Source organism: Engystomops pustulosus, chromosome 8 (genome assembly GCF_040894005.1).
Source record: "Engystomops pustulosus chromosome 8, aEngPut4.maternal, whole genome shotgun sequence".
NCBI classification, from domain to species: Eukaryota; Metazoa; Chordata; class Amphibia; order Anura; family Leptodactylidae; genus Engystomops; species Engystomops pustulosus.
In genome coordinates, this window is record NC_092418.1 from 10453029 (window position 1) to 10525117 (window position 72089).

General features: G+C 42.8%; 2 protein-coding genes and 3 pseudogenes across 2 annotated transcripts; 4 read left to right on the forward strand and 1 right to left on the reverse strand.

Moving 5' to 3' along the window:
• The first annotated feature begins 2308 nt into the window (after positions 1-2308).
• Positions 2309-3803, forward strand: LOC140076082 (nuclear factor 7, ovary-like; annotated as a pseudogene).
• Positions 3804-19946: 16143 nt separating this feature from the next.
• LOC140076083 (E3 ubiquitin-protein ligase TRIM7-like) lies at positions 19947-34367 on the forward strand (annotated as a pseudogene).
• A 3790-nt stretch (positions 34368-38157) lies between these two features.
• On the forward strand, positions 38158-39651 carry LOC140076084 (E3 ubiquitin/ISG15 ligase TRIM25-like; annotated as a pseudogene).
• A 15233-nt stretch (positions 39652-54884) lies between these two features.
• Positions 54885-56204, forward strand: LOC140076085 (E3 ubiquitin-protein ligase TRIM7-like). Its single transcript, XM_072122595.1, has one exon. The coding sequence runs from the start codon at positions 54885-54887 to the stop codon at positions 56202-56204; it is 1320 nt and encodes a 439-aa protein (XP_071978696.1).
• Positions 56205-67940: 11736 nt separating this feature from the next.
• On the reverse strand, positions 67941-69260 carry LOC140076086 (E3 ubiquitin-protein ligase TRIM7-like). Its single transcript, XM_072122596.1, has one exon. The coding sequence runs from the start codon at positions 69258-69260 to the stop codon at positions 67941-67943; it is 1320 nt and encodes a 439-aa protein (XP_071978697.1).
• Positions 69261-72089: the final 2829 nt, after the last annotated feature.

Below are 72089 nucleotides of genomic sequence, written 5' to 3' on the forward strand. Positions count from 1 at the left end.
TCATTTTTTATAGATTTTTTTATATTTTTCAAAAAAGTACCATTTTTTACTTTGGGCGCTATTTTCCTTTACGGGGTTAAACACAGTGGAAAAAACCTTATTATATTTTGATAGATCGGGCATTTTCGGATGCGGCAATATCTAATGTGTTTGTGATTTTTACTTTTTTTTTACTATTTATATCAGTTCTAGGGAAAGGGGAGTGATTTGAATTTTTAATTATAATTTTTTAGTTTTACTTTTACTATTTATCAGACTCCCTAGGGCACTTTAACCCTAGGTAATCGGATTGATTCTGTCATATACTGCCATACTACAGTATGGCAGTATATGAGGATTTTCATCCTCATACATTACAATGTGCAATTAGCACATAGTAATGAATGGGTTAAATCCAGAAAGCCTCGGGTCTTCGAAAGACCCGAGGCTGTCATGGCAACCGGTCGCTGCTCCCCAATGACATCACGATGCTAGCCCGTGAGCCCTCCCCATGCACCCGAAGCCGACCGGCGACATAATGGTCGTAAAAGGGTTAAAAGGAACAACCACAAGAAGAAAAGAAATGGCACTTATAGCATTAATAGACATCTAAATTCAGAGTGAAGAACTGGGGGGATCAGGGCTATAACGGCTCTAATATTAATAATCCATAGTGATGGGCCATATTATACTGCAGGGAAAATAATCCCATATTTAGATTTCTATAGCAGCACAGAGACCCATAACATGAACAATGAACACTGGAAAATAAAAACCTCCAATAAAGTAAAATCTTTTCTTCCATCTCTAGTAAAAAAAAGTATTGAAATATAATAAAAAATTCCAATAAAACAACAAGTAGAATGAATATAAACTCCATCTCATCCAATAAAAAGGGAAGAGACACGGGTATAGAGACCAAATAATATAAAGTTATGTACAATCTGCACATATTTGGTATCTCCATAATTGTAGTGACCTGTAGAAGAATGGGAAATGTCATTCAATATCACAATACTTAAAACACAACAACAAGGCTCAAACATAGTTTTTTTTCTAAATTCTCCCACAGAAAGTGTTAATAAACATTATTCAATAAGCCAAGATGAAACTGAGGTCTAGTTTCCATCCCAGCACATCCTGGAGAGGTGTGAGACCCCCGCCCTGACATTACCCTCACAATAGTAACGTCTCCAGTCATTCAGGTGCTGATGCTGCTCCCCCGGCTCTCAGTGCAGGTGAATGGGGGAAATACACATAAAGACAATGAGAATGTAAATCCCTTTCATTATGAATAGGTCTGACAGTCACACCCAGGACCGCAGGGGTTGGTGCTTCTGCAGGACTCTCCGCCCTCTTACTGTCAAAATGTGACTAACATGGCATGAGCTCCTCTACGAGAGACGACCAGCCTCCTCTTCTCCCCTACTTTGAGGAAACTTTATGTGTAGAACCAGAAAGTTTTTATTTTAGTGCAAAGATCTTCCAGGGAGATCCGTGGATTTCTAATTCTTTCCTATACGCTCACTAGCGGCAATTGATATATAAGTGATCTTGTACGGCAGGAGAAGGTCAATAATCCCATAAATAGAACGGGACAAAGGGAGATCCATAACTTGTAGGTAAAAACTATAAAAGAAAACCTCCAACAAAATAAAATCTTTCCTTCCATCTCTAATAAAAATCATATAAAAATATAATCAATTATTCCAATAAAACCAGTAGTATAAATAAAAACTTCACCTCATCTGCTAAAAACAAGCCACAATATGGGACGATAGACCAAATAATAAAAGAAAAAACTTATGGTTCTTTAAATCTAGTGGTTTATTACGAAAATTATTTTATTGTCCAAATGTCATAAAACCATAAAAACCTGCACATATTTGGTATCTCCATAATCGTAGTGACCTGTAGAAGAAGGTAAAATGTTATTCAATGATGTAATATGAGACATAAAAACCAGAACTAAATTGCAGTTTATTTGAAAATTCTCACACAGAAAAGTTAAATAATAATTATTAATTTAGGAAAAAGTGAAACTGAGGCCTAGTTTCCATCCCAGCACATCCTGGAGAGGTGTGAGACCCCCGCCCTGACATTACCCTCACAATAGTAACGTCTCCAGTCATTCAGGTGCTGATGCTGCTCCCCCGGCTCTCAGTGCAGGTGAATGGGGGGAATACACATAAAGACAATGAGAATGTAAATCCCTTTCATTATGAATAGGTCTGACAGTCACACCAAAGACCTCAGGGGTTGGTGCTTCTGCAGGACTCTCCGCCCTCTTACTGTATATAAGATCATGTTTCAGTCCTGAATCCTTCAGATGAGACACAACTTCTGCTGATCGTGTATTGTGAGTGCGCTGGATGTACAGGAGGCTGCTGGAGGATATTCCTGTCCTGACTGCAGAAAGAAGCATCCGTGACGTCTGTAATCACCTAAAGAAAAGGAATCTTGGGAATATAATGGAGAATTTATCTACTCAGCCTAAGATGGAGGAGACCAGAGTCTGCTGCACCTACTGCGATTCTCCTGAACCGGCTGTAAGAACATGTCTGCAGTGCGAGGCTTCTTTCTGTGAGAAACACTTACATAGACACAGTAAGTCCTCAGAACATATTTTGGTTGATCCTGATGTTAACCTGGAGGAAAGAAAATGCTCCACACACAATGAGGTACTGAAATACTATTGTCCTATGGATGCCTCCTGTATCTGTGTGTCCTGCTGGGTGGCTGGAGATCACATGGGACATGAGGTGGAGATACTGGATGTGGCCTCTGAGAAGAAGAAGGAGAAGCTGAGATCTGCTGTTGAGAAAATGCACTTGGATAAAATGGAAGTAGGAAAAAAAATCCAGAATCTCACAGATCATGGGGTAGAAGAAGAAAAGAAATTATCTGGACTCACTGAGAAAGTCACTAATCTGTTTACTGATCTGAGGAAGAAGCTGGATGATTTAGAAAGTAGAGTTCTGAGTGAGATCTCCAGACAGAAGGATCAGGTGTCACTCTCAGTTTCTGACATGATCAGACAGGTGGAGCTACACAAGGATGAGCTGACCAAGAAAATTCATCAATTTGAGGAGTCATGTGATTTCACAGATCCATTAACCTTATTACGAGAAGATTTATTCAAAGTTGATGTCAGTGATCGGAGCTGTGATGTTATTGGAGATGTAAGAGAAGCTCAGAGTTTGGATGATGTCATAGTGTCACAGATATTTTACAGAGGACTGCTGTGCTTTGTGGAGGATCTGAATAATCTGAAAAGAACGAGCCAGTTCCCAGTGATGGAGAAATCTGAGGTATTACTGGATATAGACTCGGCTCATGATAACATCATTATATCACAGAGTCTTAGATCTGCTTCTTATACTGCAACGTCACAGAACAGACCTGATGGACCCGAGAGGTTTGAGTCCTCTCAGGTGTTCAGCTCCTGCAGCTTCTCCTCTGGGAGACATTACTGGGAGGTGGATGTGAGTCAGGCGGAGAAATGGATCATTGGAGTGGCCGGGGAAAGTCTGGAGAGGAAAGCGGCTGGTAACGAGTCATTTATTGGTTTTAATGAGAAATCCTGGGGTTTGGTGGTTATTAATAGCCTTGGTGTGCTTCATAACAATATATTTACAAGTCTGGAATCAGAGTCTCCTGTGAAGGTTGTTGGGATCTATCTGGACTATGAGGCCGGTCGTCTGTCCTTCTATCAGCTGTGTGACCCCATCAGACACTTACACACCTTCACCGCCTCCTTCTCCGAGCCGCTCTATGCCACCCTCTGTATGTATGACAATTGTATCCTCACAATCTTAAAATAATTTAGCAAAATTGTGGCTGTAATATGTTAAAATGAATCTCTTCCTTCTAAGATTTTCTCATTTCTATTTCTGTGATGATTCATTACTGAATATATATTAAAGGACATTTTTTTTTGGTGCCAAAGCTTCAGATTTCCTCCATAGATGTAGAAATAAGTGATAGATATTACTGTTCTTCTCACTTGTACTTTATTAATTTGCTGTTGATTTCTTATGTGATTACTGTTGCATTGTGATCAGAAATCGTTATCTTCTACTAACGAGGAATAGATAAAAATGTCTATTGTTTGTCTGTTTAGATTTATATCCTTTCTATGGTCCCATAATAATGGTTTTAACAAGATGAAATAAACAGTTAAACAATAAAAAGTTTTAAAGCACAACTTATTTTTCCATGTGTCTGACTGATGGATTTACTTTCTTAGATTTATGTGTCTCTATGGTAACAGACAACAAACAAAAAAATCTTTTTCCTACTTCATATTCTTCCATCCGTCCTTCCCTGCAGAAGAAGATGAATGGAGGGATGACGGCTAAATCAGAACACACAAGGTTTATTTATTTTCAGTTACCATGGATACACATAGGTCTACCTGTGAGCTGCATGCACAGAAAGATAGGGAAAACGTCATCAAACCCAGGAAAGTGTTTCATCATTTCTCATGGGATATGTACTACGATAATAACAGGGATTTTGTTGAGAATGCAGTCATGGACAGTGTAGACCCCTCGGCTCTCTGCAGAGGGTTTCTCCATCATTACTCCCTTCTGCTCTGAGCGATGGCTGTGACCAATAAGGAGACTTTTACAGCTGTCACTCAGAGCAGGAAGGGGGGATTGTGTGGGAAGCCACTGACAAGAGCTGAGGGCACTTCATGAAGGATCACCAGTGGGGTGGCTGCTGCCTACTATGTTACTATGTAATGTTAAATGTTAAAAAACACTGGATACAGATAGAGAACAATGCATCCCCACAGTCCTCCATAAGTGTTAGATTATGTTATGGTAGCATTAAAAACATCAGGTCATCTTGGAAATAATTACACTACACGCAGCTCCTTACACTGAAGTATGAAAAAGCGCCAAAAATGGCAAAATAAATATTTTTTTTTGTACAGGTGGTTTCATTTTTTTAAATGTATGAAAATGTTATAAAACCTATATAACTTTAGTATCCCCTTGAACGCACCGACCTAAAGAATATATGAGACATTTAATTTGTGGTGCACAGTGAAAGCTGTAAAATCCAAGCCCACAAGAAAATGGCACAAAAGCGTCTTTTCACCAATTTCACTGCATTATGCAGAAAACAAACCCTCACAAAGCTCTTTACATGGGAAAAAAAGTTAGATTTTTGAAAGTGGGGAGTGAAAAATGAAAATGCAAAAACAAAAAGGGGTTAAGATGGCAATATTTGGTCCATAAGCAGGCTAACTTATAGTTCCCCAGTCCCTTCCTCTACTCTGGACTCCTTTCACAGTATGGGGTGTGAGACACTGAAGGGGTTAACTGTGGATGGGCGGTATGTTTCCCCTAGGTTTTGCTATTATGCAAGGCCTTAGTGCTGAGGTTGGGTGTCCAGCACCTTGGACACAGGTGATGGGAGCAGCCCAATCAGTCTTTTTTTTAAACCACTCAGCAGAGCTGGAAGTGTTGTCTCTCTCTGGAAGGAGGCTGGAGAGCACACAGCCCTGACCTCTGTGCCTGGAGCAGCCAAGTGATTTTGTATAGTGGTGAGTTAGTGAACACCTGTATAGTTAGCACCCTGATGGGTAGGATTTTGTTTGTTTAATGCCTGAATGTAAAGGCTGTTTTATTTTGCTGCTACAATAAATGCAGGCGAGACCTGTTTTGGACTGTACTTTGGTGTCACTGTCTTGAACTGCATCACAGCACCCCGCTACCACGGTCTCTACTGGGCCAAATCTCCCACATATGGTGCTTCGGATTGCGGGCAGTTCATAAGACACACACCTGAAAGGCTCGCTACATCCTGCAACATTGCATGGCCTGGGTGAAAGCAGCAGGCAAATTGCAGGATAAAGCCAAGATGGAGGACTTTATTAAAGCCATGCTCCAGCAACAGGAGGAGAGATCCCGCCAGCAGCAGGAGGAGGCCAGAGCTAATCGGCAGCAGCAGCAGGAAGAGTCCCAGGCTAATCGGCAGCTGCAGCAAGCCATGCTCCAGCAGCAGGAGGAGAGGTCCCGACAGCAGCAAGCCATGCTCCAGCAACAGCAGGCAGAGTCCCGAGCCATGCTACAGCAACAGCAGGAAGAGTCCCGAGCCATGTTCCAGTTGATGATGGAAAAGTTTTCTGGCGTTATGGCAGCACCGCAAGCGACGACTACTGAGGGGTCCCATACTGGTTTGCAAGGGTACCCGGTTGTCCAGCATTCCGCACGGGCTGCAGTGCAGAAGGCTTTACAAAAGATGACGGCGACCGACGACGTGGAGGCTTATCTCACTGTGTTCGAGCGAGTAGCTGAGCGAGAGGAGTTACCAGCTGAGCAGTGGGCAGATGTCCTGGCGCCGTTCCTGACAGGCGAATCACAGAAGGCCTACTACGAGTGAAACGGAGGCCCGTGAGTACCCCCAGCTAAAGGCGGAGATTCTGGCTCGTCTTGGGGTCACCGTTCAAGTTCGTTCCAGCCGGGTCCACCAGTGGGCATACTCTGAAAAACTACCCCCGCGCTCCCAAATGCATGACCTGATCCATCTTGTCCGGAAGTGGCTACAATCCGATGACTGCACCCCAGCACAGATGGTCGAGAGAGTGGTTCTTGACAAGTTCACCCGTTCTCTGCCCTCTCGGCTCCAGCGGTGGGTTGGACAGGCCGGTCCCACAAATGCTGAGGAACTCGTGTCCCTAGTAGAGAGATATCGGGCTACGGAGGATCTTCTACTTATCCCTCCCACACGAAGCAGTGCCAGTGACAAGGCCATTAAACCATCTGGTAGGACTGCTACTGCAGAAAAAGGGAAACAGGTCAGGTTGGGAGGGGGTACACTGGGGGGCTTGGATACACAGAAACCCATTGAGGCTCGTGACAGAGGTCAACTGTCCCCTGTCAGTGGAGCCAATGGACTGCAACCAGACCCGGCGAATGTCACTGTTTGCCCGGCCGGTTCTGGCTGCCGAGTCAGTCACGGATGCAGAACCCCAAGTGTGTATGGTCACAATCGGTGGTCACACGGTGGAAGCCTTGCTAGACTCAGGGAGTCTGGTTACCCTGGTGCGGGGAACTTTGGTTGATCCTGGACTGTACAGTGGGAGTGTTGTGTATACATGGGGACACTCGCGAATATCCCACTGCTGTCATCAACCTACATACACCTTGTGGTACTATTACCCATGAAGTGGGGGTGGTGGAGACCCTGTTTCATGAGGCTATTATCGGCAGAGACTTACCAGTGTTTTGGGACCTCTGGAGACGAAGACCCACCTCAGGTGCTGTTGCAGATAATGGACGTCAGGTATGTCCGGCCTTGGCCCCTGAACCCTTTGAGGCCGATGTACCCACACCAGCAGTAGGGGTGACCCCATGTGATGAATTCTCTCCCCTAGAGGTCCTAGCTGGTGAGGTCGAGGGCCACGAGGAGGTGGCCGACATGCCGGACCTTGAGTTTTCCCGTGAGAATTTTGGGGCTGCACAGCTACAGGACCCTACCTTGTTTAAAGCACGGGAGAATGTTAAGGTGATAAATGGGGTACTCCAAATACCAGGGGCTGACAAAATATACCCCCGAATGGTGATTGTTGGGGAGCTGTTGTACAGGGTCGACCAGATACGGGGTGAGGAGGTTGAGCAACTTGTAGTACCCCAATCTCACCGTAGGCTGGTGCTAGAGTTGGCACACAAACATGTGCTGGGAGGGCACTTAGGTGCTGAGAAGACCCGGGAGAGGATCCTGCAGAGATTTTTCTGGCCCGGGGTGTGGGAGGAGGTAAACCGGTATTGTAGCTCCTGCCCTGAGTGTCAACTTACTCCCCCGGTGTCCCACTTCAGGAGTCCTTTGGTCCTGCTACCAATCATAGAGGTGCCATTTGAACGGATTGCAATGGATCTGGTTGGCCCCATAGTCAAATCCTCAAGGGGGCACCAATACATCCTGGTTATCCTGGACTACGCTACGCGGTATCCCGAGGCGATTCCATTAAGGAACACCTCCTCCAAAAATATTGCTAGGGAGCTGTTCCAGGTATTCTCACGCACAGGCCTCCCCAAGGAAATCTTGACTGACCAGGGTACCCCATTCATGTCTAGGGTAATGAAGGAGATGTGTAAGTTACTGCAGGTTAAACAGCTCCGCACCTCTGTGTATCATCCTCAGACAGATGGCCTAGTCGAGAGGTTTAACAAGACCTTGAAGGGGATGCTAAAGAGGGTGGTCAGCAAGGATGGGAAGGACTGGGATTGTTTGTTGCCCTATTTGATGTTTGCCATACGTGAAGTTCCCCAGTCCTCCACGGGTTTCTCACCCTTTGAGCTGTTATATGGCCGTTCCCCACGTGGGCTTTTGGATATAGCCAAGGAGACCTGGGAACAGGAGAGGACCCCCCACCGTAGTGTGATAGAACACGTCTCCCTTATGCAGGACCGCATAGCGGCGGTAATGCCCCTTGTAAAGGAGCACATGACAAGGGCACAAGAGGCCCAGTCTAGGGTCTACAATAGGTCAGCCAGACTCAGGACCTTTAACCCAGGCGACAGAGTGCTAGTTCTGGTGCCCACCGTTGAGAGCAAGTTCTTGGCAAAATGGCAAGGACCATATGAGGTCATGGAGAAAGTGGGGGAGGTTAACTACAAGGTATCTCAGCCGGGGAGGAGGAAACCCGAACAGATATACCACGTGAACCTCCTAAAGCCATGGAGGGAAAGGGAGTCCCTGATGGCCGTGGGAGTAGAAAAAGCGTCTGTCCCCAAGAAGGGGACACCGGAGGTAGGTGTACCCGATGCCAAGGTGCCTGAAGTACGGATCTCGGAGTCCAGGGCCCAGATTCAGGAAGCGAAGGAGTTTGTGCTCCGAAATGTGGATGTGTTCTCTAAGTTACCGGGACGTACTTCAGTCATCAAGCATGATATCATAACCGAACCCCACACCAAAAACCCTACCGGGTCCCTGAAGCGCGCCGGCTTGCCATATCCGAAGAAGACAGGCAGATGTTAGACCTGGGGGTTATCGAGGAGTCTAAAAGTGACTGGTCGAGTCCTATTGTGTTGATTCCCAAACCTGATGGTTCCCTACGGTTCTGCAATGACTTTAGGAAGTTGAACGAGGTGTCCAAATTTGATTCTTATCCCATGCCCAGGGTTGACGAGTTGATAGAACGACTTGGACAGGCTAGATTCTTCTCCACCCTTGACCTGACGAAAGGGTATTGGCAGGTACCCCTTACTGACAGGGCCAAAGAGAAGACCGCTTTTGTTACTCCTGATGGGCTTTTTCAGTACGTGGTACTCCCCTTTGGGCTACATGGGGCTCCTGCCACATTCCAGAGGTTAATGGATCTCGTGCTAAAACCTCACCGGAGATATGCCTCGGCCTATCTGGATGACATCATAGTTTATAGTAACGATTGGGAGAGTCACCTGGCCAAGGTGCAAGCAGTGGTAGACTCCCTGAGGGCAGCAGGGTTGACAGCGAACCCCCAAAAATGTGCTCTGGGTCTGGAAGAGGCCCGTTACCTGGGGTACCGTATTGGGCGAGGTGTCATCAAACCCCAAGTAAATAAAGTGGAGGCGATCCAGCAGTGGCCACGACCTATGAGCAAGAAGCAAGTGAGGGCTTTCCTAGGCATAGTGGGCTATTATCGCCGATTTATCCCCGATTTTGCTACCATAGCGGCACCCCTGACTGACCTGACCAAGGGTAGCAGGGCGGTGATGGTAAAGTGGAGTGAAGAGGCTGAGGGGGCGTTTCAGCGACTTAAGACGGTTTTGTGCGAGGGACCGGTACTGATCACCCCTGACTTCACCAAGACCTTTATTGTGCAGACTGACGCTTCTGACGTGGGCTTAGGGGCTGTCCTGTCCCAAGTAGTGGAGGGTGAGGAACATCCCGTGACATTCCTGAGCCGCAAGCTCACACCCCCTGAGAAGAACTATAGCATAGTTGAGAGGGAGTGCTTGGCGATAAAATGGGCTCTGGAATCCCTGAGGTATTACTTGATAGGGCGACAGTTTACACTAGTGACCGATCACTCTCCCCTCACCTGGATGAGTCAGGCCAAAGAGAGGAACGCCAGGGTCACAAGGTGGTTCCTAATGTTGCAGAATTTCAAATTCACGGTAGAACATCGAGCAGGAAAGCTGCATGGGAATGCCGATGCCCTGTCTCGTACCCACTGTCTGATGGCCAAAAGTGTTCGCCCCCACAGGGTCAAACAGAGGGGGAGGGTATGTGAGACACTGAAGGGGTTAACTGTGGATGGGCGGTATGTTTCCCCTAGGTTTTGCTATTATGCAAGGCCTTAGTGCTGAGGTTGGGTGTCCAGCACCTTGGACACAGGTGATGGGAGCAGCCCAATCAGTCTTTTTTTTTTAAACCACTCAGCAGAGCTGGAAGTGTGGTCTCTCTCTGGAAGGAGGCTGGAGAGCACACAGCCCTGACCTCTGTGCCTGGAGCAGCCAAGTGATTTTGTATAGTGGTGAGTTAGTGAACACCTGTATAGTTAGCACCCTGACGGGTAGGATTTTGTTTCTTTAATGCCTGAATGTAAAGGCTGTTTTATTTTGCTGCTACAATAAATGCAGGCGAGACCTGTTTTGGACTGTACTTTGGTGTCACTGTCTTGAACTGCATCACAGCACCCCGCTACCACGGTCTCTACTGGGCCAAATCTCCCACAGGGGGTAATGTTATTGACGGTAATACAGTATTCATCACTATATTAGCTTCTAGTATAGTGTTATTATTGGTAATGTTGGCCTTTCTATAGTGCTCTTTATAACCAGAATTCTGCTATTTATGTGGTTGTAATGGTGGCCTCATGATGTCAAAGTGTTATTTGTCTCTTTTATAGTGGTATAGTGGCACTATTGGGTTAAATCTCTGTGTTGGCACCTTGCGATAGAAACGTCGGCTTTGGTTTGCAGTTTGAGCAATCGTTCTCTTAAAGGTTCGCCACCACTGGCATAAGACAAAGTGGAAAAAAAGGCAAGAACTGTAGTACACTTCCCCAGAAATTCACATACTCCAAATAGTAAAAAAAAAAACTGATTACAGGCGGTCCCCTACTTAAGGACACCCGACTTACAGACAACCCATAGTTACAGACGGACCTCTCTGCCCACTGTGACCTCTGGTGAAGCTCTCTGGATGCTTTACTATAGTCCCAGACTGCAATGCTCAGCTCCAATTACAGCAAAAATTTTGAAACTCCAATTGTCACTGGGAAAAAGAAAAAAAATTGTCTAGAACTTCAATTATAAAATATATAGTTTCGACTTACATGCAAATTCAACTTAAGAACAAATCTCCGGACCCTATATTGTATGTAACTCGGGGACTGCCTGTACTTTCTTAATATGCTTAATATAATGGTCCTCTGTAACGCATTTCGAGTACTCGACGCTTTCTCAAACAAAGGACAACGAATGAGCAGGTCTTATGTACTAATACATAGAAAACAAATGACTCGCCAGCGTTTCGGAGTGGGACTTCCGGCTCATATTAGATTAGGTACACATGTGCAGAGATGGTAGTTTCATGTTGAAACGCTGGTACGTGTAAGTCATTTATTTTCTATGTATTAGTATATAAGACGGTCAATGTGTATTATCCTGCTCATTTGTCGTCCTATGTTTGAGAAAGGGTCGAGTACCTGAAATGCGTTACAGAGGACCATTATATTGAGAATGTCTTTTATTTTTTACTTTGATAAAATTAAAATAAAATAACAAAGTGATCAGATGTTTTTTTGACTATTTGGAGTATGTGAATTTCTGGGGAAGTGACTGTCAGCGCCCCACCACAGCTCTTGCCTTTTCTCCACTTTGTCTTAGGTACATCCAAAGCAGCACTGAAGATATGGGATTTATACACAGAGAAACCTTCACTATTTGCTCTGAAAATTGGGGACCTTCTGTGCAAAATTTTACAGGGTTTTTTGGAAGATCTGGACCTACAACGTATGATAGAACATGGAATAAACTCTATAGCTGATATATGGGATAAAACCCATTCATTACCATTCAAAATTATTTGTGAAAAATTAGATATTTCTGTAAAAGAATTTTATAAGTACCTACACATTAGACACTTTCTAACTATGGTACCAGAGAAATGTTGGGGTCCCAAATCAATATTTGAGCTATCTTTCTTTAATAAGCTTAAACTAATGAAAGGAATATCTCTAGCATATAAAGCTATAGAGGGGATGCAGCATACAGAAGCCTCACCATGTCTGGAGCAATGTGGACCGCGCTATTTCCGTTGGCGGCACTTCCTGGGAAAATATTTTCAAACTAACAACCTCCTTTCTCACAGAGCTGCTGGTCTGCAGCAAGAACGGCATACGATGGTAGACGGCGTCTTATTGCCCTCCCTGCCCCTCTGACCCTGGTCTCTGTAACTATCCCTGATTTGTAATTTTCCACACAGTCCAACATTATTACAAATGTTTACTTTTCAGGAGAGTAAAATTGTATTAAGTGCATACTCAAGACATATTCAAGTTTTCATTTGTGTATGTGTGTAAATTGTGGGGGTAAGTGAAAAGGAAAATCACTAATGAAAACATTAAAAATGTGTCACCCAATTTTTCTTGAAAATTTTTCAAAATTTTATCAATATTGTATTTTAACTATCGTGACATACTTAAAGGTTTAGCAAATTTTCTATATGTTTTTTTGAATAGTGTAAGATGAGCAGTTTTGAAAACCAATAGATTTTTGGGGAAATTTGTGAAATTAAGGCCCTTTCACAACTGCATTGGTCCCTAAAAAATGGCTTTTGAAATTTTATTAAAAATGAGGAAAATTGCAGTTTGACTTACAACTAGAGATGAGCGAACATACTCGTCCGAGCTTGATGCTCGTTTGAGCATTAGTGTACTCGAAACTGCTCGTTGCTCGGACGAATACTTCGCCCGCTCGAGAAAATGGCATCTCCCGCCGTTTTGCTTTTTGGCGGCCAGAAACAGAGCCAATCACAAGCCAGGAGACTCTGCACTCCACCCAGCATCACGTGGTACCCTTACACGTCGATAGCAGTGGTTGGCTGGCCAGATCAGGTGACCCTGGAATAGACTAGCCCCTGCCTGCGCTGCTCGGATTATTCTGTGTCTGGATGCCGCTAGGGAGAGAGCTGCTGCTGGTCAGGGAAAGCGTTAGGGTGTTCTATTAGAATAGTGTTAGGCAGGAGTGATTCAACAACAACCCAACAGCCCTTCTTAGGGCTACAATAACGTTATACTTTTTTTTTTTTTTATTTGCTTGTGGCTGGGCTTGCTGGCACTAGTAGTGCAGCTAGTACCATATTGTGAGGAATTTGCAGGGGGACTTGCTACCGTTGTGTTTAGCTCTTAGTGACACACATATCCACCTCAAACACCGAAGTGGGAAAATTTATTAGGGCTTTGATTAGAATTAGGAAGAGTCTGCTGATTTATTTATTTTTTACCTTTATTTCATTTTATAGCTCAAACTCATCTTGCAAAGCAGTGTGCTCTCATTGTAGGCTACAAAATAGCCATAGGAGAACCCCAACGGCTTACTTAGGCCTACAATAGCGTTATATTTTCCTTTTTTTTTGTTTGCTTGTGGCTGGGCTTGCTGGCACTAGTAGTGCAGCTAGTACCATACTGTGAGGAATTTGCTGGGAGACCTGCGACCGTTGTGTTTAGCTCTTAGTGACACGCATATCCACCTCAAACACCAAAGTGGGACAATTTATTAGGGGTTTGATTTGAATTACGCAGAGTCTGCTGATTTATTTATTTTTTTTTACCTTTATTTCATTTTATAGCTCAAACTCATCTTGCAAAGCACAAAATCCAGTTGTGTGCTGTCAGTGTAGGTTAGAAACTAGCCATAGCAATAGGATAGCATCGTTTTGTTAAAAAAAATAAATAAATAAAAAAAAATAAACACAAAATTTTTTTTTTTTTCAAGTTTACACTTTAATTTGGAAAATGTTTAACCCGAGGGCTAGGGGTAGAGGACGAGGGCGTGGACGTGGGCGTCCAACTACTGCAGGGGTCAGAGGCCGTGGTCCTGGGCGGGGTGAGACACCACCTGCTGATGGGGTGAGACTACCACGCCGCAGAGGTACACTCCCTAGGTACATCATGTCTCAAGTTACTGGGACTCGTAGTAGAGCACTGTTGAGGCCAGAACAGTGCGAAGAGGTGATGTCGTGGATTGCGGACAATGCTTCTAGCCATTTGTCCACCAGTCAGTCTTCCACACCACCTCAGCCTCCTTCCCCCCAGTCTGCCCCCTCCCACCAAAATTTGGCATTTGAACCGGCATACTCTGAGGAACTGTTTTCTGGACCCTTCCCACAGTCACAAACCACTTGTCCTGCTGCTGCTGAGCTATTTTCCGATGCCCAGGTTTTCCACCAGTCGCAGTCTGTGGGTGATGATGACATTATTCACGTAGTGGAAGAAGTGTGTAAAGAGGTGTCGGACGATGAGGAGACACAGTTGTCAGACAGTGGTGATGTTGTTGTCAGGGCAGGAAGTCCGAGGGGGGAGCAGACTGAGGGATCGGAGGATGATGAGGTGACAGACCCAAGCTGGGTTGATAGGCCGGGTGAACACAGTGCTTCTGAGACGGAGGCGAGTCCTATAGCAGAACAGGTTGGAAGAGGCAGTGGTGGGGCCAGACGGAGAGGCAGTGCCAGAGCTGGTGCATCAGCGCCAAATGTTGCCCGTAGTCAAGCTCCCGTGGCGAGGGCTAGATTTTCAGAAGTTTCTTTAAAGAAACACCGGATGACCGACGGACTGTGGTGTGCAACCTTTGCCAAACCAGGATCAGCAGGGGTTCCACCACTACTAGCTTAACTACCACCAGTATGCGCAGGCATCTGAATGCTAAACACCCCACTCAATGGCACCAAGCCCGTTCACCTCCGGCCGGGCACACCACTGCTCCTTCCCCTGTGTCATCTGCTAGTCAGCCCCCTGCCCAGGACCCCGGCCCAAACACGAAAACCCCATCTTCGCCTCCACGATCCTCCACAGCATCCACCAGTGTTCAGCTCTCCATACCCCAGACGCTGGAGCGCAAAAGGAGGTATAGCGCAACCCACCCACACGCCCAAGCCCTCAACGTCCACATCTCCAAGTTGCTTAGCCTGGAGATGCTGCCCTATAGGCTGGTAGAGACCGAGGCCTTTCGGAACCTCATGGCGGCCCCTCGGTATTCGGTCCCCAGCCGCCACTACTTTTCCCGATGTGCCGTCCCAGCCCTGCACAAGCACGTGTCAGAGAACATCCTCTGTGCCCTGACCAACGCCGTTTCTGACAAGGTCCACCTGACCACGGACACGTGGACGAGTGCTGCCGGGCAGGGCCACTATATATCGCTGACAGCACATTGGGTTAACTTGGTGGAGGCTGGGACCGAGTCTGACTCTGGGGCTGGTCATATACTGCCGACGCCGAGGATTGTGGGGCCTACCTCGGTCCAGGTCTCAAAGGCCTACTATGCCTCCTCCTCCTCCCACCCCTCCTCCACCTCTTCCTCTGAATTACCATCCGTGGGCATGGCGCCATCAGTCGGTAGCTCTAGGCACAGCAGCAGTGCCATCGCTAAGCGACAGCAGGCGGTGCTCAAACTGCTGAGCCTAGGCGATAAAAGGCACACCGCCCAAGAGTTATTACAGGGCATCACGGCGCAGACTGATCTGTGGCTGGCACCGCTGAACCTGAAGCCAGGCATGGTTGTGCGTGACAACGGCCGTAACCTGGTGGCAGCTCTGCAACTCGGCAGACTGACACATGTGCCATGCCTGGCCCATGTGTTAAATCTCATAGTTCAGCGTTTCCTCAAGACATACCCCAATCTGTCTGATTTGCTCACGAAGGTGCGCCGCATCTGTGCGCATTTCAGGAAGTCCAGCACAGATGCTGCCACTCTCAGGGCAGCACAGCGCCGCCTCCAACTGCCCGCTCACCGACTGTTGTGCGACGTGCCCACGAGGTGGAATTCAACACTAACCATTTATCCAGAGTTTACCAGCAGCGCAGAGCGATTGTAGACTGCCAGATGTCAACTTCCACCAGAACTGGTAGTCAGGTCAGTCAGCTTCCTCAAGTCTACAATGAGGAGTGGACGTGGATGTCTGATATCTGTCAGGTGCTGAGTAACTTTGAGGAGTCAACACAGATGGTCAGTGGTGATGCCGCCATCATCAGCCTCACCATCCCGCTGCTTGGCCTGTTGAAAAACTCTCTGGTCAGCATGAAGTCGGAAGCTTTGCGCTCGTCACAAGAGACAGGGGAAGAAGATTCCCTTGTTGATAGCCAAAGCACCCTTAGGTCTGTTTCTCAGCGCATATCGGAGGAGGTGGAGGAGGATGAGGAGGAAGAGGAGGAGAATGTTGGCGAGACAGAAGAGGGGACCATTGTTCAGTCCTTCACTGTTCAGCGTGTATGGGCAGAAGAAGAGGAGTTGGAGGAGGAGGAAATGGACAGTCAGGCCAGTGAGGGGAGTGAATTCTTGCGCGTTGGGACTCTGGCGCATATGGCAGATTTCATGCTAAGCTGCCTATCCCGTGACCCTCGCGTTCAAAGAATTTATTCCAGCACCGATTACTGGGTATTCACTCTCCTGGACCCACAGTACAAGCAAAATCTTTCCACTCTCATCCCTGGAGAGGAAAGGAGTGTGAGAATGCATGAATACCAGCAGGCCCTGGTGCACAAGCTGAAACAGTATTTCCCTTCTGACAGCGCTAGCGGCAGAGGGCGTACTTCTGCGGGACAAGTAGCGAGGGAGAGTAGGCGACCAGGCAGCTTGTCCAGCACTGGCAGGGGTACGCTTTACAAGGCCTTTGCCAGTTTTATGTCACCCCAGCAAGACACTGTCACCTGTCCCCAGTCTCGGCAGAGTAGGGCTGATCTTTACAGAAAGATGGTGAGGGAGTACGTAGCTGACCATACCATCGTCCTAAATGATCACACAGCTCCCTACAACTACTGGGTTTCAAAGCTGGACATGTGGCACGAACTGGCGCTGTACGCCTTGGAGGTTCTTGCCTGCCCTGCCGCTAGCGTGTTGTCCGAGCGGGTTTTCAGTGCAGCTGGTGGCATCATCACCGATAAGCGTACACGCCTGTCGACTGACAGCGCTGACAGGCTGACGCTTATCAAGATGAATAAAGCCTGGATTTCTCCGCATTTCTATTCTCCACCAGGTGAAAGAAGCTGAACCTGAATAATGTATGCACTCCTCCTCCTCATTGTCCTCCTTCTCCTCCTCTTTGTACACTAAAGTAGAGGAAACTGGCTATTTTTTTGCCTGGGCCAACTGGCTCTGGCTATAGTACTCTATGTATTTAATTTTTCTGGAGGGCCAACTACCCTGTCCTCTGTTTTAAACAATTTTTGGGAGTGCCACATACAGGCACTCAATCTATGTAATTTTTCTGGAGGACCAGCTACCTGCTCCTCTGGTTTGAAAACTTTTTTGACTGCCACATACAGGCACTATCCAAATTAAATTGTCTCCATAGCAGCCTCCACACGTCGTCTTTTTAGCTGCCTTCACACGTTGTCTCCATTGCTACCTCCACACGTCATCGCCATAGCTGCCTCCAAAAGTAGTCCATATAGCTGCCTCCATACATGGTCCCCTTATCAAACGAGCTGTGTCAGGCAGAATTTTGAATTGTTTTCATGGCTTCCATGTTAACTTTGTCGCCACCCTGCTGTGTAATCCACAAAATATACTGGCAAACTTTTATCATTTACCAATATTATTTCAGCGCTTCTTGCGCATCTGTTTACATTCCCCTCACCCGCCATATCCTAAACTTATAAGAACGCTACTACACTTGATCTTATACAAAAGGTTCTTAGAAGTGCTGTTTGGGGAGTAGCCTAGAGACAGGGGCTTGGATTGGCGAAAGCTCGCCTGGCAGCGGAGCGCCAGCTCCATCCCAAGATCCAACTAACATAGTTTTAACTGCAGCACCTTTAATCTACTACTAGTTCACTGCCTCCATACATGGTCCCCTTATCAAACGAGCTGTGTCAGGCAGAATTTTGGGTTGTTTTCATGGCTTCCTCATCAAACATGTTAACTTTGTCGCCACCCTGCTGTGTAATCCACAAAATATACTGGCAAACTTTTATCATTTACCGATATTATTTGAGCGCTTCTTGCTCACCTCCTTTGGTTCCTCTCTGCCACCCATTGGTTTTAAGCCTGAGTCCATTTGGGGTATGTTGCCAAGACACTCTCTAGCCTGCCGCTGCTGCCGCTGCCTCTGCATAGTCCCTTATAGTGTCAGGGTCAATTATTGGATGTTTTAGATGCTATCTAGCCTCATTTGGTCACTCTGTCATTGCCATGCTGTTGCCCATACTTTTGGCATAATGGTGCGATTAAGCAGCCTCAGAGGCATCCATGCATGCTGCCCCTGCTGTTTCCTGTCCATTTCCGTGGTGTTTCCATCCTTTTCTGAGGTTCCCAGGTGATTGGCCAAGCTTCCCTGTGCAGATCCTTGGTCCCCTTGAAAAATGCTCGAGTCTCCCATTGACTTCAATGGGGCTCGTTATTCGAGACGAGCACTCGAGCATCGGGAAAAGTTCGTCTCGAATAACGAGTACCCGAGCATTTTAGTGCTCGCTCATCTCTACTTACAACCCTTCTACCAACCTCATAAAATAAAAGGATAGTGGGAAAAGTGAACCCCACATAAAGCAGACGTATGATAAATGTTAATAACTTAATTTGTTTTCACCACATTCACCCTGTTTTCATAAATAAATGACTAATAAATATCACTCAAATTTTTTTGCTAACATAAAGTTCAATGTGCCATGAAAAAACAATATCAAAATCACTTTTTAAAATTAAAGTTCTCCAAAGTTATTATCATCTAAAGTGACGCTGAAAACAAGTGTTGGTGATAAAAAAGCTTTTTTTTTGTAAGTTTTAAAAATAAATGTATACATTTACGATATCGCCACAAGCATAATGAAAAATAAAAAATAAAATTTCACGTATCTTGTATGTTTTTGCTTAGATTTTTTAAATGTATTCTACTTGTTAGACAACAAAAATAGTCCAAAAATAGTCCAAACAATTTAAGGAAAAAAACACATAAAGAAAACAAATGGCACTTGTAGCATTAATAGACATCTAAATTCAGAGTGTAGAAGACCCGGGGGGATCAGGACTATAATGGCTCTAATATAATAATTATATAGTGATGGGCCATATTATACTGCAGGGACAATGATACCATTTTTAGATTTCTATAGCAGGACAGAGACCCATAACTTGCACAATGAACCCTAGAAAATAAAAACCTCTAACAAAGTAAAATCTTTTCTTCCATCTCTAGTAAAAAAGAAGTATTGAAATATAATAAATAATTCCAATAAAACAACAAGTAGAATGAATATAAACTCCATCTCATCCATTAAAATAGGCGGCAACACGGGTATAGAGACCAAATAACATAAAGTTATGTACAATCTGCACATATTTGGTATCTCCATAATCGTAGTGACCTGTAGAAGAATGTGAAATGTTATTCAATATCACAATACTTAAAACAGTTAAAGTTTTTTTTCTCAATTCTCCAACAAAAAAGGTTAATACTAATTAATTAATCAGCCAAAAGAGAAACTGAGGCCTAGTTTCCATCCCAGCACATCCTGGAGAGGTGTGAGACCCCCGCCCTGACATTACCCTCACAATAGTAACGTCTCCAGTCATTCAGGTGCTGATGCTGCTCCCCCGGCTCTCAGTGCAGGTGAATGGGGGAAATACACATAAAGACAATGAGAATGTAAATCCCTTTCATTATGAATAGGTCTGACAGTCACACCCAGGACCACAGGGGTTGATGCTTCTGCAGGACTCTCCGCCCTCTTACTGTATATAAGATGAGGTTTCAGTCCTGAATCCTTCAGATGAGACACAACTTCTGCTGCTCGTGTATTGTGAGTGCGCTGGATGTACAGGAGGCGGCTGGAGGATATTCCTGTCCTGACTGCAGAAAGAAGCATCCGTGACGTCCGTAATCACCTAAAGAAAAAGAATCTTGGGAATATAATGGAGAATTTATCTACTCAGCCTAAGATGAAGGAGACCAGAGTCTGTTGCACCTACTGCGATTCTCCAGAACCGGCTGTAAGAACATGTCTGCAGTGCGAGGCTTCTTTCTGTGAGAAACACTTACAGAGACACAGTAAGTCCTCAGAACATATTTTGGTTGATCCTGATGTTAACCTGGAGGAAAGAAAATGCTCCACACACAATGAGGTACTGAAATACTATTGTCCTATGGATTCCACCTGTATCTGTGTGTCCTGCTGGGTGGCTGGAGATCACATGGGACATGAGGTGGAGATATTGGATGTGGCCTCTGAGAAGAAGAAGGAGAAGCTGAGATCTGCTGTTGAGAAAATGAACTTGGATAAAATGGAAGCAGGAAAAAAAATCCAGAATCTCACAGATCATGGGGTAGAAGAAGAAAAGAAATTATCTGGACTCACTGAGAAAGTCACTAATCTGTTTACTGATCTGAGGAAGAAGCTGGATGATTTAGAAAGCAGAGTTCTGGGTGAGATCTCCAGACAGAAGGATCAGGTGTCACTCTCAGTCTCTGACATGATCAGACTGTTGGATTTACACAAGGATGAACTGACCAAGAAAATTCATCAATTTGAGGAGTCATGTGATATCACAGATCCATTAACCTTCTTACGAGAAGATTTATTCAAAGTTGATGTCAGTGATCGGAGCTGTGATGGCATTGGAGATGTAAGAGAAGCTCAGAGTTTGGATGATGTCATAGTGTCACAGATATTATACAGAGAACTGCTGTGCTTTGCTGATGATCTGAATAATCTGAAAAGAACGAGCCAGTTCCTAGTGATGGAGAAATCTGAGGTATTAATGGATATAGACACGGTTTATGATAACATTAGAGATGAGCGAGCACTAAAATGCTCGGGTACTCGTTATTCGAGACGAACTTTTCCCGATGCTCGAGTGCTCGTCTCGAATAACGAGCCCCATTGAAGTCAATGGGAGACTCGAGCATTTTTCAAGGGGACCAAGGCTCTGCACAGGGAAGCTTGGCCAAACACCTGGGAACCTCAGAAAAGGATGGAAACACCACGGAAATGGACAGGAAACAGCAGGGGCAGCATGCATGGATGCCTCTGAGGCTGCTTAATCGCACCATTATGCCAAAATTATGGGCAACAGCATGGCCATGATAGAGTGACCGAATGAGGCTAGATAGCATCTAAAACATCCAATAATTGACCCTGACACTATAAGGGACGGCATGCAGAGGCAGCAGCAGCAGTGGCAGGCTAGAGAGTGTCATAACGACATACCCTAAATGGACTCAGGTTTCACCAAAGGAGGTGAAATGATTTCCTATGTGAACAAAAGGTTGACGGTATATTTAGTCGATAACACAGCATGGTGGGGACATAGTGACCAAGTTCCATAACGTATCTGGTGAAACACCCGAAAAATGAGCCTGACACAGCTCTTTTGATAAGGGGACGACATGTGGAGGCAGCCAAGGAGACGACTTCCATGATTAAGAGCGACAGTATGGGGCATTCATATTGCGCTGCTATGATTGCAACTTCAGGTCTCCAGCATGGCGGCGACAGATGGGCCGAGTTCTACTATGTATCTGGTGAAACACCTGAAAATTCTGCCTGACACAGCTCGTTTGATAAGGGGGTGATGTGCTGCATATCCTCTTGTGCTCCAGCGTCTGGGGTATAGAGAGTTGAAATGAGACATTGGTGGACGCTGTGGAGGATCGTGGAGGCAAAATGGACAGGAAACAGCAGGGGCAGCATGCATGTATGCCTCTGAGGCTGCCTAATCTTGGGATGGAGCTGGCGGTCCACTGCCAGGCGAGCTTTCGCCTGTCCAAGCCCCTGTCTCTCGGCTCCTCCCCACCCAAAATGGGCCTGGGGGCCAGAAGCGTTTACTTTGAAAAAATTATAATTTTCAAAGCAGGCCGGGTCGTTTGAATATTTCACCTAGGAATAATGGAATAGCATAGTGGTTCTATTTTTAATATTTTTTACGGAAATGGTTCCATGATTAAGAGCGACAGTATGGGGCATCCATATTGCGCTGCTATGATTGCAACTTCAGGTCTCCAGCATGGCGCCGACAGATGGGCCACGTTCCACTATGTATCTGGTGAAACACCTGAAAATTCTGCCTGACACAGCTTGTTTGATAAGGGGACGATGTATGGAGGCAGTGAACTAGTAGTAGATTAAAGGTGCTGCAGTTAAAACTATGTTAGTTGGATCTTGAGATGGAGCTGGCGCTCCGCTGCCAGGCGAGCTTTCGCCAATCCAAGCCCCTGTCTCTAGGCTACTCCCCAAGCAGCACTTCTAAGAACCTTTTGTATAAGATCAAGTGTAGTAGCGTTCTTATAAGTTTAGGATATGGCGGGTGAGGGGAATGTAAACAGATGCGCAAGAAGCGCTGAAATAATATTGGTAAATGATAAAAGTTTGCCAGTATATTTTGTGGATTACAAAGCAGGGTGGCGACAAAGTTAACAAGTTTCTTGTGGAAGCCATGAAAACAACCCAAAATTCTGCCTGACACAGCTCCTTTGATAAGGGGACCATGTATGCCTACAGTTCATGCCAGTCGCTGCACTGGCTGCCAGTCTCCTTTCGAATACAGTTTAAAATAATAACCCTCATCCATAAAGCTCTGTATAATGCTGCACCCCCCTACCTTTCCTCTCTTATCTCAGTCTATCGCCCAACCCGTGCTCTTAGATCCGCCAGTGATCTTAGATTAACCTCTACCCTAGTGCGGACCTCCCACTCGCGTCTCCAAGACTTCTCTAGAGCTGCACCAATTCTATGGAATGCTCTGCCCCGGACTATCAGACTAATACCTAACCTCCAAAGTTTCAAACGTGCTCTTAAAACCCATTTTTTTAGGCAAGCCTATAACACTCATTAACTGCATGAAGTTTTAACTCTTCTACTAACCCGTCCTGTGTCGTCCTCCCATCTGTTATCCAGCAACCAACAGGCACCAGACTTCTCTGCAGTCCCATTCACCCTGGACCTGGTATATAAGATGACGGCTGAGTGGTTCAAGCGACAGCAATTCCATTTATTATATTTTGTTCTATTCCCTAAGAAGAATGGCTTGACCATTAAATATTCTTTTACCTCGTGTTACCCCATCATCTTCATAAACCGTAAGCTCTGGCGAGCAGGGACCTCACTCCTGTTGTTCCATACAAATGTTGTGCTCTGTTATATTACATTTGTATTTGTTTCCTATGATTTGTAAAGCGCTACGGAATATGATGATGCTATATAAATAAAGATTATTATTATTATTATGGAGGCAGTGAAATAGTAGTAGATTAAAGGTGCTGCAGTTAAAACTATGTTAGTTGGATCTTGGGATGGAGCTGGCGCTCCACTGCCAGGCGAGCTTTCGCCAATCCAAGCCCCTGTCTCTAGGCTACTCCCCAAACAGCACTTCTAAGAACCTTTTGTATAAGATCAAGTGTAGTAGCGTTCTTATAAGTTTGGGATATGGCGGGTGAGGGGAATGTAAACAGATGCGCAAGAAGCGCTGAATCGGTAAATGATAAAAGTTTGCCAGTATATTTTGTGGCTTATACAGCAGGGTGGCGACAAAGTTAACAAGTTTGATGTGGAATGCCCTGTAATAGCTCTTGGCCAGTGTGCCTTTTATCGGCTAGGCTCAGCAGTTTGAGCACCGCCTGCTGTCGCTTAGCGACGGCACTGCTGCTGTGCTTAGAGCTACCGACTGATGGCGCCATGCCCACGGATGGTAATTCGGAGGAGGAGGAGGTGGGGTGGGAGGAGGAGGAGGCCTTTGAGACCTGGACCGAGGTAGGCCCCGCAATCCTCGGCGTCGGCAGTGTATGACCAGCCCCAGGGTCAGACTCGGTCCCAGCCTGCACCAAGTTAAGTGTAGTAGCGTTCTTATAAGTTTGGGATATGGCGGGTGAGGGGAATGTAAACATATGCGCAAGAAGCGCTGAAATAATATCGTTAAATGGTAAAAGTTTGCCAGTTTATTTTGTGGATTACACAGCAGTGTAATCAACAGATGCGCAAGAAGCGCTGAAATAATAGCGGTAAATGGTAAAAGTTTGCCAGTATATTTTGTGGATAACACAGCAGGGTGGCGACAAAGTTAACAACTTTGATGTGGAATCCATGAAAACAACCCAAATTTCTGCCTGACACACCTCGTTTGATAAGGGGACGATGTATAGAGGCAGCTATATGGACGACTTTTGGAGGTAGCAATGGAGACAACGTGTGGAGGCTGCTATGGAGACAATTTAATTTGGATTGTGCCTGTATGTGGCAGTCCAAAAAAGTTTTCAAACCAGAGGAGCAGGTAGGTGGCCCTCCAGAAAAATGAAATAGATTGAGTGCCTGTATGTGGCAGTCCAAAAAAGTTTTCAAACCAGAAGAGCAGGTAGGTGGCCCTCCAGAAAAATGAAATAGATTGAGTGCCTGTATGTTGCAGTCCAAAAAAGTTTTCAAACCAGAGGAGCAGGTAGGTGGCCCTCCAGAAAAATGAAATAGATTGAGTGCCTGTATGTGGCAGTCCAAAAAAGTTTTCAAACCAGAGGAGCAGGTAGGTGACCCTCCAGAAAAATTGAATAGATAGAGTGCCTGTATGTGGCACTCCCAAAAATTGTTTAAAACAGAGGACCGGGTCGGTGGCCCTCCAGAAAAATTTAATGCATAAAGTACTATAGCTAGAGCCAGTGGGCCCTGTCAAAAAATAGCCAGTTTCCTCTGCTTTACTGTACAAAGAGGAGGAGAAGGAGGAAAATGAGGAGGAGGAGGAGTGGATAAATTATTCAGGTTGAGCTTCCTTCACCTGCTGGAGATTGGAAATTATGAGAAATCCAGGCTTTATTCATCTTAATAAGCGTCAGCCTGTCAGCGCTGTCAGTCGACAGGCGTGTAGGCTTATCGGTGATGATGCCACCAGCTGCACTGAAAACCCGCTCGGACAACACGCTAGCGGCAGGGCAGGCAAGAACCTCCAAGGCGTACAGCGCCAGTTCGTGCCACATGTCCAGCTTTGAAACCCAGTAGTTGTAGGGAGCTGTGTGATCATTTAGGACGATGGTATGGTCAGCTACGTACTCCCTCACCATCTTTCTGTAAAGATCAGCCCTACTCTGCTGAGACTGGGGACAGGTGACAGTGTCTTGCTGGGGTGACATAAAGCTGGCAAAAGCCTTGTAAAGCGTACCCTTGCCAGTGCTGGACAAGCTGCCTGCTCGCCTACTCTCCCTCGCTACTTGTCCCGCAGAACTACGCACTCTGCCGCTTGCGCTGTCAGAAGGGAAATACTGTTTCAGCTTGTGCACCAGGGCCTGCTGGTATTCATGCATTCTCACACTCCTTTCCTCTCCAGGGATGAGAGTGGAAAGATTTTGCTTGTACCGTGGGTCCAGGAGAGTGAATACCCAGTAATCGGTGCTGGAATAAATTCTTTGAATGCGAGGGTCACGGGATAGGCAGCCTAGCATGAAATCTGCCATATGCGCCAGAGTACCAACGCGTAAGAATTCACTCCCCTCACTGGCCTGACTGTCCATTTCCTCCTCCTCCAACTCCTCTTCTTCTGCCCATACACGCTGAACAGTGAAGGACTCAACAATGGTCCCCTCTTGTGTCTCGCCAACATTCTCCTCCTCTTCCTCCTCATCCTCCTCCACCTCCTCCGATATGCGCTGAGAAACAGACCTGAGGGTGCTTTGGCTATCAACAAGGGAATCTTCTTCCCCCGTCTCTTGTGAGGAGCGCAAAGCTTCCGACTTCATGCTGATCAGAGAGTTTTTCAACAGGCCAAGCAGCGGGATGGTGAGGCTGATGATGGCGGCATCGCCACTGACCATCTGTGTTGACTCCTCAAAGTTACTCAGCACCTGACAGATATCAGACATCCACGTCCACTCCTCATTGTAGACTTGAGGAAGCTGACTGACCTGACTACCAGTTCTGGTGGAAGTTGACATCTGGCAGTCTACAATCGCTCTACGCTGCTGGTAAACTCTGGATAACATGGTTAATGTTGAATTCCACCTCGTGGGCACGTCGCACAACAGTCGGTGAGCGGGCAGTTGGAGGCGGCGCTGCGCTGCCCTGAGAGTGGCAGCATCTGTGCTGGACTTCCTAAAATGCGCACAGATGCGGCGCACCTTCGTGAGCAAATCAGACAGATTGGGATATGTCTTGAGGAAACGCTGAACTATCAGATTTAACACATGGGCCAGGCATGGCACATGTGTCAGTCTGCCGAGTTGCAGAGCCGCCACCAGGTTACGGCCGTTGTCACACACAACCATGCCTGGCTTCAGGTTCAGCGGTGCCAGCCACAGATCAGTCTGCGCCGTGATGCCCTGTAATAGTTCTTGGGCGGTGTGCCTTTTATCGCCTAGGCTCAGCAGTTTGAGCACCGCCTGCTGTCGCTTAGCGACGGCACTGCTGCTGTGCCTAGAGCTACCGACTGATGGCGCCATGCCCACGGATGGTAGTTCGGAGGAGGAGGTGGAGGAGGGGTGGGAGGAGGCAAAGTAGGCCTGAAACACCTGGACCGAGGTAGGCCCCGCAATCCTCGGCGTCGGCAGTATATGACCAGCCGCAGGGTCAGACTCGGTCCCAGCCTCCACCAAGTTAACCCAATGTGCCGTCAGCGATATATAGTGGCCCTGCCCGGCAGCACTCGTCCACATGTCCGTGGTCAGGTGGACCTTGTCAGAAACGGCGTTGGTCAGGGCACGGATGATGTTGTCTGACACGTGCTGGTGCAGGGCTGGGACGGCACATCGGGAAAAGTAGTGGCGGCTGGGGACCGAATACCGAGGGGCGGCCGCCGCCATGAGGTTGCGAAAGGCCTCGGTCTCTACTAGCCTATAGGGCAGCATCTCCAGGCTAAGCAATCTGGAGATGTGGACATTAAGGGCTTGGGCGTGCGGGTGGGTTGCACTATATTTGCGTTTCCGCTCCAGCGTCTGGGGTATGGAAAGCTGAACGCTGGTGGATGCTGTGGAGGCGACGATGGGGTTTTTGTGGCAGGGTCCTGGGCAGGGGGCTGACTATCAGCTGACACAGGGGAAGGAGCAGTGGTGTGCACGGCCGGAGGTGAACGGGCTTGTTGCCACTGAGTGGGGTGTTTAGCATTCATATGCCTGCGCATACTGGTGGTAGTTAAGCTATTAGTGGTGGAACCCCTGCTGATCCTGGTTTGGCAAATGTTGCACACCACAGTCCGTCGGTCATCCGGTGTTTCCTTAAAGAACCTCCAGACTTCTGAAAATCTAGCCCTCGCCGCGGGAGCCCTCGCCACGGGAGCTTCACTAGTTGACACATTTGGCGCTGATGCACCAGCTCTGGCCCTGCCTCTCCATCTGGCCCCACCACTGCCTCTTCCAACCTGTTCTGGTCGAGGACTCTCCTCCGTCTCAGAAGCACTGTGTTCACCCGGCCTATCAACCCAGCTTGGGTCTGTCACCTCATCATCCTCCGATCCCTCAGTCTGCTCCCCCCTCGGACTTCCTGCCCTGACAACAACTTCCCCACTGTCTGACAACTGTGTCTCCTCATCGTCGGACACCTCTTTACACACTTCTTCCACTACGTCAACAAGGTCATCATCACCCACAGACTGCGACTGGTGTAAAACCTGGGCATCGGAAAATTGCTCAGCAGCAACCGGACAAGTGGTTTGTGACTGTGGGAAGGGTCCAGAAAACAGTTCCTCAGAGTATGCCGGTTCAAATGCCAAATTTTCCTGGTAGGGGGCAGACTGGGGGGGAGGAGGCTGAGGTGCAGGAGCTGGAGGAGTGCTGATTTCGGTGACATGGGTGGACTGCGTGGAAGACTGACTGGTGGACAAATTGCTCGAAGCATTGTCGGCAATCCACGACATCACCTGTTCGCACTGTTCTGGCCTCAACAGTGCTCTACCACGAGTCCCAGTAACTTCAGACATGAACCTAGGGAGTGTAGCTCTGCGGCGTTCCCCTGCTCCCTCATCAGCATGTGGTGTCTCACCCCGCCTAGGACCACGGCCTCTGACCCCTGCAGTAGTTGGACGCCCACGTCCCCGCCCTTGTCCTCTACCCCTAGCCTTCGGGTTAAACATTTTGAAAATGAAAGTTATAACTTTAATTTTTTTTTTACTTTTTTTTGTGTTTTTTTTGTGTTTTTTAGTTTTTAAAACCAAACGATGCTATCCTATTGCTATGGCTATTTTCTAGCCAAGTATGAAAGAACACTGCTATGCCAGATGAGATGACGCTGAGTTATTAAAAAAATAAACGTAAAATAAAAAAGGAAATGGCAGACTGTGCCTAATTGAAATACAACCCCTAATAAATTTTCCCACTTCGGTCTTTGCGATGGATATGTGCGTCACTAAGCGCTAAACACAACGGTTGCAAGTCTCACTACAAATTCCTCACAATTTGGTAGTAGATGCACTGCAGCAAGGACAGCCACCAGAAGATCAACCAGAAATCAAATATATATAACGCTATTGTAGGCGTAAGTAAGCCGTTTGGATTCTCCTATGGCTATTTTCTAGCCAAGTATGAAAGCACACTGCTATGCCAGATGAGATGACGCTGAGTTATTAAAAAAATAAACGTAAAATAAAAAAGGAAATGGCAGACTGTGCCTAATTGAAATACAACCCCTAATAAATTTTACCACTTCGGTCTTTGCGATGGATATGTGCGTCACTAAGCGCTAAACACAGCGGTCGCAAGTCTCACTACAAATTCCTCACAATTTGCTAGTAGATGCACTGCAGCAAGGACAGCCACCAGCAGATCAACCAGAAATCAAATATATATAACGCTATTGTAGGCGTAAGTAAGCCGTTTGGATTCTCCTATGGCTATTTTCTAGCCAAGTATGAAAGCACACTGCTATGCCAGATGAGATGACGCTGAGTTATTAAAAAAATAAACGTAAAATAAAAAGGAAATGGCATACTGTGCCTAATTGAAATCCAACCCCTAATAAATTTTCCCACTTCGGTCTTTGCGATGGATATGTGCGTCACTAAGCGCTAAACACAACGGTCGCAAGTCTCACTACAAATTCCTCACAATTTGGTAGTAGATGCACTGCAGCAAGGACAGCCACCAGCAGATCAACCAGAAATAAAATATATATAACGCTATTGTAGGCGTAAGTAAGCCGTTTGGATTCTCCTATGGCTATTTTCTAGCCAAGTATGAAAGCACACTGCTATGCCAGATGAGATGACGCTGAGTTATTAAAAAAATAAACGTAAAATAAAAAAGGAAATTGCAGACTGTGCCTAATTGAAATCCAACCCCTAATAAATGTTACCACTTCGGTCTTTGCGATGGATATGTGCGTCACTAAGCGCTAAACACAGCGGTCGCAAGTCTCACTACAAATTCCTCACAATTTGCTAGTAGATGCACTGCAGCAAGGACAGCCACCAGCAGATCAACCAGAAATCAAATATATATAACGCTATTGTAGGCGTAAGTAAGCCGTTTGGATTCTCCTATGGCTATTTTCTAGCCAAGCATGAAAGCACACTGCTATGCCAGATGAGATGACGCTGAGTTATGAAAAAATAAACGTAAAATAAAAAGGAAATGGCAGACTGTGCCTAATTGAAATCCAACCCCTAATAAATTTTCCCACTTCGGTCTTTGCGATGGATATGTGCGTCACTAAGCGCTAAACACAACGGTCGCAAGTCTCACTACAAATTCCTCACAATTTGGTAGTAGATGCACTGCAGCAAGGACAGCCACCAGCAGATCAACCAGAAATAAAATATATATAACGCTATTGTAGGCGTAAGTAAGCCGTTTGGATTCTCCTATGGCTATTTTCTAGCCAAGTATGAAAGCACACTGCTATGACAGATGAGATGACGCTGAGTTATAAAAAAAATAAACGTAAAATAAAAAGGAAATGGCAGACTGTGCCTAATTGAAATCCAACCCCTAATAAATTTTCCCACTTCGGTCTTTGCGATGGATATGTGCGTCACTAAGCGCTAAACACAGCGGTCGCAAGTCTCACTACAAATTCCTCACAATTTGGTAGTAGATGCACTGCAGCAAGGACAGCCACCAGCAGATCAACCAGAAATAAAATATATATAACGCTATTGTAGGCGTAAGTAAGCCGTTTGGATTCTCCTATGACTATTTTCTAGCCAAGTATGAAAGCACACTGCTATGCCAGATGAGATGACGCTGAGTTATTAAAAAAATAAACGTAAAATAAAAAGAAACTGGCAGACTGTGCCTAATTGAAATCAAACCCCTAATAAATTTTCCCACTTTGGTGTTTGAGGTGGATATGTGTGTCACTAAGAGCTAAACACAACGGTAGCAAGTCCCCCTGCAAATTCCTCACAATATGGTACTAGCTGCAAATAAAAAAAAAAAAAAGTATAACGTTATTGTAGCCCTAAGAAGGGCTGTTGGGTTCGTGTAGAATCACTCCTGCCTAACACTATTCTAATTGAACAGCCTAACGCTTTCCCTGACCAGCAGCAGCTCTCTCCCTAGCGGCATCCAGACACAGAATGATCCGAGCAGCGCGGGCAGGGGCTAGTCTATTCCAGGGTCACCTGATCAGGCCAGCCAACCACTGCTATCGACGTGTAAGGGTACCACGTCATGCTGGGTGGAGTGCAGAGTCTCCTGGCTTGTGATTGGCTCTGTTTCTGGCCGCCAAAAAGCAAAACGGCGGGAGCTGCCATTTTCTCGAGCGGGTGAAGTAATCGTCCGAGCAACGAGCAGTTTCGAGTACGCTAATGCTCGAACGAGCATCAAGCTCGGACGAGTATGTTCGCTCATCTCTAATAACTAACATTACCCGAATGTCTGCTTTATGTCTCCATGTTTTTTTATGCATTCTCATATTTTTGTAAGATGTTTTGGGGCTTTGAACTTTAGGTACGATTTCTCAAATTTTCAAAAAAATTCAAAATCACGCTTTTGCTGGACCTGCTCAGATTTCAAGTCACTTTAAGAGGCCTAAATAAAAGTAAAACCCCATAAATTACCCCATTCTAAAAACTACACCCCTTAATGTATGTAAAACAACTTTCATGAAGGTTATTAACCCTTTAATTATTTTACAGGGGATAAAACAAGATCAGATGAAATTTTGAAATTTACATTTTTTTGGCTAAATGTTTTTCAAAAAATGTACAAATTCTCAGTGGTTAAAATACCAAAACTGTCCACAAAGTTTGATACCCAATCCCTCCCACGTATAACAATCCCCAATATGTGGTGGTGACTGCTGAATGGGCACACGCCAGGGCATCGAAGGGAAGCTGCGCCATTCACAGCAGATTATGCCTTGTCCCTTTTTATTGGCTATACAATCTTTAGTTTTTGGGAAATTTGGACAAATTAGGGCTTATTTTTTGCGACATTAGATACACTTTACAAATACTTCATTTAAGTGGGTCATTAGCTCATCGATGAGATTTTATTAACTCTTAAAGGTATTTAGGAAAAAAAAATTTCTCCATTCTATGGATCACTACGATTATGGTGATACCCCATTTATAAAGTTTTTTATATATTTTTACAATTTTACTGAATTAAATCTAATACAGAGAAAATCTCATTTATTTTTGTATTTTTATGGAGATATAACGCTAATACTTTTCAGTTGACAGAGCTAGTTTAGGGCTTATTTTTGCGTTTTGAGTTGTTCTTTTCAGTGATACAATTTTGGCTTACATAACTTTTTTAAATCACTTTTTAGAACAGTTTTGTGAAGCGATTTAATTAAAAATGTACATTTTTGGCGAGTTTTTCGGGTTTAGTTTTTACGGCGCTCACCAAACGGGTCCAGTAATGTTACTGAGTTATTGTACAGATTGTTACGGACACGGCGATACCAAATATGTGGGGTTTTTCTGGTGATTTTGTGTTTTTTCTTTATTAGATATGTATAGGGAATGTTTGTGTTTAGGGGACTTTAACTTTATTTAATTAATTCTTTATATTAATTAATGTTTATATGAAGTGTTTTTAACATTTTTTTTTACTTTAACAGGTTGGCTTGTTTAGCCAGAAGGCAGATTTAGCGCACCAGACCCTTGTACGCCGCGGTCACACGAGACCGCGGCGTGAAAGGGGTTAATGCCCGCGATCGGAGGAAACTCTGATCGCGGGTACTAGAGACGGATGCCATTTGTAACATACAGCTGGCACCCCATGGTACCCCATACAGGGGGCGGAACCATAAGCATGACGTAATAATACTGCAAATTGCGGGAAACGCACCTCCCGCTGTGCAGTATTATTATAGCAAATGTCGGGAAGGGGTTAAAAGAGAAAACTTTATTGTCCAAATGTCATAAAACCATAAAAACCTGCACAAATTTGGTATCTCCATAATCGTAGTGACCTGTAGAAGAAGGTGAAATGTTATTCAATTACGTAATATGAGACAGAAAAAAAAAGAACTAAATTGCAGTTAATTTGAAAATTCTCACACAGAAAGTTAAATAATAATTATTCAAAAAGCCAAGATGAAACTGAGGCCTAGTTTCCATCCCAGCACATCCTGGAGAGGTGTGAGACCCCCGCCCTGACATTACCCTCACAATAGTAACGTCTCCAGTCATTCAGGTGCTGATGCTGCTCTCCCCCGGCTCTCAGTGCAGGTGAATGGGGGAAATACACATAAAGACAATGAGAATGTAAATCCCTTTCATTATGAATAGGTCTGACAGTCACACCCAGGACCGCAGGGGTTGATGCTTCGGCAGGACTCTCCGCCCTCTTACTGTATATAAGATGATGTTTCACTCCTGAATCCTTCAGATGAGACACAACATCTGCTGCTCGTGTATTGTGAGTGCGCTGGGTGTACAGGAGGCGGCTGGAGGATATTCGTGTCCTGACTGCAGAAAGAAGCATCCGTGACGTCCGATCTTGGAGAAGAACAGGAATCTTGGGAATATAATGGAGAATTTATCTACTCAGCCTAAGATGGAGGAGACCAGAGTCTGCTGCACCTACTGCGATTCACCTGAACCAGCTGTAAGAACATGTCTGCAGTGCGAGGCTTCTTTCTGTGAGAAACACTTACAGAGACACAGTAAGTCCTCAGAACATATTTTGGTTGATCCTGATGTTAACCTGGAGGAAAGAAAATGCTCCACACACAATGAGGTACTGAAATACTATTGTACTATGGATTCCACCTGTATCTGTGTGTCCTGCTGGGTGGCTGGAGATCACATGGGACATGAGGTGGAGATATTGGATGTGGCCTCTGAGAAGAAGAAGGAGAAGCTGAGATCTGCTGTTGAGAAAATGAACTTGGATAAAATGGAAGCAGGAAAAAAAATCCAGAATCTCACAGATCATGGGGTAGAAGAAGAAAAGAAATTATCTGGACTCACTGAGAAAGTCACTAATCTGTTTACTGATCTGAGGAAGAAGCTGGATGATTTAGAAAGGAGAGTCCTGGGTGAGATCTCCAGACAGAAGGATCAGGTGTCACTCTCAGTTTCTGACATGATCAGACAGGTGGAGCTACACAAGGATGAGCTGACCAAGAAAATTCATCAATTTGAGGAGTCATGTGATATCACAGATCCATTGACCTTCTTACAAGAAGATTTATTCAAAGTTGATGTCAGTGATCGGAGCTGTGATGTCATTGGAGATGTAAGAGAAGCTCAGAGTCTGGATGATGTCATAGTGTCACAGATATTATACAGAGGACTGCTGCGCTTTGTGGAGGATCTGAATAATCTGAAAAGAACGAGCCAGTTTCCAGTGATGGAGAAATCTGAGGTATTACTGGATATAGACTCGGCTCATGATAACATCATTATATCACAGAGTCTTAGATCTGCTTCTTATACTTCAACGTCACAGAACAGACCTGATGGACCCGAGAGGTTTGAGTCCTGTCAGGTGTTCAGCTCCTGCAGCTTCTCCTCTGGGAGACAGTGAGTCAGGCGGAGAAATGGATCATTGGAGTGGCCGGGGAAAGTCTGGAGAGGAAAGCGGTGGGTAACGAGTCATTCATTAGTTTTAATGAGAAATCCTGGGGTTTGATGGTTATTAATAGCCTTGGTGTGCTTCATAACAATATATTTACAAGTCTGGAATCAGCGTCTCCTGTGAAGGTTGTTGGGATCTATCTGGACTATGAGGCCGGGCGTCTGTCCTTCTATCAGTTGTGTGACCCCATCAGACACTTACACACCTTCACCGCCTCCTTCACCGAGCCGCTCTATGCCGCCCTCTGTATGTATGACAATTGTATCCTCACAATCTTAAAATAATTTAGCAAAATTGTGGCTGTAAAATGTAAAACTAAATATCCGACTTCTAAGATCTTCTCATTTCTATTTCTGTGCTGATTCATTACTGATTATATATTAATGGACATTTCTTTTGGTGCCAAAGCTCCAGATTTCCTCCATAGATGTAGAAATAAGTGATAGATATTACTGTTCTTCTCACTTGTACTTTATTAATTTGCTGTTGATGTCTTATGTGATTACTGTTGCATTGTGATCAGAAATCGTTATCTTCTACTAACGAGGAATAGATAAAAATGTCTATTGTTTGTCTGTTTAGATTTATATCCTTTTTATGGTCCCATAATAATGGTTTTAACAAGATGAAATAAACAGTTAAACAATAAAAAGTTTTAAAGCACAATTTATTTTTTCCATGTGTCTGACTGATGGATTCACTTTCTTAGAATTATGTGTCTCTATGGTAACAGACAACAAACAAAAAAATCTTTTTCCTACTTCATATTCTTCCATCTGTCCCTCCTTGTAGAAGAAGGGGAAAGGAGGGATGACGGCTAAATCAGAACACACAAGGTTTATTTATTGTCAGTTACCATGGATACACATAGATCTACCTGTGAGCTGCATGCACAGAAAGATAGGGAAAAGGTCATCAAACCCAGGAAAGTGTTTCATCAATTCTCATGGGATATGTACTGGGATAATAACAGGGATTTTGTTGAGAATGCAGTCATGGACAGTGTAGACCCCTCAGCTCTCTGCAGAGGGTTTATCCACCATTACTGCCTTCTGCTCTGAGTGATGGCTGTGGCCAATAAGTAGACTTTTACAGCTGCCACTCAGAGCAGGAAGGGGGGTTTGTGTGGGAAGTCACTGACAAAAGCTGAGGGCACTTCATGAAGGATCACCATTGGGGGGGGGGGGGCTGCTGCCTACTATGTTACTATGTGATGTTAAATGTTAAAAAACACTGGATACAGATAGAGAGCGATGCATCCCCACAGTCCTCCATAAGTGTTAGATTATGGGTATCAATCTTGAGCAAGCCGTTGCAAGGCTCTTTACTATGTACATCCAATGTCAGGACATAGCAGAAAAAAGGAGACAACAGAGGACGGCGCCTCGGGTGATAACGTCTGCTGTTTCCAGCTGTATCGTAGGGAGAATTAGAGGTGCTCACCTGGTGAATTCAGACAAGCATGGGGATCAGTAATATAGACAACGTGGGTCCAATCTGCTAGGTGTATTTGTAGGGGGTGTCACTGTCTGTGCAGCTCCCACAGCTCAAAATGCGGAGGCACCACTGGGGGTCCAGTAAATGGCATAAGACAAAGTGGACAAAAGGCAAGAGCTGTCGTGGGGCGCTGACAGTGCACTTCCCCAGAAATTCACATACTCCAAATAGTAAAAAAAATACTGATTACTTTGTTATTTTATTATTGATTTTATCAAAGAAAAAAATGAAGGACATGCTTAATATAATGGTCCTCTGTGACGCATTTCGGGTACTCGACCCTTTCTCAAACACAGGACGACAAATGAGCAGGATAATACACATTGACCGTCTTATATACTAATACATAGAAAACAAATGACTTGTGGAACTTCCGGCTCATATTAGGTTAGGTGCGCATGTTCAGAGATGGAAGTTTCACTCTGAAACGCTGGTACGTGTAAGACATTAGTTTTCTATGTATTAGTATATAAGACGGTCAATGTATTATCCTGCTCATTTGCTGGTATGCAGCAAAAATGGCATACGAAGGGAGACACCGTTTTATTGCCCTCCCTGCTCCTCTGACCCTGGTCTCTGTAACTATCCCTGATTTGAAATTTTCCACACAGTCCCACATTATTAAAAAATGTTTACTTTCGGGAGAGTAAAATTGTATTAATTGCATTGGAAAATTTGATTTGCGGCAGCAATTTATCATCCTCATTTTTTTCTTCAAAATACCCCTTATACCCCTGATGAATACTAGATGCGCTCCACATGCTGTGCCCAGAAACGGCGCCATTACAGAGAAATTGCAGTTTTTAAAAATAATGCTCATTGCCTTCTGAGCCGCGCCATGGGCCGTACAGCAGGTTATGACCCTATATGCATTGCCATATTTGAGAGAAATTTTCTAATACACTGGGTCTGCATTTCCTGTTCTAACCCCTTGTGAAAATGAAAAATTAGGGGTTAAAATAGCTTTTTTGGAAAAATAAATATTTTTTCTTTTTGTTGTATAATTCTGCAAAAAGGTAAAAATGATCATTATACCCACTTATAAATTGCTTGGGGGGTACAGTTTGCAAAATGGAGTCACTTGTTTGGCGTTTCCACTGTGCTGTTATTCCCCCCATGTGCTCCTACAGCAGTTTAGGGCCACAAATATAATACTGACATATTCAAGTTTTCATTAGTGTATGTGTGTAAATTGTGGGAGTAAGTGAAAAAGGAAAATCACTAATAAAAACATGAAAAATGTGTCACCCAATTTTTCTTGAAAATTTTTCTAAATTTTATCAATATTGTATTTTAATTATCGTGAAAAACTTAAAGGTTTTACAAATTTTCTATAAGTTTTTTGAATAGTGTAAGATGAGCAGTTTTGAAAACTTGCTGACTTTTTGGGAAATTTGTGAAATTTAGGCCTTACAAAGCCCTTTCACAACTGCATTGGTCCCTAAAAAATGGCTTTTGAAATTTTATTAAAATGCAGAAAATTGCAGTTTGACTTACAACCCTTCTACCAACCTCATAAGATAAAAGGATAGTGGGAAAAGTGAACCCCACATAAAGCAGACGTATGATAAATGTTAATAACTTAATTTGTTTTCACCACATTCACCCTGTTTTCATAAATAAATGACTAATAAATATCACTCAAATTTTTTTGCTAACATAAAGTTCAATGTGCCATGAAAAAACAATATCAAAATCACTTTTTAAAATTAAAGTTCTCCAAAGTTATTATCATCTAATGTGACGCTGAAAACAAGTGTTGGTGATAAAAAGGCTTTTAAGTTTTAAAAATAAATGTATACATTTACGAAATCACCACAACCATAATGACGCCCAAAATAACATTTCACGTATCTTGTATGTTTTTGCTTAGATTTTTTAAATGTATTCTACTTGTTTGACAACAAAAACAGTCCAAAAAATTTAAGGGAAAAAACACATAAAGAAAACAAATGGCACTTGTAGCATTAATAGACATCTAAATTCAGAGTGTAGAAGAACGGGGGGGGGGGGGGGGGGGTGTTCAGGACTATAATGGCTCTAATATAATAAATAAAAAGTATTGAAATATAATAAAAAATTCCAATTAAACAACAAGAAGAATGAATATAAACTCCATCTCATCCACTAAAATAGGCAACGACACGGGTATAGAGACCAAATAATATAAAGTTATGTACAATCTGCACATATTTGGTATCTCCATAATCGTAGTGACCTGTAGAAGAAGGAAAAGGTTATTCAATGTCACAATACTTAAAACACAAATCTTCCCACAGAAAGGGTTAATTATAATTAATGAAATCAGATGAAAGTGAAACTCTCCACCACACCCTGAAAAGGTGTGAGACCCCCGCCCTGACATTACCCTCACAATAGTAACGTCTCCAGTCATTCAGGTGCTGATGCTGCTCCCCCGGCTCTCAGTGCAGGTGAATGGGGGAAATACACATAAAGACAATGAGAATGTAAATCCCTTTCATTATGAATAGGTCTGACAGTCACACCCAGGACCGCAGGGGTTGGTGCTTCTGCAGGACTCTCCGCCCTCTTACTGTATATAAGATGATGTTTCACTCCTGAATCCTTCAGATGAGACACAACTTCTGCTGCTCGTGTATTGTGAGTGCGCTGAATGTACTGGAGGCGGCTGGAGGATATTCTTGTCCTGACTGCAGAAAGAAGCATCCGTGACGTCCGATCTTGGAGAAGAACAGGAATCTTGGGAATATAATGGAGAATTTATCTACTCAGCCTAAGATGGAGGAGACCAGAGTCTGCTGCACCTACTGCGATTCTCCTGAACCGGCTGTAAGAACATGTCTGCAGTGCGAGGCTTCTTTCTGTGAGAAACACTTACATAGACACAGTAAGTCCTCAGAACATATTTTGGTTGATCCTGATGTTAAACTGGGAAAAAGAAAATGCTCCACACACAAGGAGGCGCTGAAATACTATTGTCCTATGGATTCCACCTGTATCTGTGTGTCCTGCTGGGTGGCTGGAGACCACAAGGGACATGAGGTGGAGATATTGGATGTGGCCTCTGAGAAGAAGAAGGAGAACCTGAGATCTGCTGCTGAGAAAATGAACTCTAAAAAAATGGAAGCAGGAAGAAGAATCCAGAATCTCACAGATCATGGGGTAGAAGAAGAAAATAAATTATCTGGACTCACTGAGAAAGTCACTAATCTGTTTACTGATCTGAGGAAGAAGCTGGATGATCTAGAAAGGAGAGTCCTGGGTGAGATCTCCAGACAGAAGTATCAGGTGTCAACCTCAGTCTCTAACATGATCCGGCAGATGGAGCTACACAAGGATGAGCTGACCAAGAAAATTCATCAATTTGAGGAGTCATGTAATATCACAGATCCATTAACCTTCTTACGAGATGATTTAACCAAAGGTCACATCATTGATCAGAGCTGGGATGTTCTCGGTGCTAAAAGAAAAGCTCAGAGTCTGGATGATGTCATAGTGTCACAGATATTATACAGAGGACTGCTGCGCTTTGCTGATGATCTGAATAATATGAGAAGAAAACAACAGTTCCCAGTGATTAAAAAATCTGAGGTATTACTGGATAAAAACTCAGCTCATAATAACATCGTTGTTTCAAGGAGTCTCAGATCTGCTTCATATAACGCAACGTCACAGAACAGACCCGATGGGCCCAAGAGGTCAACGTCTGGTCAGGTGTTCAGCTCCTGCTGCTTCTCCTCTGGGAGACATTACTGGGAGGTGGATGTGAGTCAAGTCAAGACATGGATCATTGGAGTGGCCGGGGAAAGTCTGGAGAGGAAGTGGAGGGGTGAAGAATCCTTTATTGGTTACAATAAGAAATCCTGGGGTGTTGTTTTCTCTAAAGTCCTACATGCAAGTCATAATAATATCCATATACCCCTAGAATCAGAGTCTCCTGTGAAGGTTGTTGGGATCTATCTGGACTATGAGGCCGGGCGTCTGTCCTTCTATCAGCTGTGTGACCCCATCAGACACTTACACACCTTCACCGCCTCCTTCACCGAGCCGCTCTATGCCGCTTTCTATGTGGAGAAGAATGGCACTGTCAGGATCGTGAAATAATTACAGTAAAATGTTAGTTGTTAAGCCTTAAAGTGAATCTCTACCTTCCTAGATTCTTTAATAGCTTTGTCTAGAATTGTTTGCTGAAGTTTTACTAAATATATGTTTTATAGCAGTTTGGTCTGTTCTTATGCTGTCCATTTGGGAGACTGTGACAGCCGTCACTCAGATGAAGGAGGAGGAGCTTGTTGTGAAGGGTAATGCTGAGATCAGAGCATTTTGTGAGGGATCAGCATTGGGGTGGCTGCAGGTTATAATATTTTTTCTCAAAGATCTGATGATGTTTAAACTACAGATCCCCACAAAAGTACAAAATAAGAAGAAATAACCAATTTATTTGACGATCTAAAAATTTTGAAATATTTTATTGATGGACATCAGAAGCCAGATATGCTGCTGGAGCGTTACTAGTGCGTGGGGGTTCATCCTGATCAGACCTATTTTGTATTATGTGATTACTAAATTCTTCTTTATTTTAATTCCAATAAAATATTTCTATGAGATCTGATTGTGTGATTTGATTTATTATATTTCAATAAACTTCTGTTCAATTCTGAATAGCCGGACCTGACTGATGTCAGCAATTCATGTAATCTGTATGGTGCCCATGTGATTACTCCTCCAGTATCAACTTGTTTAGGACTGGACGCTGACTTCAGACATCAGAAGACACAGTTCCCAAATCTAGAACAACATCTTTAGATGTCGTTGTAGTTTCTCCTGCTCCCAAGCTAATGGTGGGAGCAGGACTGGGCGTCAAACTGTCATACAGTGGCGTAACTAGGAGAGGCTGGGCCCCACAGCAGATTTCTGCATGGGGCCCCCCTTCACCTTAAAAAAATATATATATACATATTTGTAAAATCATGCACATTTATATACTTTGTGGGAGATTTGGCCCAGTAGAGACCATGATAGCGGGGTGCTGTGATGCAGTTCAAGACAGTGACACCAGGGTTTAGTCCAAAACAGGTCTAGCCTGCGTTTATTTCAGCAGGAATCAAAATAAAACAGCCTTCACATTCAGGCATCCAAAACAAAATAATATCCTACCCGTCAGGGTACTAACTAAACAATGGTTCTCTGACTCACCACTAACAAAATCACTTGGCTGCTCCAGGCACAGAGGTCAGTGCTGTGTGCTCTCCAGCCTCCTTCCAGAGAGAGACAACACTTTCAGCACTGCTCAGCCACTTTATGCACACTGATTAGGCTGCTCCCATCACCTGTGTCCAAGGTGCTGGACAACACCACCTCAGCACTAAGGCCTTGCATAATAGCAAAACCTAGGGGAAACATACCGCCTATCCACAGTTAACCCCTTCAGTGTCTCACAACTTATACACACGCATAAAGTTTTACTCTCATACACACATTGATACACTCTTACAGTGAACCTGTCACCAATAAAAAGGCACTAGAAGCTGCTTACTAAAATAACATAGAAATCATACATATAGTATATATACACACCATACATCATATACACACATATACAGCATATACATAAACACACATACAGTATATACACATCATACATCATTTACTCACACAGATATAGACACACATACAGTATATACACATCATACATCATTTACTCACACAGATATAGACACACATACAGTATATACACATCATACATCATTTACACACAGATATAGACACACATACAGTATATACACATCATACATCATTTACACAGATATAGACACACACACAGTATATACACATCATACATCATTTACTCACACAGATATAGACACACATACAGTATATACACATCATACATCATTTACTCACACAGATATAGACACACATACAGTATATACACATCATACATCATTTACACACAGATATAGACACACATACAGTATATACACATCATACATCATTTACACAGATATAGACACACACACAGTATATACACATCATACATCATTTACACACACAGATACAGACACACATACAGCATATACACATCATACATCACTTACACACACAGATATAGACACACATACAGTATATACACATCATTTACACACAGATATAGACACAGATATAGTATATACACATCATACATCATTTACACACACAGATATAGACACACATAGTATATTCACATCATACATCATTTACACACAGATATAGACACACATACAGTATATACACATCATACATCATTTACACACAGATATAGACACATACAGTATATACACATCATACATCATTTACACACAGATATAGATACACATACAGTATATACACATCATACATCATTTACACACAGATATAGACACACATACAGCATATACACATCATACATCATTTACACACACAGATACAGACACACATACAGTATATACACATCATACATCACTTACACACACAGATATAGACACACATACAGTATATACACATCATTTACACACAGATATAGACACAGATATAGTATATACACATCATACATCATTTACACACAGATATAGACACAGATATAGTATATACACATCATACATCATTTACACACACAGATATAGACACACACACAGTATATACACATCATACATCATTTACACACAGATACAGACACACATACAGTATATACACATCATACATCATTTACACACACAGATAAAGACACACATACAGTATATACACATGATACATCATTTACACACAGATATAGACACACATACAGTATATACACATGATACATCATTTACACACAGATATATAGATACACATACAGTATATACACATCATACATCATTTACACACACAGATATAGATACACATACAGTATATACACATCATACATCATTTACACACAGATACAGACACACATACAGCATATACACATCATACATCATTTACACACAGAGATATAGACACACACAGTATATACACATCATACATGATTTACACACACAGATACAGACACACATACAGTATATACATATCATACATCATTTACACACACAGATACAGACACACATACAGTATATACATATCATACATCATTTACACACACAGATATAGACACACACAGTATATACACATCATACATCATTTACACACAGATATAGACACACATACAGCATATACACATCATACATCATTTACACACACAGATACAGACACACATACAGCATATACACATCATACATCATTTACACACACAGATATAGACACACACAGTATATACACATCATACATCATTTACACACAGATATAGACACACATACAGCATATACACATCATACATCATTTACACACACAGATATAGACACACACAGTATATACACATCATACATCATTTACACACAGATACAGACACACATACAGCATATACACATCATACATCATTTACACACACAGATATAGACACACACAGTATATACACATCATACATCATTTACACACACAGATACAGATACACATACAGTATATACATATCATACATCATTTACACACACAGATACAGACACACATACAGCATATACATATCATACATCACTTACACACACAGATACAGACACACATGCAGTATATACACATCATACATCATTTACACACAGATATAGACACACATACAGTATATACATATCAAACATCATTTACACACACAGATACAGACACACATACAGCATATACACATCATACATCATTTACACACACAGATACAGACACACATACAGTATATACATATCATACATCATTTACACACAGATACAGACACATATACAGTATATACACATCATACATCATTTACACACTGATATAGATACACATACAGTATATACATATCATACATCAATTACACACAGATATAGACACACATACAGTATATACACATCATACATCATTTACACACAGATATAGACACACATACAGTATATACACATCATACATCATTTACACACAGATACAGACACACATACAGTATGTACACATCATACATCATTTACACACACACAGATATAGACACAGATACAGTATATACACATCATACATCATTTACACACAGATACAGACACACATACAGTATATACACATCATACATCATTTACACACACAGATATAGACACACATACAGTATATACACATCATACATCATTTACACACACAGATATAGACACACATACAGTATATCCATATCATACATCATTTACACACACACAGATATAGACACAGATACAGTATATACACATCATACATCATTTACACACAGATATAGACACATACAGTATATACACATCATACATCATTTACACACAGATATAGACACACATACAGTATATACACATCACTTACTCACACAGATACAGACACACATACAGTATATACACATCATACATCGTTTACACACAGATATAGACACACATACAGCATATACACATCATACATCATTTACACACAGATATAGACACACATACAGTATATACACATCATACATCATTTACACACACAGATATAGACACACATACAGTATATACACATCGTACATCATTTACACACAGATACAGACACATACAGTATATACACATCATACATCATTTACACACACAGATACAGACACACACAGTATATACACATCATACATCATTTACACACACAGATACAGACACACACACAGTATATACATATCATACATCATTTACACACACAGATATAGATACACACACAGTATATACACATCATACATCATTTACACACACAGATATAGACACATACAGTATATACACATCATACATCATTTACACACACAGATATAGACATATACAGTATATACACATCATACATCATTTACACACACAGATACAGACACACCTACAGTACATACACATCATACATCATTTACACACAGATACATACACACATACAGTATATACACATCATACATCATTTACACACAGATACATACACACATACAGTAAATACATATCATACATCATTTACACACAGATATAGACACACATACAGTATATACACATCATACATCATTTACACACAGATATAGACACACATACAGCATATACACATCATACATCATTTACACACAGATATAGATACACATACAGTATATACACATCATACATCATTTACACACAGATATAGACACATACAGTATATACACATCATACATCATTTACACACACAGATACAGACACACACACAGTATATACATATCATACATCATTTACACACACAGATATAGATACACACACAGTATATACACATCATACATCATTTACACACACAGATACATACACACATATAGTATATACACATCATACATCATTTACACACAGATACATACACACATACAGCATATACACATCATACATCATTTACACACAGATAGACACACATACAGTATATACACATCATACATCATTTACACACACAGATATAGACACACATACAGTATATACACATCATTTACACACAGATATAGACACATACAGTATATACACATCATACATCATTTACACACACAGATACAGACACACACACAGTATATACATATCATACATCATTTACACACACAGATATAGATACACACACAGTATATACAAATCATACATCATTTACACACACAGATATAGATACACACACAGTATATACACATCATACATCATTTACACACAGATAGACACATACAGTATATACACATCATACATCATTTACACACAGATAGACACATACAGTATATACACATCATACATCATTTACACACACAGATACAGACACACCTACAGTACATACACATCATACATCATTTACACACAGATACATACACACATACAGCATATACACATCATACATCATTTACACACACAGATATAGACACACATACAGTATATACACATCATACATCATTTACACACACAGATACAGACACACCTACAGTACATACACATCATACATCATTTACACACAGATACATACACACATACAGTACATACACATCATACATCATTTACACACAGATACATACACACATACAGTATATACACATCATACATCATTTACACACACAGATACAGACACACCTACAGTACATACACATCATACATCATTTACACACAGATATAGACACATATACAGCATATACATACACACATTTATAAATATACTTACACATCATACATCATTTACACACACAGATATAGACACACATACAGTATATACACATCATACATCATTTACACACACAGATACAGACACACCTACAGTACATACACATCATACATCATTTACACACAGATACATACACACATACAGTATATACACATCATACATCATTTACACACAGATATAGACACACTTACAGCATATACACATCATACATCATTTACACACAGATATAGACACACATACAGTATATACACATCATACATCATTTACACACAGATATAGACACACATACAGCATATACACATCATACATCATTTACACACACAGATATAGATACACATACAGTATATACACATCATACATCATTTACACACAGATATAGACACATACAGTATATACACATCATACATCATTTACACACACAGATACAGACACACACACAGTATATACATATCATACATCATTTACACACACAGATATAGATACACACACAGTATATACACATCATACATCATTTACACACACAGATACATACACACATATAGTATATACACATCATACATCATTTACACACAGATACATACACACATACAGCATATACACATCATACATCATTTACACACAGATATAGACACAAATACAGTATATACACATCATACATCATTTACACACACAGATATAGACACACATACAGTATATACACATCATACATCATTTACACACAGATATAGACACACATACAGTATATACACATCATACATCATTTACACACACAGATACAGACACACACACAGTATATACATATCATACATCATTTACACACACAGATATAGATACACACACAGTATATACACATCATACATCATTTACACACACAGATATAGATACACACACAGTATATACACATCATACATCATTTACACATAGATATAGACACATACAGTATATACACATCATACATCATTTACACACACAGATATAGACACACATACAGTATATACACATCATACATCATTTACACACACAGATACAGACACACCTACAGTACATACACATCATACATCATTTACACACAGATACATACACACATACAGTATATACACATCATACATCATTTACACACAGATACATACACACATACAGTATATACACATCATACATCATTTACACACACAGATACAGACACACCTACAGTACATACACATCATACATCATTTACACACAGATACATACACACATACAGTAAATACATATCATACATCATTTACACACAGATATAGACACATATACAGCATATACATACACACACTTATAAATATACTTACCAAAAGATGTTTCCTCTCTGCAGCCTCCTCTGATGATAGTTTGTGCTGCTCAGGAACTCCCTCCTCCTGGGGCCTAGTCTCTCTGCTCCTCAGTCCCCGGGAGCCCACAGTTCTCTGCCCGGCCTGTGTTACATGCTGTCTCCCTGGGGATGCTGCTTCCTCGAAGCTCCAGAGGCTCAGCAGCACTGTATCTATACAGTACAGCAGGGAGCTGTGTCCATACAGTACAGCAGGTAGCAGCCGGGCCTCGCTGCTGCTGTATGAGCACTGGCCGGGAGAACAGTGGGTACTCTAGGGAGGAGGAGAGCCGGCTGCAGGAACTCACGGGGACTTCCAGCGTACGGACCGCTGGACCTGTGCCAATGTATGTGGCCCGGCAGGGACCATCATCCACCTCTGCCTGAGGCTAGAGGTGGCACACTCCCTTCTCCTCTCTGTGGTGGATCCTGAAGTGAAATTGCGGCACAGTCAGGCGCGGGCCCCTGCACCTCCCGGGCCCCGTAGCAACCGCTACGGCTGCTACTGCTGTAGTTACGCCACTGCTGTCATAGTTATTTCAAAAGGTCTCAGATCTGCTTCTTATACTTCTACACCACTGAACAGACCCAATGGGCCCAAGAGGTTCAAATGTAATCAGGTGTTCAGCTCCTGCAGCTTCTCCTCTGGGAGACATTACTGGGAGGTGGACGTGAGTCAGGCCAAGGAATGGATCGTTGTAGTGCCCGGGGATGTAATAGACTTTCCTGCTCTGTTACCATAGTAATGATGTGTAACTGCCATCACCACAACACTGGCCATACTAGATGCAGCGCAACCAACCGACTACAGCCAAACATAGCGGTGATCACATGACCTGCCCAGGCATGTTCAGGACATGTGATGTGGACATGTGACCAGCGGCCATCTTCTGTCCTGTGTATGCTCTGCAACGGACCGCGCGGAGGAAATTAACGGACTGATTAAAGGGCCGGTAGCATTTTATTTCTTTATTCAGTCTATGTCATCAGCATTTTTCTGCTAACGGGAGCAAAATTTTAAATAACAACTGATTACATATTAGTTTATATTTTAAGGACCCATTTGTATATGAATTATGCTGATTCCTTGTCTTAGAGCCTTTCATTTTTGGACAAACATGATGTACTGATTTATTACTAAATATATTTTTATTACAGTTTGACTCTTCTCATGCTGTCTACTCAGGAAGCTTAAGGAATCACCATTGGGCTGTCTATAAAAAGCTTCAGATGATGAAACAATAGACAAATTTCCCCTCAAATCCAGAACATCCATAAAATTGTGGTTTACAAGAGGATTATTAAAACTAATGATGAAATGGCTCCTGTTGTAAAATTTGATGAGTTTTTCCCAATTTATTTGTGACCATAAATTTTTCATTAAAGGAAACCTACCACTTAAAAGTGGTAGGTTTATACACATATACATGGCACCAGCTCAGTGTGAGCTGGTGCCAGAGCATATTTTTGTTAAGGGAACAAAGCCCCTATCTTAGAATTATAAGTTATATTAACTTATAACTCGGCGCACCGCACTTGGGCTCGGCGCACCATGCGCACGCCCGTGCGTGCGCCGGATTCTGAAGTGCAGGAGAGCCGGTGACGTCACCGAGCTCTCCGCATGGTGCGCCGAGTTATAAGTTAATATAACTTATAATTCTAAGATAGGGGCTTTGTTCCCTTAACAAAAATATGCTCTGGCACCAGCTCACACTGAGCTGGTGCCATGTATATGTGTATAAACCTACCACTTTTAAGTGGTAGGTTTCCTTTAATGGATATAAGATTCCAGATATTGCACTGGTGTAATAGTAGTGTTTGTCTGATTATCCTGATCAAATCTATTTTTGTAAAATGTAATTTCTTAATTCATCTTTAGTTCTAATAAAATATTCTATGAAATCTGATCGTGAAATTCTTTTTTTGTCACTTTTCTATACTTAGTGACCGGATATAGGCAATCCACGTCACAAACCACTTTGGTAGAAATCGTCATGATCATCCGGGGCCAAGTTTTGAACAATGTGACCAGTTTGCTACTAGAGGCTCCTGGTCATGTGACCTCAGATTAGACGTCTGACCATATCATTGGGCAGATCTATTCTCCATCGTGTAGTATTTCATGGCATCCAGGGATTGTGTCATATGTACCCAGTATAATGGCAGGGTGGACACATCATCTATAAGAGACATGAGGAATGTCTACTAATGTGAGAATCAGGGTGTACAATGAGTATAATACATACAGTAGGAGGACCTCTCCAACCAGATATTACACATTCTTCCTCACTGACCTATTGTAGTAGAAGTGATGATGAATGTCCCTGTAGTCTGGGTCCTGCAGTACATGGTGCTAGTACCAGGGCCGGTTCTAGACAAAGTGGGGCCCTGGGCAAAACTAAAAGTGGGGCCCCAAAAAACTATTTTATGACAAGTCACAGTCAGTAAAAGGCTCCCTTTAGTATGGTAAAACAAACTGTAATATGGAACAATTTTATAGGAGATAAACAGATGATAGGGAGATGATGGGCAGCTCGGTGGCTCCGTGGTTAGCACTACAGCCTTGCAGCGCTGGTCAACATCAGCAAAGAGTTTGTATTTTCTCTCTGTGTTTGTCTGTGTTTGTGTGGGTTTTCTCTGGGTCCTCCGGTTTCCGGTCACTGCTGACAGACTCCTTTTATATCATATAACCTGATTGTAATTATTGTGACATCCTGCACTCACTGATAATCTGGAAAATTTAGAAATCTGACACTCGTTGGTTAAGAAGATAATAAATAGAATACAGGGGGACATTTCACTTATTACAGGAAACTGTATGTTTGTTTATATGAGGACTGTATGCTCCTCTCATGCCATATCATATATACCTCCCTGAAGAGCGCTCCCTGTGGCAGGAGGGGGTTGGTGCAATGGCTCTCCACTAGCACAGAGTTTGGAGGCCTTTTTGGCACAATCATTTGGAAGCTGGAATCGTGCGTTTCCCTATGTACCAAATAAAACTAAAAATGTAAAACAAAAATTATAATTATTAACTGGCCCTATGTTAATAAAAAAAAAAAAAGGTTAAAACATTTTTTTAGTAGTGAACCACAACAAAAAAGCTACGGCTGACAAGTCACTACATCTGAAAAAATTTGAATACATTAACCGGTTCATGACCACGGCGGGGGCCTGATCCCGATGCATGGAGAGGACTCACGGGCTGAGCCTTCTCCATAACACTCGCGATCGGTGCTAGCAAAGATGCCGGCGGCTTAAAAACAATGGCGGCGCATGAACATCATCGGGGAGCGGCGATCCGTCTGCATGACAGCCTCGGGTCTTCTGAAGACCCGAGGCTATCTTGTTTTCACCCTTTCAGTACAATGTGCTATCAGCACATTGTAATGAATGAGGAGGAAAATCCCCATATACTGCTATACTGTAGTATGGCAGTATATGATAGGATCGATCAGACAACCTAGGGTTAAAGTAACCTAGGGAGTGTGAAAAACAGTAAAAAGAAAAATTTAAAAAAGTAAAAAAAAAAATATAATAAAAAAAACTATAATTTTAAATCACCCCCCTTTCCCTAGAACTGAAATAAATAAAAAAAAATAAACAGTAAAAATCATAAACACATTAGGTATCAACGCGTCCGAAAATGCCCCATCTATCAAAATATAACGTTTTTTAACTGCATTTAACCTTGTAACGGAAAATTGCCCTGTTTTGAAATTTTTAAAAATGTTTAAAAAATCTATAAAAAGTGATCAAAAGGTTGCACAGTCCTAAAAATGATAGCAATGAAAACATAATCAAAAGCTGTAAAAATGACTCCACCCACAGCTCCGTACAACGAAATATGAAAAAGTTATTAGTGCCAGAATATGGCAAAATCAAAAAAACAATTTTGTACAGGAGGTTTTAATTTTTGTAAATGTATGAAAACATTATAAAACCTATACAAATTTGGTATCCCCATAATCGTATTGACCCAAAGAATAAAGTAGAAATGTCATTTGGGGCGCATAGTGAAAGCTGTAATGTCCAAGTCCACAAGAATACTGCGCAAATACGCTTTTTTTCACCATTTTCACTGAATTTGGAATTTTTTCTCGCTTTCCAGTACATGGCATGGAATATTCAATACCATCACTATGAAGGGCAATTTGTTACGCAGAAAACAAGCCATCACACAGCTCTGTACGTGTAAAAATAAAAAAGTTATAGATTTTTGAAGGTGGGGAGTGAAAAATGGAAATGAAAAAACAGGACCTGGTCTCCACATGAAGGGGACATACAAAGATGGCCGCCCCTGGGTCAGTATATATCACACTAAGGCCCCTGCACATGATTGTATATGGAGGGCGTATAAATATTTCTGTCCACACGTCTATATACAGTTATAGATGAAGATGCGTCAGCCTTTTACCTCACACATATCTGTATCTCTGTATCTCTCCTCCTGTCAGCAGACTTTGGCTTTATAGCAGGGGTTCTCAACCTGTGGGTCGCGACCCCGGCAGGGGTCGAACGACCAAAACCCAGGGGTCGCCTAAAGCCATCAGAGCCTCGATTTTATCGTGTTCTGGGTGCAAATACAACATTCTTGTACATGGTTTGGGGTCACCGCAACATGGGGAACTGTATTGCGGGGTCACAGCATTAGAAAGGTTGAGAACCACTGCTTTATAGTTATAGTGCAGGGAACTATCTCCATTATTTCTAGAGATGTTTGTCACATATTTCTTTTCTCCTGATGAAACTTCTCTTCTCTTTCATCTCTGGACCTTTTTATTATTATTTTCTCCATCTTTTACCTCAGGAGCAATAATTCACCAAATATTTGTAGAACAAGACAATAAAAGAATCTATAATAAGAAGCCCAAGATTTGCTTTAACACTTAATAACCAACGTTGTATTCTAATTATGTAAAGATTCTGAGGACAAAATTGTGATACACATGGAAAGCGGCATAGAGCGGCTCGGTGAAGGTGGGTGGAGCAACATCAGTACCTGAATGACTGGAGACGTTACTATTGTGAGGGTAATGTCAGGGCGGGGGTCTCACACCTCTCCAGGATGTGCTGGGGTGTAAACTAGGCCTCAGTTTCACTTTTGGCTGAATTAATAATTAGTATTACCCCTTTCTGATGGAGAATTGTCAATTAAACTGCAATTTAGTTCTTGTTATTGTGTTTCCTGTATTGTTCCATTGAATAACATTTTACCTTCTTCTACAGGTCATTAAGATCATGGAGATGCCAAATATGTGCAGGTTTTTAACGTTTTATGACATTTTGTCCCCATAAACCCATCAGGGATCCTATTCTCCCGGAGATAGTTTTCCAAGGATACTGGGGCACATTTACTAAGTGTCCTGCGGGCGGGATTCCGTCGGGTTTTCCGAAGATTTCTGATTTGCGCCGTTTTGCCTTGAATTGCGCCGGATTTTGGCTCATGCGATCGGATTGTGGAGCATCGGGGCCGGCTTGCATGCAACAAAAATCAAGGGGGCGTGGCCGTTAGACAACCCGACGGATTCGGACAAACCGCAGAATTTAAAAAAAGAATTGTGTCGCAAGATCCGCACTTACATGCATCGGGAGGAAGAAGGTGAACTCGGGTGGACCTCGGCGCAGCAGTGACACATGCTGGATATTGGGCGCGCGGCCTTAGTGAATCCCGGCAGACCCGAATACTCATCGGACAACGCGCCGCAGGATCACGACTGGACCGGGTAAGTAAATGTGCCCCACTATGTTCCATAATTTATTAATTTTTTTTTACCATTAGATTTTCGGAGCTTTTAAAAATGGACTCTAGACCATCAGATCTGGGACCCAACTCAATTTGTGCCTGAAAGCTGCTTGGAAATTCAGTGATGGTTTGGTTTCCAAATCCAAATATATCCAATTTGGTGACCACACCGATTTTTTTCTTTAAAAAAAAATGTATTAAGAAAGCTAGAAAACTATAAGTAGATATGTTCTTGGTTTATGACATTTCACTAAATGACTGGATATGAGAAGCCACAGGTGATGTCAGGTATCAACATGTGCCCCGAGCTGATCTCTCCCACATTGTTGAAGGCTTGTGTCCTCCCCCCACATCACCTAATCAGAGCCACCTCGACAAAAACATTAACCAATAAAAATAAAGAAACAAGTTACCTAAAAAGAACTCGAGCTATAGGAAGAAATAGTCGCCAGCGCAGATAGTCTGCGCAGATATATCAGGAATCTGGAGCCTATGGAATACATCCAACACCTTGGGAGGGTCAGGGGAAGGAACATCATGTGTTGGCGCACCAGACGCTAGCACGTGATAAATCCACCACATAATGTCTGAGACCGATCATATGAAGATATATCCTTTCATATATCACTTGTAGATAAAACAGGAAGAAGCTGCACTCCGGAAAATAAAAAGATTTATTCCCCCCTGGTACAGAGTAGGGTAGCAGTAGTTTTCCTTTCATATATCATATAGACGAAGTCTTTGGTGCCGTGTCCCTATCAAACTGTTTTAATATTCATGGCGCCAAGAGTTTGTCCTTTCATTAACACCTGTGACTGCGGTTTAGACCTCTGTTCACACTACTGGTTATCACCTATAAGAAATTCCTGCCAAGCACTGAGACATATACTGTAGGTGTTATAATCCGGGGAGACAATTATTAATACTAATAATAATAATTAGTTTAATTCTATCCAGGTGGTCACAATGGGCAAAACGTGACTAACATGGCATGAGCTCCTCTACGAGAGATGACCAGACTCCTCTTCTCCCCTACTTTGAGGAAACTTTATGTGGTAAAACCAGAAAGTTTTTATTTTAGTGCAAAGATCTTCCACTAATTCCTATACGCTCACTGGCGGGAAGTGATATATAAGTGATCTTGTACGGCAGGAGAAGGTCAATAATCCCATAAATAGAACGGGACAAAGGGAGATCCATAACTTGTAGGTGAACACTATAAAAGAAAACCTCCAACAAAATAAAATCTTTCCTTCCATCTCTAATAAAAATCATATAAAAATATAATCAATTATTCCAATAAAACCAGTAGTATAAATAAAAACTTCACCTCATCTGCTAAAAAACAGGCCACAATATGGGCAGATAGACCAAATAATAAAAGAAAAAACTTCTGGTTCATTAAATCTAATGGTTTATTACGAAAATTATTTTATTGTCCAAATGTCATAAAACCGTAAAAACCTGCACATATTTGGTATCTCCATAATCGTAGTGACTTGTAGAAAAAGGTAAAATGTTATTCAATGATGTAATATGAGACATAAAAACGAGAACTAAATTGCAGTTTATTTGAAAATATTAATTTAGGAAAAAGTGAAACTGAGGCCTAGTTTCCATCCCAGCACATCCTGGAGAGGTGTGAGACCCCCGCCCTGACATTACCCTCACAATAGTAACGTCTCCAGTCATTCAGGTGCTGATGCTGCTCCCCTGGCTCTCAGTGCAAGTGAATGGGGGAAATACACATAAAGACAATGAGAATGTAAATCCCTTTCATTATGAATAGGTCTCACAGTCACACCCAGGACCGCAGGGGTTGGTGCTTCTGCAGGACTCTCCACCCTTTTACTGTATATAAGATGATGTTTCACTCCTGAATCCTTCAGATGAGACACAACTTCTGCCGCTCGTGACGTGAGAAAGAAGCATCAGTGACGTCCGATCTTGGAAAAGAACAGGAATCTTTGGAATATAATGGAGAATTTATCTACTCAGCCTAAGATGGAGGAGACCAGAGTCTGCTGCACCTACTGCGATTCTCCTGAACCGGCTGTAAGAACATGTCTGCAGTGCGAGGCTTCTTTCTGTGAGAAACACTTACAGAGACACAGTAAGTCCTCAGAACATATTTTAGTTGATCCTGATGTTAACCTGGAGGAAAGAAAATGCTCCACACACAAGGAGGCGCTGAAATACTATTGTCCCATGGATTCCAGCTGTATCTGTGTGTCCTGCTGGGTGGCTGGAGACCACAAGGGACATGAGGTGGAGATATTGGATGTGGCCTCTGAGAAGAAGAAGGGGAAGCTGAGATCTGCTGTTGAGAAAATGAACTCAGATAAAATGGAAGCAGGAAGAAGAATCCAGAATCTCACAGATCATGGGGTAGAAGAAGAAAAGCAATTATCTGGACTCACGGAGAAAGTCACTAATCTGTTTACTGATCTCAGGAAGAAGCTGGATGATCTAGAAAGCAGAGTCCTGGGTGAGATCTCAAGACAGAAGAATCGGGTGTCACTCTTAGTCTCTTACATGATCAAACAGATGGAGCTACACAAGGATGAGCTGAGCAAGAAAATTCATCAATTTGAGGAGTCATGTGATATCACAGATCCATTGACCATCTTACAAGAAGATTTAATCAGAGGTGACATCAGTGATCAGAGCTATGATGTCAGAGATGTAAAAGCAGCTCAGTGCCGGGATGATGTCATAGTGTTACAGATGTTACACAGAGGACTGCTGCGCTTTGCTGATGATCTGAATAATATAGGGATGAAAAGAGAGTTCCCGGTGATGGAGAAATCTGAGGTATTACTGGATATAGACTCGGCTAATAATTACATTATTATATCAGAGGATCTCAGATCTGCTTCTTATACCTCTACATCACAGAACAGACCCGATGGGCCAAAGAGGTTCAAGGGTAATCATGTGTTCAGCTCCTGCACCTTCTCCTCTGGGAGACATTACTGGGAGGTGGATGTGAGTCAGGCCAAGCAATGGATCATTGGAGTGGCCGGGGAAAGTCTGGAGAGGAAGGAGAACCGTCTTCAAACTATTTTTTTAAACCAGAAATTTTGGGCTGTAACATGCTGTAAAAAACTTATTGTGAGTCATAACAATATGTACAGGCACTTGGAAACAAAGTCTCCTGTGAAGGTTGTTGGGATCTATCTGGACTATGAGGCCGGGCGTCTGTCCTTCTATCAGCTGTGTGACCCCATCAGACTCTTATACACCTTCACCACCTCCTTCTCCGAGCCGCTCTATCCTGCTTTCCATGTACTTGAGAATTGCATGATTAGCATCATAAAATAATAACATGCAAATGGTGACTGTAAAGTCTTAACATGATTCCTTGTCTTATAGGATCCTATTATTTTTGGTCATAATGTTATTACGGAATATATTTTTATTGCAGTTCCACAGCAGTCACTCAGAGCAGGGGGAGGGGTTTAGGTCACTGTTAAGATCTGAGGGCACTTAATTTAGGATCACCATTGGGGCAGCTATAATATTCTTTGGCAAACAGCTGCTAAAAATGTTTTATCCAAGTGTACAACTTGAGCACAGAACTACCGTAAAAATGTGGTTTACAAGAGAATTATCAAAACCAATGATGAAATGGCTCTTGTTGTGAAATTTGATGAATTTTCTAGATTTTTTGTGACCATGAATTTTTCATTATTGCACATAAGATTCTAGATATAGTATTGGTGTATTAGTAGTGTTTGTCTGATTATACTGATCAAATCTATTTTTGTAAAATGTAATTTCCTTATTCTTCTTTAGTTCTAATAAAATATTTTTATGAAATCTGATTGTGAAAATCTTTTTCTGTCGCTTCACAAAACTTTAATAATTTGTATACTTAGTGACCGGATATAGGCAATCCATGTCACAAACCACTTTGGTAGAAATCGTCATGATCATCCGGGCCACGTTGTGAACAAGAAGCAATAGAGACAATGTGACTGGTTTGCTATTAGAGGCTCCTGGGCATGTGACCTCAGATTAGACATCTGACCATATCATTGGGTGGGTGGCTCTGCTCGGAACATTTCATTGGGGGGAGCACTGCAGGGGACATTTGATTTGGGGGAAGCACTGCTAGGGACATTGCAATGGGGGGAGCACTGGTCGGGACATTGCATTGGAGGGAAGCACTGCTGGGGACATTGCAGTGGGGGGAGCACTTCTGGGGACATTGCAGCATTGGGGGGAAGCACTGCTGGGGACATTGCAGTGGGGGGAGCACTTCTTGGGACATTGCATTGGGGGCAGCACTGCTGCGGACATTACATTGGGAGAAGCATTGCTGGGGACATTACATTGGATGGAGCAATGCTGGGGACATTCCAATGGGGGAAGCACTGCTGGGGACATTCCAATGGGGGGAGCACTGCTGGGGACATTGCAATGAGGGATGCACTGCTGAGGGTTGGGAGGAGCATTTGGGAGGAGCAATGCAGGGGACATTGCAGTGGGGGGAGCTCTCTGGGGACATTGCATTGGGGGCAGCACTGCTGCGGACATTACATTGGGAGGAGCATTGCTGGGGACATTACATCGGATGGAGCAATGCTGGGGACATTACATTGGATGTAGCAATGCTGAGTGCATTCCAATGGGGGGGAGCACTGCTGGGGACATTGCAATGGGGGTTGCACTGATGAGTGCATTGCATTGGTAGGAGCAATGCAGGGGACATTGCAAAGGGGGGAGCACTGCTGGGGACATTGCAATGGGGGGAGCACTGCTGGGGACATTACATTGGGAGGAGCACTGCTGGGGACATTGCAATGGTGGGATCACTGCTCGGGACATTGCATTGGGGGGAGCACTGCTGGGGACATTGCATTGGTGGGAGCACTGCTGGGGACATTGCATTGGGGGGAGCACTGCTGGGGACATTCCAATGGGGGAGCACTGCTGGGGACATTGCATTGGGGGGAGCACTGCTGGGGACATTCCAATGGGGGGAGCACTGCTGGGGATATTGCATTGGGGGGAGCACTGCTGGGGATATTGCAATGGGGGGAGCACTGCTGGGGACATTGCAATGGGGGGAGCACTGCTGGGGACATTACATTGGGAGGAGCACTTCTGGGGACATTGCAATGGGGGGAGCACTGCTGGGGACATTGCATTGGGGGGAGCACTGCTCAGGACATTGCATTGGGGGGAGCACTGCTGGGGACATTGCATTGGGGGGAGCACTGCTGGGGATATTGCATTGGGGACAGCACTGCTGGGGACATTGCAAAGGGGGGAGCACTGCTGGGGACATTGCATTGGGGGGAGCACTCAGGGCCGGATTAAGGTTGGTGGGGGCCCCTGGGCGCAAAATCTGGTGGAGGCCCCCACTGAGTGCAGCGTACATACACGTCCTCCTGCTCACTATCCACTATCCCCGCAGTAACACCGCTACATACAGCCGCCTCTTCCCCAGTAACACAGCTACATACAGCCGCCTCACCCCTAGTAACACAGCTACATACAGCCGCCTCTTCCCCAGTAACACAGCTACATACAGCCGCATCATCCCCAGTAACACAACTACATACAGCCGCCTCATCCCCAGTAACACAGCTATATACAGCCGCCTCGCTCCCAGTAACACAGCTACATACAGCCGCCTCATCCCCAGTAACACAGCTACATACAGCCGCATCATCCCCAGTAACACAGCTACATACAGCCGCATCATCCCCAGTAACACAGCTACATACAGCCGCCTCGTCCCCAGTAACACAGCTACACACAGCCGCCTCGCCCCCAGTAACACAGCTACACACAGCAGTCTCATCCCTAGTAACACAGCTACATACAGCCGCCTCGCCCCCAGTAACACAGCTACATACAGCTGTCTCGCCCCCAGTAACACAGCTACATACAGCCGCCTCGCCCCCAGTAACACCGCTACATACAGCCGCCTCACCTCCAGTAACACAGTTACATACAGCCGCCTCGCCCCCAGTAACACAGCTACATACAGGAGTCTCATCCCTAGTAACACAGCTACATACAGCCGCCTCGCCCCCAGTAACACAGCTACATACAGCCGCATCGCCCCCTAACACAGCTACATATAGCCGCCTCACCCCCAGTAACACATCTTTATATATACCTTCACCCCTACCAGATATGCAGTCCCATGTAACATACACCTCAGCCCGCACCAGACATGCAGTCCCGCAGTTTATACAATTACACACATTTATACACTGATATATTCACACCTTTATATACACACATAAAGTTCTACACTCGTATGCTTGCACCCATATATATACAAGTATACACACACATTTATGTACCCATATACATTTATACACTAATACACAGAGTATACACAAACTCATAAAGTAAATACACACATACGGTATATATACATCACACATACGGCATACACATTATATATATATATATATATATATATATATATATATACATACACACACACACATACAGCAAATACAGACACATTCAGTATATACAGCATTTTCACACACATACGGGAAATACACACACACATTCAGTATATAGAACATATACATACATACCATATACACAGCATATAAACATACATCATATATACATATATATAAGCATATATTTAAATGTGCACATATATATGCTTATACAAATATATGTGTGTATAAATACAGTATATTCATCTATACACAGTATTTACACATATACACAGTATATACACAGTATATACACATATAGACAGTAGATGCATATATACACAGTATATACAAATATACACTTTATATACACAGTAGAATCATATATACACAGTATATAAATATATAGACAGTAGATGCATATATACACAGTATATACATATATACACTTTATATACACAGTAGATGCATATTTACACGTTATATACACAGTATATACATATATACACATATACACAGTATATACATATATACACATATACACATATACACAGTATATACATATATACACAGATACACAGTATATACATATATACACATATACACAGTATATACATATATACACATATACACAGTATATACATATATACACTTTATATACACAGTAGATGCATATTTACACATTATATACACAGTATATACATATATACACGTTATATACATATATACACGTTATATACACAGTATATACATATATACACATATACACAGTATATACATATATACACATATACACAGTATATACATATATACACATATACACAGTATATACATATATACACAGATACACATATACACAGTATATACATATATACACATATACACAGTATATACATATATACACAGTATATACATATATACACAGATACACAGTATATACATATATACACAGTATATACATATATACACACAATATACATCATATATACACACATTTAAATAAATATGTAATGTATACTTACCCTTTTAGGGTGTTCGGCTGTCCCGTCAGGAGGGTGTTCGGGGGGAACGGAGGACGGCTTCTTGCTCCGGGGCGGACAGTTGGGGGGGGGGGGGGCGGCGCGCGGGGAATCGGAGGTATTGAGCGGAGGACGGCTGAATGTTCCGGCGGAGGGGGGGGACGGAGGACGGCTGAATGCTCCGGCGGGGGGGGGGGGGCGTTGAACGGAGGACGGCTGAATGTTCCGGCAGGGGGGGGGGGCGCGGGGAGCGGAGGACAGCTGAATGTTCCGGCGGGGGGGGGGCGCGGGGAGCGGAGGACAGCTGAATGTTCCGGGGGGGGGGGGGGCGCGGGGAGCGGAGGACAGCTGAATGTTCCGGCGGGGAGGAGTGGGGGATGCGGAGGATGACTGCTTGGTCCCGGGGGGCGGCGCGCGGGGATGGGAGGCTGAATGTTCCGGCGGGGGGGGGGGGGGACGCAGGACGGCTGAATGTTCCGGCAGACTTTCCCCGGCCACTCCAATGATCCATTTCTCTGCCTGACTCACATCCACCTCCCAGTAATGTCTCCCAGAGGAGAAGCTGCGGGAGCTGAACACCTGACAGGACTCAAACCGCTCGGGTCCATCAGGTCTGTTCTGTGATGTAGAAGTATAAGAAGCGGATGTAAGAGTCTGTGATATAATGATGTTTTCATGAGCCGAGTCTATATCCAGTAATACCTCAGATTTCTCCATCACTGGGAACTGGCTCGTTCTTTTCAGATTATTCAGATACTCCACAAAGAGCAGCAGTCCTCTGTATAATATCTGTGACACTACGACATAATCCAGACTCTGAGCTTCTCTTACATCACCAATGGCATCACAGCTCCGATCACTGACATCAACTTTGAATAAATCTTCTTGTAATAAGGTTAATGGATCTGTGATATCACATGACTCCTCAAATTGATGAATTTTCTTGGTCAGCTCATCCTTGTGTAGCTCCACCTGTCTGATCATGTCAGAAACTGAGAGTGACACCTGATCCCTCTGTCTGGAGATCTCACCCAGGACTCTCCTTTCTAAATCATCCAGCTTCTTCCTCAGATCAGTAAACAGATTAGTGACTTTCTCAGTGAGTCCAGATAATTTCTTTTCTTCTTCTACCCCATGATCTGTGAGATTCTGGATTTTTTTTCCTGCTTCCATTTTATCCAAGTTCATTTTCTCAACAGCAGATCTCAGCTTCTCCTTCTTCTTCTCAGAGGCCACATCCAATATCTCCACCTCATGTCCCATGTGATCTCCAGCCACCCAGCAGGACACACAGATACAGGTGGAATCCATAGGACAATAGTATTTCAGTACCTCATTGTGTGTGGAGCATTTTCTTTCCTCCAGGTTAACATCAGGATCAACCAAAATATGTTCTGAGGACTTACTGTGTCTCTGTAAGTGTTTCTCACAGAAAGAAGCCTCGCACTGCACACATGTTCTTACAGCCGGTTCAGGAGAATCGCAGTAGGTGCAGCAGACTCTGGTCTCCTCCATCTTAGGCTGAGTAGATAAATTCTCCATTATATTCCCAAGATTCCTGTTCTTTTCCAAGATCGGACGTCACGGATGTTTCTTTCTGCAGTCAGGACAGGAATATCCTCCAGCCGTCTCCTGTACATCCAGCGCACTCACAATACACGATCAGCAGAAGTTGTGGCTCATCTGAAGGATTCAGGACTGAAACATCATCTTATATACAGTAAGTGGGCGGAGAGTCCTGCAGAAGCATCAACCCCTGCGGTCCTGGGTGTGACTGTCAGACCTATTCATAATGAAAGGGATTTACATTCTCATTGTCTTTATGTGTATTTCCCCCATTCACCTGCACTGAAAGCCAGGAGAGCAGCATCAGCAACTGAATGACTGGAGATGTTACTATTGTGAGGGTAATGTCAGGGCGGGGTTCTCACACCTCTCCAGCATGTGCTGGGATGGAAACTAGGCCTCAGTTTCATCTTGGCTTATTGAATAATGTTTATTAACACTTTCTGTGGGAGAATTTTGAAAAAAAACTATGTTTCAGCCTTGTTTTGTTGTTTTAAGTATTGTGATATTGAATAACATTTCACCTTCTTCTACAGGTCACTACGATTATGGAGATACCAAATATGTGCAGATTGTCCATAACTTTATATTATTTGGTCTCTATACCCGTGTTGCTTCCCTTTTTATTGGATGAGATGGAGTTTATATTCATTTTACTTGTTGTTTTATTGGAATTATTTATTATATTTCAATTCTTTTTTTTACTAGAGATGGAAGAAAAGATTTTACTTTGTTGGAGGTTTTTATTTTCCAGTGTTCTTTATGCAAGTTATGGGTCTCTGTCCTGCTAATGCTATAAGTGCCATTTCATTCCTACTTGTGTTTGTTCCTTTTAACCCTTTCACGACCCGTAATGTAATAGTATGTCACGGGTCAGCTGCGGGTGCATGGAGATCCCTTTCCGCATATGGCAGCAAAGACTTACTGGTAACAGTCGCGATCGGCGCTAGTGGGCGCCACCACTTTGTTTAAGATCGTCGCTCCCTGTGACATCATCAGGGAGTGGCTACCGGTTGCCATGACAGCCTCGGGTCTTCCGAATACCTAAGGGTGTCTGGATTTAACGCATTAATTACTATGTGCTAATTGCACATTGTAATGTTTGAGGATGAAAATCCCCATGTACTGCCATACTGTAGTATGGCAGTATATGACAGAATCAATCCGACTACCTAGGCCCTAGGGAGTCTGATAAATAGTAAAAATAAAAATAAAAAATTATAATAAAAAACCTAAAAATTCATATCACTCCCCTTTCCCTAGAACTAATATATATATAAATGAACAGTAAAAATCACAAACACATTAGATATCGCCGCATCCAAAAATGCCCGATCTATCAAAATATAATAAGGTTTTTCCACTGTGTGGGAAAAGTGATCAAAAGGATGCACAGTCCTAAAAATGGTAGCATTGAAAACTTCATCAAAAGACGCAAAGAACAATACCACCCACAGCTCCGTACACCAAAGTATATAAAAGTTACTAGCGCCAGAAGATGGCAAAATTAAAAAAAAAAAATCTACAAGAGTTTTTAAGTTTTGTAAAAGTATGAAAACATTATAAAACCTATAGAATTTTAATATCCCTGTGATAGCACTGACCCAAAGAATAAAGTAGACATGTCATTTGTGGCGCACAGTGAAAGCTGTAAATTCCAACCCCACAAGAAAACGCAGCAAATGCGTTTTTTCACCAATTTCACTGCATTTTGAATTTTTTCCCCCCTTCCCATTACATGGCATAGAATAATAAATACCGTCACTATGAAGTACAATTTGTTACGCAGAAAACAAGCCGTCACACAGCTCTTTACGTGTAAAAAAAAAGTTATAGATTTTTGATTGTGGGGAGAAAAAATTAAAAATGAAAAAAAAACAAAAAAGGGCCAGGTCCTTAAAGGGTTAAACTTTTTTTTTCTATTTTTGATGTGTGAAGCTAGTTTGGTATTCAGTCCAAAGATGGGACCTGCAGGGACTTGTTAGGCGGTAAGTCATATTTATACACTGTGGATATGACTAAAGTATATTGGAGTATTATTACCTCACACACTGTGGATAGGACTAAAGTATATTGGAGTATTATTACCTCACACACTGTGGATAGGACTACAGTATATTGGAGTATTATTACCTCACATACTGTAGATATGACTGATGTATACTGGAGTATTATTACCTCACATACTGTAGATATGACTGAAGTATATTGGAGTATTATTACCTCACATACTGTAGATATGACTGAAGTATATTGGAGTATTATTACATTACACACTGTAGATATGACTGATGTATATTGGAGTATTATTACCTCACATACTGTAGATATGACTGATGTATATTGGAGTATTATTACCCCACATGCTGTAGATATGACTGATGTATATAGGAGTATTATTACCTCACATACTGTAGTTATGGCTGATGTATATTGGAGTATTATTACCTCACATACTGTAGATATGGCTGATGTATATAGGAGTATTATTACCTCACACATTGTAGATATGACTGATGTATATTGGAGTATTATTACCTCACATACTGTAGATATGGCTGATGTATATTGGAGTATTATTACCTCACATGCTGTAGATATGACTCATGTATATTGGAGTATTATTACCTCACATACTGTAGATAGGACTGATGTATATTGGAGTATTATTACCCCACATGCTATAGATATGGCTGATGTATATAGGAGTATTATTACCTCACACATTGTAGGTATGACTGATGTATATTGGAGTATTATTACCCCACATGCTGTAGATATGACTCATGTATATTGGAGTATTATTACCTCACATACTGTAGATATGACTGATGTATATTGGAGTATTATTACCCCACATGCTGTAGATATGGCTGATGTATATAGGAGTATTATTACCTCACACGTTGTAGGTATGACTGATGTATATTGGAGTATTATTACCCCACATGCTGTAGATATGGCTGATGTATATAGGAGTATTATTACCTCACACATTGTAGGTATGACTGATGTATATTGGAGTATTATTACCCCACATGCTGTAGATATGACTGATGTATATAGGAGTATTATTACCTCACATACTGTAGTTATGGCTGATGTATATTGGAGTATTATTACCTCACATACTGTAGATATGGCTGATGTATATAGGAGTATTATTACCTCACACATTGTAGATATGACTGATGTATATAGGAGTATTATTACCTCACATACTGTAGTTATGGCTGATGTATATTGGAGTATTATTACCTCACATACTGTAGATATGGCTGATGTATATAGGAGTATTATTACCTCACACATTGTAGATATGACTGATGTATATTGGAGTATTATTACCTCACATACTGTAGTTATGGCAGGAGTATATTGGAGTATTATTACCTCACATACTGTATATATGACTGATGTATATTGGGGTATTATTACCTCACATACTGTAGATATGGCAGGAGTGTTATCTCATGAATTCCTGTAGTCACTGTGTCTCCTCATGAATCTGCTCCATTTACCTCCCTCGCTGTAGATACATCGCCCTGTGATCACTTACTGCAGACATAGCTGATATATGACATATTACTGCTCTGTACTGCAGCGTCTTCATGAGCCCTGGTGTGCTGGAGCTGTGTGATAGGGAGGACAGATAACCACCATTACTGTGTGAGGGGCTGGAGTGTCCCCTCATATGTGTATATCACCTCTGGGCTCCTCCATGTGGATTTTGTTGGCCTTGGTATAATGTGTCATAGATTGTATTGGAGCACATGACAACCAAGCTTAGCTAGGAGAGCTGCCAATCTTGTTAGGTCATGCTCATTGCTCCTCCCCTCTGGAAAAACTGGCCAATGAGAAGAGAAGTGAGAGGTAGAGATGAGCTGAGGGAGATGAGAGAGAAGGCAGATAATAGGATCCTGAGGTAAAAGATGGAGAAGATAATAAGAAAAAGGTCAAGAGATGAAAGAGAAGAGAAGTTTCATCAGGAGAAAAGAAATATGTGACAAACATCTCTGTAGAAATAATGGAGATAGTTCCCTGCACTATAACTATAAAGCCAAAGTCTGCTGACAGGAGGAGAGATACAGACATACAGATATGTGTGAGGTAAAAGGCTGACGCATCTTCATCTATAACTGTATATAGACGTGTGGATGGAAATATTTATACGCCCTCCATATACAGTCATGTGCAAGGGCCTTAGTGTGATATATACTGACCCAGGGGCGGCCATCTTTGTATGTCCCCTTCATGTGGAGACCAGGTATGAGCAGGCCTGTAATGTATTAGAATTTTTTTTAGATATAGTGGTTTGTCAGCCGTAGCTTTTATGTTGTTTTTCACTACAAAAAAAGATGTTTTAACCTTACAAATTCACATAGGGCTTGTTAATAATCATTTTTGTTTTACATTTTTAGTTTTATTTGGAACATAGGGAAACTTTACCAACTTATTGCATGATGCAGCAGGGATAAAGTATAGTGCAAGGCTTTATGTCCCCAGCAGTGCTCCCCTCACATGTAATGCCCCTAATGCAATGTCCCCAGCAGTGCTCCCCCCATTGCAATGTCCCCAGCAGTGCTCCTCCCATTGCATTGTCCCCAGCAGTGCTCCTCCGCATGTTATGTCCTGAGCAGTGTCCCCCCATTGCAATGTCCCCAGCAGTGCTCCCCCCAATGTAATGTCCCCAGCAGTGTTTCCCCCATTAATGTTCCCCCATTGCAATGTCCCCAGCAGTGCTCCCCTCAATGCAGTATCCCCAGCAGTGCTCCCCCCAATGCAATGTCCCCAGAAGTGCTCCCCCCATTGCAATTTCCCCAGCAGTGCTTCCCTCCAATGCAATGTCCCGAGCAGTGCTTCCCCCAAATCAAATGTCCCCAGCGGTGCTCCCCCCAATGAAATGTTCCGAGCAGAGCCACCCACCCAATCAAATGTCACCAGCACAGAAGGCCATGAAATCCTACACAATGGAGAATAGATCTGCCCAATGATAAAGTCAGACGTCTAATCTGAGGTCACATGCCCAGGAGCCTCTAATAGCAAACCAATCACATTGGGGCAGATTTACTTACCCGATCCATTAGCGATCCAGCGGCGCGTTCTCTGCGCTGGATTCCAGCCGGGATTCATTAAGGTAGTTCCTCCGCCGTCCACCAGGTGGTGCTGCTGCGCTGAAAAGCATCGGAATACGCTGGAGTTCACCGAGCCGGGCTGAGTGAAGGTAAGTGCAAGCTCCGCGACAAATTTTTTTTTTTAATGCGGCGGTTTTTCCGAATCCGTCGGGTTTTTGTTCGGCCACGCCCCCCATTTCCGTCGCGTGCATGCCAGCCCCGATGCACCACAATCCGATCGCATGCACCAAAATCCCGGGGCAATTCAGGGGAAATCGGCGCAAATCGGAAATATTCAGGTAACACGTCGGGAAAACGCGAATCGGACCCTTAGTAAATGACCCCCATTGTCCGGATGATCATGACGATTTCTACCAAAGTGGTTTGTAACATGGATTGCCTATATCCGGTCACAAAGTATACAAATTATTAAAATTTTGTGAAGCGACAGAAAAAGATTTTCACAATCAGATTTCATAAAAATATTTTATTAGAACTAAAGAAGAATAAGGAAATTACATTTTACAATAATAGATTTGATCAGTATAATCAGACAAACACTACTAATACACCAATACTATATCTAGAATCTTATGTGCAATAATGAAAAATTCATGGTCACAAAAAAGAGCCATTTCACCATTGGTTCTGATAATTCTCTTGTAAACCACATTTTTACGGTAGTTCTGTGCTCAAGTTCTACACTTGGATGTAACATTTTTAGCAGCTGTTTGCCAAAGAATATTATAGCCGCCCCAATGGTGATCCTAAATTAAGTGCCCTCAGATCTAAACAGTGACCTAAACCCCTCCCCCCTGCTCTTAGTGACTGCTGTGGAACTGCAATAAAAATATATTCCGTAATAACATTGTGACCAAAAATAATAGGATCCTATAAAACAAGGAATCAAGTTAAGACTTTACAGTCACCATTTGCATGTTATTATTTTATGATGCTAATCATGCAATTCTCAAGTACATGGAAAGCAGGATAGAGCGGCTCAGAGAAAGAGGTGGTGAAGGTGTATAAAAGTCTGATGGGGTCACACAGCTGATAGAAGGACAGACGCCCGGCCTCATAGTCCAGATAGATCCCAACAACCTTCACAGGAGACTTTGTTTCCAAGTGCCTGTGCATATTGTTATGACTCACAATAAGTTTTTTACAGAATGTTACAGCACAAGATTTCTGGCATAAAAAAATAGATTGAAGACGCTTCTCCTTCCTCTCCAGACTTTCCCCGGCCACTCCAATGATCCATTTCTCTGCCTGACTCACATCCACCTCCCAGTAATGTCTCCCAGAGGAGAAGCTGCAGGAGCTGAACACATGATTACCCTTGAACCTCTTTGGCCCATCGGGTCTGTTCTGTGATGTAGAGGTATAAGAAGCAGATCTGAGATCCTCTGATATAATAATGTAATTATTAGCCGAGTCTATATCCAGTAATACCTCAGATTTCTCCATCACCGGGAACTCTCTTTTCATCCCCATATTATGCAGATCATCAGCAAAGCGCAGCAGTCCTCTGTGTAACATCTGTAACACTATGACATCATCCCGGCACTGAGCTGCTTTTACATCTCTGACATCATAGCTCTGATCACTGATGTCACCTCTGATTAAATCATCTTGTAAGATGGTCAATGGATCTGTGATATGACATGACTCCTCAAATTGATGAATTTTCTTGCTCAGCTCATCCTTGTGTAGCTCTATCTGTTTGATCATGTAAGAGACTAAGAGTGACACCCGATTCTTCTGTCTTGAGATCTCACCCAGGACTCTCCTTTCTAGATCATCCAGCTTCTTCCTGAGATCAGTAAACAGATTAGTGACTTTCTCTGTGAGTCCAGATAATTGCTTTTCTTCTTCTACCCCATGATCTGTGAGATTCTGGATTCTTCTTCCTGCTTCCATTTTATCTGAGTTCATTTTCTCAACCGCAGATCTAAGCTTCTCCTTCTTCTTCTCAGAGGCCACATCCAATATCTCCACATCATGTCCCTTGTGGTCTCCAGCCATCCAGCAGGACACACAGATACAGGTGGAATCCATAGGACAATAGTATTTCAGCACCTCCTTGTGTGTGGAGCATTTTCTTTCCTCCAGGTTGACAACAGAATCAACTAAAATATGTTCTGAGGACTTACTGTGTCTCTGTAAGTGTTTCTCACAGAAAGAAGCCTCGCACTGCAGACATGTTCTTACAGCCGGTTCAGGAGAATCGCAGTAGGTGCACCAGACTCTGGTCTCCTCCATCTTAGGCTGAGTAGATAAATTCTCCATTATATTCCCAAGATTCCTGTTCTTTTCCAAGATTGGACGTCACGGATGCTTCTTTCTCACGTCACGAGCGGCAGAAGTTGTGTCTCATCTGAAGGATTCGGGACTGAAACATCATCTTATATACAGTAAGAGGGTGGAGAGTCCTGCAGAAGCACCAACCCCTGTGGTCCTGGGTGTGACTGTCAGACCTATTCATAATGAAAGGGATTTACATTCTCATTGTCTTTATGTGTATTTCCCCCATTCACTTGCACTGAGAGCCGGGGGAGCAGCATCAGCGCCTGAATGACTGGAGATGTTACTATTGTGAGGGTAATGTCAGGGCGGGGGTCTCACACCTCTCCAGGATGTGCTGGGATGGAAACTAGGCCTCAGTTTCACTTTTTGCTAAATTAATATTTTCAAATAAACTGCAATTTAGTTCTGGTTTTTATGTCTCATATTACATTATTGAATAACATTTTACCTTCTTCTACAGGTCACTACGATTATGGAGATACCAAATATGTGCAGGTTTTTATGGTTTTATGACATTTGGACAATAAAATAATTTTTGTAATAAACCATTAGATTTAAAGAACCAGAAGTTTTTTCTTTTATTATTTGGTCTATCTGCCTATATTGTTGCCTGTTTTTAGCAGATGAGGTGAAGTTTTTATTTATACTAATGGTTTTATTGGAATAATTGATTATATTTTTATATTATTTTTATTAGAGATGGAAGGAAAGATTTTATTTTGTTGGAAGTTTTCTTTTATAGTGTTTTCCTACAAGTTATGGATCTCCCTTTGTCCCGTTCTATTTATGGGATTATTGACCTTCTCCTGCCGTACAAGATCACTTATATATCACTTGCCGCTAGTGAGCGTATAGGAATTAGTGGAAGATCTTTGCACTAAAATAAAAACTTTCTGGTTTTACCACATAAAGTTTCCTCAAAGTAGGGGAGAAGAGGAGTCTGGTCGTCTCTCGTAGAGGAGCTAATGCCATTTTAGTCACGTTTTGCCCATTGTGACCATTTGGATAGAATTTAATTATTATTTAAGGGCCAATTGTCTCCCCAGATTATAACACCTACAGTATATGTCTCAGTGTTTGGCAGGAATTTCTTATAGGTGATAACCAGTAGTGTGAACAGAGGTCTAAACCGCAGTCACAGGTGTTCATGAAAGGACAAACTCTGGGCGCCATGAATATTAAAACGGTTTGATAGGGACACAGCACCAAAGACGTCATCTATATGATATATGAAAGGAAAACTTCTACTACCCTACTCTGTACCAGGGGGGAATAAATCTTTTTATTTTCCAGAGTGCTGCTTCTTCCTGTTTTTTCTACAAGTGATATATGAAAGGATATATCTTCAAATGATCGGTCTCAGACATTATGTGGTGGATTTATCACGTGCTAGCGTCTGGTGCGCCAACACATGGTGTTCCCCTGACCCTCCCAAGGTGTTGGATGTATTCCATAGGCTCCAGATTCCTGATATATCCGTAGACTATCTGCGCTGGCGACCATTTCTTCCTATTGCTCCGAGTTCTTTTTAGGTAACTTGTTTCTTTATTTTTATTGGTTAATGTTTTTGTCTAGGTGGCTCTGATTAGGTAACGTGGGGGGAGGACACAATCCTTCTTCAACAATGTGGGAGAGATCAGCTCGGGCCACATGTTGATACCTGACATCACCTGTGGCTCCTCATATCCAGTCATTTAGTGAAATGTCATAAACCAAGAACATATCTACTTATAGTTTTCTAGCTTTCTTAATAAATTTTTTTTTTAAGAAAAAAAAAAATAGCTATATCAGTGTGGTCACCAAATTGGATATATTTGGATTTGGAGCCCAAACCATCACTGAATTTCCAAGCAGCTTTCGGGCACAAATTGAGTTGGGTCCCAGATCTGATGGTCTAGAGTCCATTTTTGAGCAACCCCTCACTGAGACATACAGCATGCAGCAACACAGTGAGCACCCCCCTCAGCCACAGCCACAGCTCTGCTACATCAGCCACCTCTGCTCCAGTGACTGAGCACACCATGAGGCACATGCTATCTGACATGCTGGGAGCCCTGAGGCAGTCATTACAGAAAGATATCTCCAGCGCACTAAGTGTTCTGCAGAATGAGATAACACACATTGGGGAAAGAACCTCTGATCTAGAGGACAAAATGGAGCAATTCACCGATGCCCACAACTCCTGAGTAAAAGCTCCGAAAATCTAATGGTAAAAAAAATTTAATAAATTATGGGACATAGTGGGGCACATTTACTTACCCGGTCCAGTCGTGATCTCGCGGCGCGTTGTCCGACGAGTATTCGGGTCTGCTGGGATTCACTAAGGTCGTGCGCACGATATTCAGCATGTCGCTGCTGCGCCGAGGTCCGCCCGAGTTCACCTTCTACTTCCCGGTGAATGTAAGTGCTGGTCTTACGACACAATTCTTTTTTTAAATTCTGCGATTTGTCCGAATCCGTCAGGTTGTCCAACGGCCACGCCCCCTTGATATTTGTTGCATGCAAGCCGGCCCCGATGAGCCACAATCCGATCACAGATTCAGGGCAAAACGGCCCAAATCAGAAATCTTCGGAAAACCGGACGGAATCGTGGCCGCAGGACACTTAGTTAATGTGCCCCAGTATCTTTGGAAAACTATCTCTGGGAGAATAGGATCCCTGATGGGTTTATGGAGACAAAATGTCATAAAACGTTAAAAACCTGCACATATTTGGCATCTCCATGATCATAGTGACCTGTAGAAGAAGGTAAAATGTTATTCAATGACATAATACAGAAACACA

What these genes read in the sequence shown, in the direction of transcription:
- LOC140076086 (XM_072122596.1), bottom strand. Translation starts at nt 69,260, where the DNA reads ATGGAGGAGACCAGAGTCTGGTGCACCTACTGCGATTCTCCTGAACCG.
- LOC140076085 (XM_072122595.1), top strand. Translation starts at nt 54,885, where the DNA reads ATGGAGGAGACCAGAGTCTGCTGCACCTACTGCGATTCTCCTGAACCG.